The 72,089-nt window shown below is 35.1% G+C and overlaps 1 long non-coding RNA gene across 1 annotated transcript; it reads right to left on the bottom strand.

The window, feature by feature from the left end:
- Positions 1-31,206: 31,206 nt before the first annotated feature.
- LOC101670164 lies at positions 31,207-56,348 on the bottom strand. Its single transcript, XR_200071.2, has 3 exons — positions 56,239-56,348; positions 41,306-41,613; positions 31,207-31,738 (listed from the first exon to the last, which is right to left on the bottom strand). It is a non-coding gene; the product is annotated as an uncharacterized LOC101670164 (long non-coding RNA).
- Between the last annotated feature and the right edge of the window lie 15,741 nt (positions 56,349-72,089).

Raw genomic sequence — 72,089 nt, 5'->3', positions numbered from 1 at the left:
AGAGTGTGATCATTGACAATTCACTATTCCTGGTCCTAGATTTATGAGATATAGAAGATTCATGAGGTTTCTAATCTGAATTTTCAACTTTTTTTTTTTTTCTTCCTCTTAAAAATAACTTCCAGTTCATCAGTAGGAGACAGATGCTCAAAGGACCACTGCCAGCTGGAGGTCTTGTTTACCTTTATAGATTCATGCATTTTCACTGCTTGGATGCTGATAGGATTTCCTTAATACAATTGTCTGCTGACAGTGCTTTTAAAAAATATGTCTTCAGATTTTATCAAATATTTGAAGTACTTTTCACAAAGAGGTTTTGGTTTGTTTGTTTGTTTTTCTTCCTTGTTTTTTTTTTTTTTTTAAAGATTTTATTTATTTATTTGACAGAGAGAAATCACAAGTAGATAGAGAGGCAGGCAGAGAGAGAGAGAGAGAGGGAAGCAGGCTCCCTGCTGAGCAGAGAGCCCGATGTGGGATTCGATCCCAGGACCCTGAGATCATGACCCAAGCCGAAGGCAGCAGCTTAACCCACTGAGCCACCCAGGCGCCCTGTTTTTTTTTTTTTTTTCTTAAATAAAACACCATATTCCCTTGTTGTTAGAAAGACAATTAGTGTGCATATCTTTACTCTTATTTTAAAACTCTCATTTACAAACAATTCTCTAAAGGCTAGTGACTGACCATGCCAGCTCCATCTCAAAAGAAACCACTTGTTATAATTCCATCAAATCTCAAATTTAAAAAAAAATAAATAAGCAAATGAAAGTGTATGATGAACCATACCTAACAAGTTTTTTTTTTTAATTTTTATTTTTTCAGCATAACAGTATTCATTATTTTTGCACCACACCCCGTGCTCCATGCAATCTGTGCCCTCTATAATACTCACCACCTGGTACACCAACCTCCCCCCCCCACCACCACCACTTCAAATCCCTCAGATTGTTTTTCAGAGTCCATAGTCTCTCATGGTTCACCTCCACTTCCAGTTTCCCTCAACTCCCTTCTCTCTCCATCTCCCCTTGTCCTCCATGCTATTCGTTATGCTCCACAAATAAGTGAAACCATATGATAATTGACTTTCACTGCTTGACTTACTTCACTCAGCATAATCTCCTCCAGTCCCGTCCATGTTGCTACAAAAGTTGGGTATTCATCCTTTCTGATGGAGGCATAATACTCCATAGTGTATATGGACCACATCTTCCTTTATCCATTCATCCATTGAAGGGCATCTTGGTTCTCTCCAGAGTTTGGCAACAGTGGCCATTGCTGCTATAAACATTGGGGTACAGATGGCCACTCTTTTCATTACATCTGTATCTTTGGGGTAAATACCCAGCAGTGCAATTTCAGGGTCATAGGGAAGCTCTATTTTTAATTCCTTCAGGAATCTCCACACCCTTCTCCAAAGTGGCTGCACCAACTTGCATTTCCTACCAACAGTGTAAGAGGGCTCCCCTTTCTCCACATCCTCTTCAACACATACTGTTTATTGTCTTGCTAATTTTGGCCATTCTAACTGGTGTAAGGTGGTATCTCAATGTGGTTTTAATTTGAATCTCCCTGATGGCTAATGATGATGAACATTTTTCATGTGTCTGATAGCCATTTGTATGTCTTCATTGGAGAAGTATCTGTTCATATCTTCTGCCCATTTTTTGGTATGACTGTCTGTTTTGTGTGTGTTGAGTTCTTTATAGATCCTGGATATCAACCTTTTGTCTGTACTGTCATTTGCAAATATCTTCTCCCATTCCGTGGGTTGTCTCTCTTTTTTTGACTGTTTCCTTTGCTGTGCAGAAGCTTTCGATCTTGATAAAGTCCCAAAAGCTCATCTTCGCTTTTATTTCCTTTGCCTTTAGAGACATACCTTGAAAGAAGTTGCTGTGGCTGATATCAAAGAGGTTACTGCCTATGTTCTCCTCTAGGATTCTGATGGATTCCTGTCTCACGTTGAGAATATATTCTTTGCTGTCACTTGCTTCCTTTTTTTTTTTTTTTTTGAAACATTTAGATAGATTTGGCAAATAACTAAATAACTAACATTTACGGTGGACTTGGGGGCGCCATAAAACAATTATTTTTCATAGTAGTTGATTACAATCACTTCATAGGGGAAATTCTCAGCACAGCCTGTGCTTATGTTGGGAACATTCTCCTTACTTAATCCATGTAAAAATGTGCTTTTACCAGAAAAGGTATGAAGAACACCCTCATCTCATCCGCTTAGCTTCCTCGTGTGGTGAATATATTGTTGCACGTACAACACACGTGCAACAATAAAACTAGTACTCCCTACTCTTTAATCACAAATCCCTGCTAAATAAATCCCTGTGTAACAAATAAATCCCTGTATCACAAATCCCTGTGTAAATAAATACATTACTATATTCATCCATTAAAATAATTCATACAATTACCTTCCACATATTTTAAAAAATTCTAAATATTAAAAAATTTTAGGTCACATTTTCATTCTTATATTTTTTTATTATCATATTCTTAAATTCATTGTACTATGATCTGGGAATATGACAATATGTATTTAATTTTTGAATATTTAAAAATTATAGACAATGGCCTGATAAATATTATTTTTAATATTCCACAGGTGTACAACAAAATGCATTCTAAGTTCAAGGGATGTCATGTTTTAATATTAAAAACTGTCTAGTTATATAATATAATGGGTGCTTTTATTTTTTTCTCCCATTAGCAACCTTACATGATGTTCCCCTCAACCAGGTTTTAGTGTTTTAGGTGAGAATTCAGATACTAAATAGTTTAGTTTTTATCATAATTTATTATATTTAAATGGCAGCTTGTCAGATTTTCTGAAATTCAAGGTGTTTATTGGGGAATGCCTAAAGTTGCATTGTTTATCACTATTTCAGTTTTTCAACTGGAAAGCATGGGCATTTCTGCATCTCACAAGTGGGTATTGTCTTTCATTATTTATTTTTCTCTTCCTTCTGCTCCTTTTATTATCATAACAATATTTCTATTAACATGTGTTATTAAAAGTGTATTACTTCATATTTATTTTTCCTATTCTTTATTTCAGTTTTTAGATATTCCTTCAATTTGGTATCAAATTGGTATCGATGATAACTAACCACCCTCAAATTTGTCTGTTTTTGTTGTGGTTTTGGTTGCTGATTTTAAGTTCTAGAAGTCTCTGTGTGATTCCTCTTGAATCTTTCTAAATATAGCCAACAACATTAATATGCAAATGTAGTCTCTCTGCTTCAGTGACTGCCTTGGTTTGGATATCATATTTACTTCTTCTATCTGTCTTAATACTAGTGCTATCCAAGAGAAATATATTGTGAAATGAAGTGGTAACGTAAGACATATATGAACATACCATATATTTACATGAACGTAAACAATGCAATTTTATATATTTTTAGTTTCCGTACTGAAAACAAGTTATAGAAAAAGGTAAATTTAACTTTGATAACATATTTTATTTATGCAATAGATAAAAGATATCAAATATATCAAAGTACCACTTCAACATGCAATCAATATAAAAATACAATTTTTAATTTTTCTATATATATTTTAAGATTTCATTTGCTTAGGGTAAGAGAGCATGCAAACAGTGGGAGGTACAGAGGGAAAGAGAGAGAGGGAGAATCTCAAGCAGTCTCCCCACTGTGCATGGAGCCTGCGTGGACTCTGTGTCAGGACCTTGATATCATGACCTGAGCCAAAATGAAGAGTCAGATGCTCAAACCGACTAAGCCACATAGGCACCCCCTAATTTTGCTGTATTTCTTAAATGGCTGTGTTTTATACTTAAAGCACATTTCATTCAGCTATCAAGTTTGCATCATTTAAAATGAAATATAGGGCGCCTGGGTGGCCAAGTGGGTTAAGCCTCTGCCTTCGGCTCAGGTCATGATCCCAGGGTCCTGGGATAGAGTCCTGAGTCTGGCTCTCTGCTCAGCAGGGAGCCTGCTTCCCCTTATCTCTCTCTACCTGTCTTTCTGCCTGCTTGTGATCTCTCTGTCAAATAAATAAATGAAATCTTTCAATAAATAAATAAATTAATTAATAAATAATAAAATAAAATGAAATATAATCTTTAGCTGTGCTAATCACATTTCAGGTGTTTAATAGCCATATGTATCCAGTGGCTACTATATCGGACAATTCAATTTTAGTACTTGCCCACTTTAATACGTTGTTATTTGGTAAATTTTTTTTTTTTTTTTTTTTGTATTCAGGTCTGGTTCTTAGAGTGCAAGGAGAGTTTGCATCCCAACTTTGTTTTTTCGACCAGTATTAGGGCAAAGGAAATCTCAGCTGACTTATTTACTTTCTTTCTCTTCAGCTTTTTTGAGGCCAGAATTTTGAGAGAAAACCAATAACAGGAGAGGAAATTTAATGAAACCTCATTACTGAAAATAAAGATAGAAATGATTATTTTTATTGTGAAATCTGTTAGAAGCAAGAGTAGGATGCTCACTACTGAATCTGCTATTCAATATATGGAAGGTCTGATCAAAAGGAAGGAGGGAAGGAAGGAAGGAGAAAGAAAGATATTTTAATGACAAGACTTGTAGGGGGAAAAAAAAAACTGCCTTTATTTGGGATCATTTGACTGTCCAAGTAGAACACCTGAGAAAATCTAGGAACAGTTATTAATGGGAGGAAAAAAAAAAAGATGAATAATCTTGCTAAACACAAGTTATGGGAATAAATGAACCATGTTTTAATTTTTTAATAGTTTATTTGACAGAGAGAGAGAGAGAGGGAGAGCACAATTAGGGGGAGCAGAAAGCAGAGGAAGAGGGCTGAGCAAGGAGCCTGCTGTAGGACTTGATTACAGGACCCTGGGATCATGACCTGAGCCAAAGGCAGATGCTTAACCGACTGAGCCACCCCCCAATGAACAACTTTCTTAAAAATAAAAATAAACAATATTTAGGTGTAGTACAAATGAAAGAAGTTATTTATTCTAAATAAAAATAAGGATTCTCAAGCCTTGTTTTTATTACCTAAAGTCTGGATCAGTTCCTTTGCAATTCATATTTGGATTCTACATAAATGTGACCTTCAGCATCTAATTACAGCATTCGATGTTTATGGTCAGAAATTTCCATATAATATTTAGAAAGATGATTTTTGGGACACTGTAAGCATGGAGGCAGCCTATCACAAACTGTCAATTTTTGGTGTGTCTTCTAAACAGCTTTTCACAAAATGCATGTAATGCTTTATCCCTTAGGAATATTCCCTTTCTTTGGGGGCTATTGCTATCCATTTTTGGACTCTGCCTTGGTGGAAAGATGGACTGTGTGTCTAATATCTCTGTACTTGGTGCATTGATTAATATGTTTCTCTTTCTAATCAACACCCTCAGATGTTCTACTGACAATGTACTGGAATAACCAAAAATTGTGATAACTTATCTCTCGATAGTATGTCATGGTGCTGTTCAATATAATACTCACTCACCAATAATGGACATTTCTATAATCTACATTTTCTAATATGGTAGCCACAAGCCACATATACCTATCGTGTAACTCAGAAAATGAATTTTAAATTTTATTTAAATTTAATTGGTTTAACTTGGCATAGTCATGTTCATGACTCATGGCTACTATATTAAATAGCACAACTATAGATCAACATAGCCATTAGAAAAAAAATGCATCATCTAGTTGTGTATACCGTGTTTAAATATTAACATACACTTTTATTTTGTTTTTATTTTTTTAAGATTTTATTTATTTACTTGACACATGGAGATCACATGTAGACAGAGAGGCAGGCAGAGAGAAAGGAGGAAGCAGGCTCCCTGCCGAGCAGAGAGCCCAATGCGGGGCTCAATCCCAGGACCCTGAGACCATGACCTGAGCGGAAGGCAGAGGCTTTAACCCACTGAGCCACCCAGGCGCCCCTAACATATGTTTTTAAAATGTGTCCTGTTTTGAACTCTATGGAACTAATTTCAGCCTTCATAGATCAAAATAAGGAATCATTCTTACACAGCTCAATAAATCAATGAGACAAGAAACTTCAAGGACAAAAATAAATATTTATTGGGAAAGCAAAATCTATTTATCCTCACTTAGGGTTTACAGAGATTTTGTCTTGCTACTGTTAATTCCTATCTAACAACCCATGATGTAGACGTGGTTAATATCCCAAACCTAAAAATTAGGAAAAATGGTAAGTATAGACCCATTCCTTCCCTTTCTTCATAATCAGCATAAATAATATAATGCCATGTGTGATATTTCTTTAGTCCTATTAGTTAATTTTGCTTATGTTTTTATCTCCAAATATTCTATGAATTAAAGAAATTTTTTAGTTTAAGCAAAATAAGTTAAATTAAAAAAATTTCCCTGGTCAGGGTGCCTGGGTGGCTCAGGTCATGATCTCCGGGTCTTGGGATTGAGCCCTGCATTGGGCTCTCTGCTTGGTGAAGAGCCTGCTTCCTCCTCTCTCTTACTGCCTCTCTGCCTACTTGTGATCACCATCTGTCAAATAAATAAATAAAATCTTAAAAAGAAAAAAATTTTCCTGGTCAATAACTACCATGAGAACTTAAATTAACTTTTTTTTTGAATAGCTATAATTTTGTTTTAAGTTTTAAAAATGTATCAAGGCATAATTTACATAAAATAAAGTTCGCATGTTAAAATGTTCATTTTTATAAGTTTTGACATATACACAATCCTTTAGCAGAAAATTTGGCATTTTGATTATGGGAAAGCTTTAAAGTTCAACTGCATATATAACAGGAAAATGAACAAAATAAAAAGTCATATTTTACACAAAGTTTATAAATTTTACAAAGTTGTACAAAAATTATAAATTTTATAACTGTTACAAGAATTTTACAAATTTTAACAATTTTATGTTCGCATGGAATAAGGTATTGAGTATCTCCATTATCAATGGAAAGTAATGTCCATAAAGAATATCTCCACTGTCATCTTTAGTATCCAACTTGTAGATATTAAATCACCACAGCATGCTGAGGAGATAGAAAGTAATCCCTTGTCAGCCAGTGTTAGTTTCATTTAGATATAACCCATTACAGTTAGCTCATGCTACATAAACATTTGTAGAATGGAATTCAAGGCACTTAAATAACCACAGAATAAGAAACTTGGCCCTCTGCCCAAAGAAGTCAAGCTTATAAGAGACATCATTTTATGTGTCCCTGAGGAAAATATTAATCGATAAGTGTTGGGAAATGGCAATTCTGAAGAACATAGGACTTCATTTTAGGAAATGAGAGTGGAAGTATGCAATTAGAAATGATATGTCTTTTGGAATTCTGTGTGGACCCATGTATAATTCAATTCATTAGAATTTTTTCATTAAATAGATGTTTATATATGTATGTGTGTGTGGGTGGATGTATGTATGCATATTAGAGATTGCCTTCAATACTCTATGATTCACTTGCCTTTCCTGGACTCCAGATACTTCTAGCCATTAGTTTATAATAAGTTAGGGTACATCTAGTCCTCTGAAACATCATATAATCATCATAGCAAAAAAAATTACTGTCTAAGGATAAAATTTGTCTAGGCTCTTTCAATTTACAAAAATATCATTCATTAATAGCTTTTAAGGTAGGCAGAAAATATGTTTTTTAAAATTTTTAATGTATTCTTTTTTTTAAATTTTATTAGAGAGGAAACGGAAAGTCAGGAATGAAAGAAAATTCACAAAGTATGTAAGTGAAAAGCTAAAGAAAAACCCCTTTTCTTCCTCATACCATGCACTCCATTCTCTGAATGCTATTTCAATTTAACTTTAACCTCACTTCCACATATAAGTAGCAGCCATAGGGTGTAAATCACCAAATGCCTGGTGATTGATATTATCTTGTCAAACAATCAATCATATGAAAATGGCATGTTGCAATGGATAGAAGATCACACTTTAAATAAAGAACTAATCTATAGTCCTATTTCCCTGATGACAAGCCATGAATGTTAATATCACTGAGTGTAAGTCTACTCAACTTTAAGAGGATGGTTAAGGCCTGTGATCCCTATGTTAGTTCATTCCTCAAAAATTCTACACTTAAAAAAAAAATTTTTTTATCTGATTTCACTCCATTTAAGGTATCTTATTTTAAACATCTAATAATCAGTATCATAAAGGAGAATGGATATTCCTAAGGATGTGCACCTACAAACTTCAGCTTTTTCATTAACATGCTCATTTCCAGATTTCCTGATATTTAATTTCCCAGACAATAGTCTTGGAAATTCAGTGTCTGCATTTTATAGGCAGATGTGAGTATTTGGTCTATGATCCCTACACATGCTAAAACATGTGAATCTGTTCTGAAATTTTTACTTCATTTTGCCATAAATGGTTTGTGATTCTTCGATAGCTATGATTACTTATTAGGTTAGGAGAAATATAATCAGTTACTCATTTCCACCTGTGCAATCCAATGTCAAGTATAATTTCTTGAAGTGAAGTGATACTTGCCAGTGTCTCAAATTCAGCTTCTTGAATGGATTATGAGAGCATTAAGACACTAAACCTTATGTGCAGGTGGGAATATTCTATATCAGTTTTCTCAGAACTCCTTAATTCCAAAAAGTCTTTCACAAACTTCCCATGATAAAGTCAAGTGAGCATGTTAGGAAAATGTAAGTGCATGAAGAAGAGAGGGTATGAACCTGAAGAAAATTAACAATATTGACAAATTCTTCCATGATAACATCAGACAAAACTATTTATTAGAATGGAATACATACATTTTAATAAGGAAAAAATAACCAAAAACAGCTGGGGGTGCCTGAGTGGTTAAGTGTCTTACACTTGGTTTCAGGTCAGGTCATGATCTCAGGGTCGTGAGATTGAGCCCCATATCAGTCTCTGCATTCAGCATGGAGTCTGATTGTCCCTCTCCCTCTGGTCCTCCACTTGCACTCTCTCTCTCTTCCCCCTTTCTCTTTATTTATTGGAGAAATAAATAAAACCTTAAAAAAAAAAGTCTGAATACAATCTTTCCTTGAATTTACCTCAATTATAATAATGAAGGGTTTAATATTTGGAATTTGTTGCTCTTGTTTTTAGTACATATGTTCCATTTTGTGAGAAGTGAACTCCAGTTTTTCACAGACATACCAAAATTTGTGCAGTTTTTAGGTAGGTACGAGTAAGTCAGTTTTGGGATACACAATCGCATATTGTTTGTTCACACATGTAGTTCACAACTGAATTCCATTGTCATGTTTGGGGAACTTTAAAATTTCACAGACTATGTCTTAGAAAATATCTCTAATATTGGTGACAGGACAGTTTTACATGTCTTAAAGTTAAACATAGTATATTTTATAATTTTCTATCTTGAGCATTTTGATATTGATTTTATTAAATTTTCTTACCTGATTAATTGAATATTTCTTATACCTGGTAGTCTTGCAGTGCAAAGAATTGTAGCCACACAGCCTACTGACCCCAGCTGAAGGACTCCATGGCATTGTAACTATGGTGTTTCAGACACAACAGTTCTCAGGATTGGGTACCTGTGTTTGAAGACAGCTACATTCTTCGAGGGTTTTAAATAGGGCAAAATGCACATGCTGAAGAGTCAGTAGTCTGAGTGCTTTGGTTCCAAAACTTAGTTGCAAATGATATTAGAAGGGACATGTGAAGTATTCTTAAAACTAATTAAGTACTCTACAATGTAGATTTTTTTCACTTCATCTTCATGATGAGTTGATGAGTTAGGTATTAATGTTTACTATAGGGATTTAGGCAAGTAAAAAATATTACCCAAGAACTTACAGCTTTTCCTTGGTAACACTGAGATTTAAAAACTGGATTTCTGACTCTGGCAGGCTATGTTTACATATGCTCAGCATTTCTTTTAGAAAGAGAATAATAATTAATGTTTACTAACTTGAAATCAAAATATGAGTTACAAATCAGCCCATAATTTTTAAACTAGGCTACCTTTCTTCAGAGAATACTTATAGGAGAGTCTTTGTGTGTTATGGATTATAGTATGGGTTTCAGGATCCTATTAAAATACAAAACTCTAACCAATTAAGATCACATCTCCTACCATTAGTATGTATTCCCTTTGTCCATACATAGCAGAAGAGTGAATATTTTTCATCAAATCATTTTTACTGTGTTCTGTTATTTGACAGAAATTATTCCCAGAACTTGACATTTTAAAAATGCAGGTAATTATGTTCTATAATGAGGAACTTTTCAACTGCTATGATGGGCCTCAAAATGCAAATTACCAAACATATTGACTATTAAATTATTAAATTAGCCTTTAGATCATAGATAATTTTGAATATTCCTTCATTATTAAATTTAACCATAAGCAAAATATACACCTTTGTTCCTCTATGTTTTCAGAAATATGAGCAAATATACATTATCAAATAATATCCAGCAGAAGAAAAGAAAATCCTTAAAATAGGTATTGGTAACAAAAAGTAAATCTGAATGTGTCACAAAAATATCCTCACAGTATGCAGTATAGAAGCAATAGGTCACAGAATTCTCTTAGTTACACTCACACACAGATATCAATCACTCCCATGATGACACTTTCCTTTTGAAGGTGGTGATATGTAGGTATGGTTAAAGATTTAATATAATAAAACATATGCAAATAAATATCCATGTACAAACACAAACTCTGTATGTATCTTCATAGATCCATGTATGTCATAGTGGCATGCCAAAGAACAACATCAGGAAAGAAAAATAATCAGAGCATTTATGAATTAACTTCTAATTACTCAGAAAAGCAATTAGTTGTTTCTTTTTTTTTTTTTTTTTTTTTTGATTTTTTATTTTTTATAAACATATATTTTTATCCCCAGGGGTACAGGTCTGTGAATCACCAGGTTTACACACTTCACAGCACTCACCAAAGCACATACCCTCCCCAATGTCCATAATCCCACCCCCTTCTCCCAAACCCCCTCCCCCCGGCAACCCTCAGTTTGTTTTGTGAGATTAAGAGTCACTTATGGTTTGTCTCCCTCCCAATCCCATCTTGTTTCATTTATTCTTCTTCTACCCACTTAAGCCTCCATGTTGCATCACCACTTCCTCATATCAGGGAGATCATATGATAGTTGTCTTTCTCTGCTTGACTTATTTCACTAAGCATGATACGCTCTAGTTCCATCCATGTTGTTGCAAATGGCAAGATTTCATTTCTTTGATGGCTGCATAGTATTCCATTGTGTATATATACCACATCTTCTTGATCCATTCATCTGTTGATGGACATCTAGGTTCTTTCCATAGTTTGGCTATTGTGGACATTGCTGCTATAAAGATTCGGGTGCATGTGTCCCTTTGGATCACTACATTTGTATCTTTAGGGTAAATACCCAATAGTGCAATTGCTGGGTCATAGGGCAGTTCTATTTTCAACATTTTGAGGAACCTCCATGCTGTTTTCCAGAGTGGCTGCACCAGCTTGCATTCCCACCAACAGTGTAGGAGGGTTCCCCTTTCTCCGCATCCTCGCCAGCATCTGTCATTTCCTGACTTGTTGATTTTAGCCATTCTGACTGGTGTGAGGTGATATCTCATTGTGGTTTTGATTTGTATTTCCCTGATGCCGAGTGATATGGAGCACTTTTTCATGTGTCTGTTCGCCATCTGGATGTCTTCTTTGCAGAAATGTCTGTTCATGTCTTCTGCCCATTTCTTGATTGGATTATTTGTTCTTTGGGTGTTGAGTTTGCTAAGTTCTTTATAGATTCTGGACACTAGTCCTTTATCTGATATGTCGTTTGCAAATATCTTCTCCCATTCTGTCAGTTGTCTTTTGATTTTGTTAACTGTTTCCCTTTGCTGTGCAAAAGCTTTTGATCTTGATGAAATCCCAGTAGTTCATTTTTTTTTTTCTTGCTTCCCTTGCCTTTTGTGTTGTTCCTAGGAAGATGTTGCTGCGGCAGAGGTCGAAGAGGTTGCTGCCCGTGTTCTCCTCAAGGATTTTGATGGATTCCTTTAGTACATTGAGGTCCTTCATCCATTTTGAGTCTATTTTTGTGTGTGGTGTAAGGAAATGGTCCAATTTCATTTTTCTGCATGTGGCTGTCCAATTTTCCCAGCACCATTTATTGAAAAGGCTGTCTTTTTTCCATTGGACATTCTTTCCTGCTTTGTCGAAGATTAGTTGACCATAAATTTGAGGGTCTATTTCTGGGCTCTCTATTCTGTTCCATTGATCTATGTGTCTGTTTTTGTGCCAGTACCATGCTGTCTTGATGATGACAGCTTTGTAGTAGAGCTTGAAGTCCGGAATTGTGATGCCACCAACGTTGGCTTTCTTTTTCAATATCCCTTTGGCTATTCGAGGTCTTTTCTGGTTCCATATAAATTTTAGCATTATTTGTTCCATTTCTTTGAAAAAGATGGATGGTACTTTGATAGGAATTGCATTGAATGTATAGATTGCTTTAGGTAGCATAGACATTTTCACAATATTTATTCTTCCAATCCAGGAGCATGGAACATTTTTCCATTTCTTTGTGTCTTCCTCAATTTCTTTCATGAGTACTTTATAGTTTTCTGAGTATAGATTCTGTGTCTCTTTGGTTAGGTTTATTCCTAGGTATCTTATGGTTTTGGATGCAATTGTAAATGGGATTGACTCCTTAATATCTCTTTCTTCTGTCTTGCTGTTGGTGTAGAGAAATGCAACTGATTTCTGTGCATTGATTTTATATCCTGACACTTTACTGAATTCCTGTATAAGTTCTAGCAGTTTTGGAGTGGAGTCTTTTGGGTTTTCCACATATAGTATCATATCATCTGCGAAGAGTGATAATTTGACTTCTTCTTTGCCGATTTGGATGCCTTTAATTTCCTTTTGTTGTCTGATTGCTGAGGCTAGGACCTCTAGTACAATGTTGAATAGCAGTGGTGATAATGGACATCCCTGCCGTGTTCCTGACCTTAGCGGAAAAGCTTTCAGTTTTTCTCCATTGAGAATGATATTTGCGGTGGGTTTTTCATAGATGGCTTTGATGATATTGAGGTATGTGCCCTCTATCCCTACACTTTGAAGAGTTTTGATCAGGAAGGGATGTTGTACTTTGTCAAATGCTTTTTCAGCATCTATTGAGAGTATCATATGGTTCTTGTTCTTTCTTTTATTGATGTGTTGTATCACATTGACTGATTTGCAGATGTTGAACCAACCTTGCAGCCCTGGAATAAATCCCACTTGGTCATGGTGAATAATCTTTTTAATGTACTGTTGAATCCTATTGGCTAGTATTTTGTTGAGTATTTTCGCATCTGTGTTCATCAAAGATATCGGTCTATAGCTCTCTTTTTTGGTGGGATCCTTGTCTGGTTTTGGGATCAAGGTGATGCTGGCCTCATAAAATGAGTTTGGAAGTTTTCCTTCCATTTCTATTTTTTGGAACAGTTTCAGGAGAATAGGAATTAGTTCTTCTTTAAATGTTTGGTAGAATTCCCCCGGGAAGCCGTCTGGCCCTGGGCTTTTGTTTGTTTGGAGATTTTTAATGACTGTTTCAATCTCCTTACTGGTTATGGGTCTGTTCAGGCTTTCTATTTCTTCCTGGTTCAGTTGTGGTAGTTTATATGTTTCTAGGAATGCATCCATTTCTTCCAGATTGTCAAATTTATTGCCGTAGAGTTGCTCATAGTATGTTCTTATAATAGTTTGTATTTCTTTGGTGTTAGTTGTGATCTCTCCTCTTTCATTCATGATTTTATTTATTTGGGTCCTTTCTCTTTTCTTTTTGATAAGTCGGGCCAGGGGTTTATCAATTTTATTAATTCTTTCAAAGAACCAGCTCCTAGTTTCGTTGATTTGTTCTATTGTTTTTTTTGGTTTCTATTTCATTGATTTCTGCTCTGATCTTTATGATTTCTCTTCTCCTGCTGGGCTTAGGGTTTCTTTCTTGTTCTTTCTCCAGCTCCTTTAGGTGTAGGGTTAGGTTGTGTACCTGAGACCTTTCTTGTTTCTTGAGAAAGGCTTGTACCGCTATATATTTTCCTCTCAGGACTGCCTTTGTTGTGTCCCACAGATTTTGAACCGTTGTATTTTCATTATCATTTGTTTCCATGATTTTTTTCAATTCTTCTTTAATTTCCTGATTGACCCATTCATTCTTTAGAAGGATACTGTTTAGTCTCCATGTATTTGGGTTCGTTCCAAACTTCCTTTTGTGGTTGAGTTCTAGCTTTAGAGCATTGTGGTCTGAAAATATGCAGGGAATGATCCCAATCTTTTGATACCGGTTGAGTCCTGATTTAGGACCGAGGATGTGATCTATTCTGGAGAATGTTCCATGTGCACTAGAGAAGAATGTGTATTCTGTTGCTTTGGGATGAAATGTTCTGAATATATCTGTGATGTCCATCTGGTCCAGTGTGTCATTTAAGGCCTTTATTTCCTTGCTGATCTTTTGCTTGGATGACCTGTCCATTTCAGTGAGGGGAGTGTTAAAGTCCCCTACTATCATTGTATTATTGTTGATGTGTTTCTTTGATTTTGTTATTAATTGGTTTATATAGTTGGCTGCTCCCACATTGGGGGCATAGATATTTAAAATTGTTAAATCTTCTTGTTGGACAGACCCTTTGAGTATGATATAGTGTCCTTCCTCATCTCTTATTATAGTCTTTGGCTTAAAATCTAATTGATCTGATATAAGGATTGCCACTCCTGCTTTCTTCTGATGTCCATTAGCATGGTAAATTCTTTTCCACCCCCTCACTTTAAATCTGGAGGTGTCTTCGGGCTTAAAATGTGTTTTCTTGGAGGCAACATATAGATGGGTTTTGTTTTTTTTATCCATTCTGATACCCTGTGTCTTTTGACAGGGGCATTTAGCCCATTCACATTCAGGGTAACTATTGAGAGATATGAATTTAGTGCCATTGTATTGCCTGTAAGGTGACTGTTACTGTATATGGTCTCTGTTCCTTTCTGATCTACCACTTGTAGGCTCTCTCTTTGCTTAGAGGACCCTTTCAATATTTCCTGTAGAGCTGGTTTGGTATTTGCAAATTCTTTCAGTTGTTGTTTGTCTGGAAGCTTTTAATCTCTCCTTCTATTTTCAATGATAGCCTAGCTGGATATAGTATTCTTGGCTGCATGTTTTCTCGTTTAGTGCTCTGAAAATATCATGCAGCTCTTTCTGGCCTGCCAGGTCTCTGTGGATAAGTCAGCTGCCAATCTAATATTTTTACCATTGTATGTTACAGACTTCTTTTCCCGGGCTGCTTTCAGGATTTTCTCTTTGTCATTGAGACTTGTAAATTTTACTATTAGGTGACGGGGTGTGGGGGCCTATTCTTATTGATTTTGAGGGGCATTCTCTGAACCTCCTGAATTTTGATGCTCGTTCCCTTTGCCATATTGGGGAAATTCTCCCCAATAATTCTCTCCAGTATACCTTCTGCTCCCCTCTCACTTTCTTCTTCTTCTGGAATCCCAATTATTCTAATGTTGTTTCGTCTTATGGTGTCACTTATCTCTCGAATTCTCCCCTCGTGGTCCAGTAGCTGTTTGTCCCTCTTTTGCTCAGCTTCTTTATTCTCTGTCATTTGGTCTTCTATATCACTAATTCTTTCTTCTGCCTCATTTATCCTAGCAGTTAGAGCCTCCATTTTTGATTGCACCTCATTAATAGCTAATTAGTTGTTTCTTTAATAATCCATAATTTCAAATAAAAGAGGTTGTACATAAGATAATTGTTCTGGTAATGATTATTCCATACTTATTTATTTATTTGCTTTTCCAGAAAATATATCAAAACTGCTAGCCACTTGAAACCATGATATTCTACTTCTTCTGCTAATTTGAGTATCTTCATTCTTTGATCTTTGTTCAGGCTTTATTATAGGCCCTTTAATCAAGACTTTTTGAGCCCTATTCCAACTAAAATTGGGAAACAAGCCAAAGTACCATGCTATCATAAATGGAGTAGTGACTGATAAATGGCAGACATCACAAAGCTATAAAGAAACAATGGTATCACAGCACACTGTATCCAAATAATTACTTTACCTTTTGACATAAGAGTGTACTTTTCAATATATTATCGGAAGAAAGTGAATATTTTTAATGTACAAACTATACTAACTAAACTTTCCTAATAATGACTTCTGCCCACATAAAGTACTTAGTTTTATCATAGACAAGGAGACAGAGTACAAAGAATAATAAAAATAAATAGGACATTCATTATATAAATTAGGTTCATTTTGACATTTTATGATAAATTTTCAATGCTGAAATATTGATATGGTCTCCATATACAATGAGCACTTACAGTGGTGTTTTTATGGAAGAAAACCCAGATTTTATCTTATTATTATTTTAGATAGAAGGCAACATCTTTTTTTTTTTTTAAGATTTTTATTTATTTGACATAGAGAGAGAGAGGGAAAGAATGAGAGTGAGAGAGAGCACAAGCATGCAGAGTGGTAGGCAGAGGGAGAGAGAGAAACAGACTCCTGGATGAGCAGAGAACCCAACATGGGGCTCCATCCCAGGACCCTGAGATCATGACCTCAGAAGAATCTCAGATGCTTAACCGACTAAGTCACCCAGGTGCCCCCCCCAAAACCCAAATTTTAGTATAGAAAAAAAAAAAGATTTATAAGCAATAGTGTTCAAAATCAAGGTGTGTGCAATTTGAGTGTGGTTGGTATTAGAAAAAAATGTGTGAAAAGTTTATAGAAATTACCTGCACTATCTTTGCAACTTTTCTGTACACCTAAATTATTTCATATTGATTTTTTTATTACAGCATATTGAAGTGAAGCCCCAAGCAGAATATGCCCGAGTTCCTCCTCTTGCTTTTCTGATATTACTAACTCTAGGTTAATGTATGTTTGGTATATCCTAGAAAATGGGTAGCCACTCTCTTAGTCTTGACCTTCCCCCTGTTTTTACTAGTCCCAGAAAATATTCCTATTTGTAGATGGCTACTGATCCTAGGTGGAGAGGCATTTTTCTTGACCATAAAATCAGCTGAATTTAACCTGTTTGAGAAAAGGGGGAAGACTTTGCTTTCTCACCCTCCGAAATCTCTCAAGATGTCCTTGCAAGGTAATTCTCTTTTTAAGTTGTGTGATGATTCAATCATTTTCAAAACAAAGAAACAGACAAACAGAAAAATATCAACCAAGTAGCAAATGAGGACCTCAAGTACTCAAAATACTATTTTCCACCAAAAGGCAATGAGTCTACTTGGAAATCTTTTTCTTGGAAAGAAAACTGTAAAAAAAGAAAAAAAATCTACTAAAGATCTATAAAATAGGAATAGGTTCAAATTTGAAAAGGCTAAATAAATAACCAAATAATAGCTGATGAGAAAAACATTTCTACAAAATATTTCAGCCTAAACGAAAGAAAAAAATGCTATAAGAATGTCAGAGTTATGCAACTTTGAATCACTTCAATAGATCTATCATTAAGCATCAACTGTTACTAACCAAAAGAAAGCTATCTAGCTGTCATGTCCCTCCTTTCTGAAACAAAATACCATCTACTGAAGGTGACTTGCTAAGAAAATAAATAATGACAAAATCGGATCAAGCCTCTAATTGAGATACAATTTATAGGAAAAAGGAAGACAGATAACTGTTATTTACATTGTGTGATAATGATACTTTGAGCAATATACTTTTATCTATAAATATGTGTCTAAAGATGTATGTCTCTATGAATGTATCTATGTATGTATGTATCTTTCTCTTTCTGGCAATAGCAAGTGGGGTAAGAATCCTAGGTAGTCTGATTTCTAATGCACTTGCAAGATCATCTCTTATTTTTTTCTGCTCATATTAGTAGCATTTTCTTTGTTTGAAAATCATAGTTAGTAGACTTTTATCATTAATATAAAAATATACAGAGGTCATAATAGTCATTAAAACATTTACATTCTCTGTGACACACACACACACATTTTACTATACTGGTGTAATCACTGTACTTATAAATTCTGAATGCATTATTATTTCGAAGATAGATAATGGCTTCTGATATACTGATAATATGTATATTTAGCTTATTATAAAAATAATCTTGTACACTTATCACATTAAATATTTTATTTTTCTACTGGTATTTATTTCCAGAGCAAGGATATCATATATTGAACAATGATGTTATGGAAAGACTAGTATCTAGTGAAGAAATATATTTCTATTATTATTGTTTTTAATTCAAAATACCGAATTAAAAAGAGACAAGAGGTTTAATATAAATTTTATCTGTGTATAAAACAAAGTATTTTTACCTAGAATTTTAGAGGGCAGAGGTAGTAAGGAGTATTTGCAGAATAACAAATGATTCATAGGTAAAGAAAGTTCCAACATGGAATTTCTTATAAGATTATGATGCATTTATAAAGGGGATATTGATGTAGATATTTATATCCATCTATCTATCAGCTGAAAATGAGAGAATATGATAGGTATGCATGGACACGACCCCCTCTAGTACAAAAACATATATGTATATCAAAATTGTGTGCAGGCTAATGGAAAGACATGGGTTGTTGGATTCTTACTCATCCTATTTCTGCTTCCCAGAAGGTCTGAGATATTTAGACAGTTAAATAATGAGCTTTCCACATCCTTATTACTAGTAAAAAGTGTTAGTATCCTATATTTTATACAGTTATTCTTACTATAAGTAGTATGCAGTGCGGTTCTGATTTCAAGTCCATGCTTCAGTGTGGAGTATCACATGGAGGGTTTTATTTCAACCTTGTTTGAAGTCATTCTTACCCAGTATTTTATGTTCCGTTCTTCCATATGCTAGGCTGCTAGAAAAATTCAAAATGAAACTGATCATTTCCTTGAATCATTCCTTTTCTATTAAAGGAAAAATAATTGTCTCTTGAAATTCCTCAACTAATATTGCAAATGATTTTCTGTTGCTCATTACTTTTAAATGTTTTTGCTCTAGTTATGAGTAAACCTATGATGAATTTGCCTTCTATCCATTGTAAATGACCTTGCTTGCTCTCCGTGGGTATAGTCTCCGAGCTCTCACTCCATCAGAATTAACAGAGATACAAGTGTTCTGAATGCTTCAAGATTTCTTCCAGCCAGAAAGCAAATTTAAATTGAGCAAAACCTGGAAAAAAACGTCTCTTTGTATTCCTCACAAATATTTCCCTGGTTGCAGCAACTGGGGATCTTTTGGTTAACCATTCTTTTTTTACCTACCACATGTAGGCAACAGCAGTTCTATAATGATAAAGAGTCTCAAATTATCTTTTCATTGACTGTAATTACCTCAATTATAGTAAAGACTATGGACAACTGGAGGTATATAATTACAACACATTTGTACTTAAAAATGGAGTTCCAATACTTAAAGATCAGTATTTAATGGGAACTACTCTAAAATAAACTGCCACAAGTAGACTTATGCTAAATTATCCACAAAACTACCAGATGGTTAAAGATGTTTCAATTTTATTTTACAGAATATCTAGTGTAAAACTCCAAATGGCACAGCCAAACTTGGAAAGAAACAAAATACGTGTTCAAGACTCTCAAAGTAATGCTTAGTCAGTTTTACAATACCTTGAAATTGATGTTATTCAACTGGGTGAATTTTATATGAAAATGATATAATCAGTTACATAAATAGTTTATATACATAATGTTGAATTCAAAGACAGTTTTTCCACTCACAACCTATTGAATTGAGCTTAATTTTCCAACAGACCTGCTTGGAATTCTATAGATTCTGTCTGCAGAGTGCATTTGCTTCACAATTACCTCCATTCTATCAAGTAATTAAAAAAAAAAAAAAAAGAACAAGTCAGGCATGGATTATGGCAGCTTAGTTTAAAAGCAAAAAGATACAGTATGGTTTTGTAATTCAAAAATGGATAAATCTTTAAAATTTTAGTTCCTAGATGACTGAAATACACTGGCCCTTGAAAAATATTGTTTTAAGCCATATTGGTCTATTTACATGTGGACTTTTTTTTTTCTGTAAATGCAGTACAGGACTGTAAATGTATTTTCTCTTTCTTATAATTTTTAAATAACATTTTCTTCTCTCTAGCTTACCTTATTCTAAGAATACAGCATACAATACATATACAAAATATGTTTATGTTATCAATAAGATTTTGGACAATATAGGCTATTATTTAAGTTTTTGAGGAGCTAAAACTTATACATAGATTTTTGACTGTGCAGAGGATCGATACCCCAACCCCTGCATTGTTCAAAAGTCAACTGCATTTTCAAGGGAATCAAATGGTGGATTTCACATATATCAATTACCTGCATTCTCAGTGAAGATCATACCAAGTTTCCATGTTTTTTTTTGTTGTTGTTTGTTTGTTTCTGCTGTTTGTTTGTTTTTAAGTAGACTCCACACCCTGCATGGAGCCCACACAGGGCTTGAATTCACAGCCTTGAGATTAAGACTTGGGCTGAAGAGTCAGATACTTAACTAACTGAGCCACCCGGGCACTCCTAAGTTTCTGTATATTAGGCAGAAATGATTGTGGCTGGATGGTGACAAGTTATTTTTACTAGTTTTAAGTTTGAAGTTATTTCTGGGTAAAATAGCTTCTTTTCTCTAAGACCCACTTAATAAGATATCTAGTAAGGGTCACTTCATAATTTAACCTATTGCAGCTCACATGCAGAAAGCAACATGTAAAAGAAGGATGTCCATAAAAGTACAGAATCAAGAATTTGGGGTTTTACACTTACACCTCTGATAAAATGTATTCACCCTACATTTGACTTACTATCTCCTCCCCATTCCCACACTGCCCTACTACCCATAACTCGATTCCAATAGGTTTGTCTTTTGTTTATGCTCTACCCATTGGCATGAGTCTTTTCCAACAGTGTAATTCCTTAGTTTTCTCCCTTCTGAGTTTGGTGTCCTTTCTTATTTAAGCACAACTTGACTGTTTTGGGCTTTAGAGATCAAGAACTTGCTTTTAATTACTCCTCCATTTTGCATAAGTAGTATTTATATTTTTAAAAAAAAATTATTTAAAAAGCTGGCAGTATAGAGCAATCTATACTTTCCATGCCATCCTGATCAAAATTCCACCGGCATTTTTGAAAGATCTGGAGCAAACAATCCTAAAATTTCTATGGAATCAGAAGAGACCCCAAATTGCTAAGGAAATGTTGAAAAAGAAAAACAAAACTGGCAGCATCACGTTGCCTGATTTCAAGCTTTACTACAAAGCTACAAAGCTGTGATCACCAAGACACCATGGTACTGGCATAAAAACAGACACATAGACCCGTGTGGAACAGAGTAGAGAGCCCAAATATGGACCCTCAACTTTATGGTCAAATAATCTTCGGCAAAGCAGGAAAAAATATCCAGTCGAAAAAAAAAGACAGTCTCTTCAATAAATGGTGCTGGGAAAATTGGACAGCTATATGTAGAAGAATGAAACTCGACCATTCTCTTACACCATACACAAAGATAAAACCAAAATGGGTAAAAGACCTCAACATGAGGCAGGAATTCATCAGAATCATAGAGGAGAGCATAGGCAATAACCTCATTGATATTAGCTTTAGCAACTTCTTTCAAGATATGTTTCCAAAAGCAAAGGAAACAAAAGTAAAATGAATTTTTGGGGACTTCATCAAGATCAAAACCTTCTGCACAGCAAAGGAAACAGTCAACAAAACAAAGAGGCAACCCACGGAATGGGAGAAGATATTGCAAATGACAGTACAGACAAAAGGCTGATATCCAGGATCTATAAAGAACTTCTCAAATGCAACACACACAAAATAGATAATCATGTCAAAAAATGCACAAAAGATATGAACAGACACTTCTCCAATGAAGACATACAAATGGCTATCAGACACATGAAAAAAATGTCCATCATCATTAGCCATCAGAGAGATTCAAATCAAAACCACATTGAGATACCACCTTACACAAGTTAGAATGGCCAAAATTAACAAGGCAGTAAACCACGTGTGTTGGAGAGGAGGTGGAGAAAGGGGAACCCTCTTACACTGTTGGTGGGAATGCAAGTTGGTGCAGCCACTTTGGAGAACAGTGTGGAGATTCCTTAAGAGATTAAAAATAGAACTTCCCTATGACCCTGCAATTGCACTCCTGGGTATTTACCTCAAAGATACAGATGGGTATCTGTAGTGAAAAGAAGGGCCATCTGTACCCCAATGTTTATAGCAGCAATGGCCACAGTCGCCAAACTGGAAAGAGCCAAGATGCCCTTCAACAGATGAATGGATAATGGGGATATGGTCCATATACACTATGGAGTACTATGCCTCCATCAGAAAGGATGAATACCCAACTTTTGTAGCAACATGGATGGGACTGGAAGAGATTATGCTAAGTGAAATAAGTCAAGCAGAGTCAATTATCATATGGTTTCACTTATTTGTGGAGCATAAGAAATAACACAGAGGACATGGGTAGATGAAGAAGAGAAGGAAGCTGAGGGAAATTGGAGGAGGGGAGACTGAGAGCCTATGGACTCTGAAAAGCAATCTGAGGGTTTTGATAGGGTGGTAGGTGAGAAGGTGGGTGGTGGGTATTATGGAGGGCACATATTGCATGGAGCACTGGGTGTGGTGCAAAAACAATAAATTCTGGTAACACTGAAAAAAATTTAAAAATTAAAAATTAAAAAAATAAAAAAAAAAATAAGAAACTGGCAGTAATTTTATTAACATGGCATGAAATTTCTTAAAACTGCCAAAGAAGGAAAAATTAAATGTGAATTGTTAAAACCCCACTGAAAAAGTCTTATATAGATAAGAGACCAGCTCCCTTCTTAGTAAGTCTTCCTGTTGCAGACTGTCCCAAATACTTCTCACTAATACTTTCTAATACCATTTTTTTATGCACCACACCCAGTTCTCCATGCAATATGTGCCCTCCTTAATACCCACCACCAGGCTCACCCCACCCCCCACTCCCCTCCTCTCCAAACCCACTTCAGAAAACAGTGTTTGTCTTAACCAATCTGCACAGCAGCAGCAAAAGTATATAAGTTTAGACCTAGCTACTTTTTCAGTGCTGCACGAAGTAGGGGGGAAAAAAAAAGTCAAGTTACATGTTAGAGAATAATGTGTTTTTCCTCAGTTTGAAACCACAGAGTTAGTTAAGGCAGTGTTTTTCTCCCAATATGCTTATGGCCATGTTTTGCTTCTATCTGGGATTTTAGCACTGAGAGAAAAAAAAATGTGAAGGCATTAGAATCATCTTATAAAAATGACTACACAGCATTCTGTGCCAAGCATTTATTTAGGAATTTAAGATGTATTAAGAGGTCACTCAGAGTTTTTACTATGTGCATACTTCTGGAATTTAGTTCAGTTCTTGAGTTTCTAAACTGAGAGAAAATCCTCCTACTATCTTTTGAAATGGTTTCATACTATAAATATACTCTGCACTATGACAGAAGCAAGATGTTTTAAGGCAGCAGTTTCTTAAGGACATGGCTTCGGTTCTTTTCCCTTTTGGGGCATTATTAGAATCTTAACAATGATGATGAATTTAGGGTTATTTGCTACAGAACTTAGCATAGTTATGGTTTCCAAATAGATAATAAATTCTCAATAAGTATTTTTAAACAGAAAAAATCAAAGAATTCTGTAATACAAAGAAATGACTACTGAAACAATATCATAAAATGAGAATTATAGAGATGTTGTTTACATAAAGGAAGCAGTAATTATATACCATTTCTATATGAAGTGGGTTTAATGGGGCACCTGGGTTATGCAGTTGGTTAAGCTTCCAGCTTTTGGTTTTGGCTCAGATCGTGATCTCAGGGTAGTGAGATTCAGCTGCACATCAGGCTCTCCACTGAGTGTGGAGTCGGCTTGAGAATCTCTCTCCTCTCTATCTGCCCTTCTCATTCCTGCTTTCTCTGTCTCTGTCACTTTCTCAATAAATAAATCTTTAAAAAAAATAAAGTGGGTTTAATTTTTAACTGTCAAGCAACATTCATTTAAAAGGGATTATATACTGATTAAGTATGAGTGGTATTTTTTCTCATTTTTGGTCATTTTATATAGAATTATTCAACTTCTGCTGCATCTTCTAATGCTCTTGTCCTGTATCAATCACCATCAGAATGGCCACTGAATGACACTGAATTTAGCGTCAGGGTTCTAGACTTCAGCCACCAAAATTTTTCAATTCCCACTTGCTTCAGCAGTGATTGATTGATTTTATTGATTGATTTATTTATTTTATTTTTAATAAGCATATAAGGTATTTTTATGCCCAGGGGTACAGGTCAGTGAATTGCCAGGTTTACACATTTCACAGCACTCATCATAGCATATACCCACCCCAATGTCCATATGCCCATCACCCTCTCCCGTCCCCTCTCCTCCCAGCAACCCTCAGTCTATTTTTTGAGATTAAGTCTTTTATGTATTGTCTCCCTCCCAATCCCATCTTCTTTCATTTTCTTTTCCTACCCCCAAGCCCCCCACATTGCATCTCCACTTCCTCATATCAGGGAGATCATATGATAGTTGTCTTTCTCCAATTGACTTATTTCGCTAAGCATAATACCCTCTAGTTCCATCCATATTGTTGCAAATGGCAAGATTTCATTTCTTTTGATGCCTGCCTAGTATTCCATTCCGTATGTATGCCACTTCTTCTTTATCCATTCATCTGTTGATGGCATCTAGGTTCTTTCCATAGTTTGGCTATTGTGGACATTGCTGCTATAAACATTCGGGTGCACGTGCCCCTTTGGAGCACCACGTTTGTATCTTTAGGATATGTACCCATAGTGCAATCTCTGGGTCATAGTGTAGCTCTATTTTCAGTTTTTGGAGGAACCTCCACACTTCTTTCCAGAGTGGTTGCACCAGCTTGCATTCCCAAGAACAGTGTAGGAGGGTTCCCCTTTTTCTGCATCCTTGCCAGCATCTGTCATTTCTTGACTTGCTAATTTTAGCCATTCTGACTGGTGTGAGGTGGTATCCCATTGTGCTTTTGATTTGTATTTCCCTGATTCCAAGTGATGTGGAGCATTTCTTCATGTGTCTCTTGGCCATCTGGATGTCTTCTTTGCAGAAATGTCTGTTCATGTCCTCTGCCCATTTCTTGATTGGATTATTTGTTCTTTGGGTGTTGAGTTTGCTAAGTTCTTTATAGATTTTGGATACTAGCCCTTTATATGATATGTCATTTGCAAATATCTTCTCCCATTCTGTCAGTTGTCTAAGTATTGTTAACTGTTTCCTTTTCTGTGCAAAAGCTTTTGATCTTGATGAAATCCCAATAGTTTATTTTTGCCCTTGCTTCTGTTGTCTTTGGCGATGTTTCTAGGAAGAAGTAAGTGGCTGACGTTGAGGCCAGAGAGGTTGCTGCCTATGATTTCCTCAAGTATTTAGATGGATTCCTTTCTCACATTGAAGTCCTTTATCCATTTTGAGTCTATTTTCATGTGTGGTATAAGGAAATGGTCTAATTTCATTTTTCTGCACGTGGCTGTCCAATTTTCCCAACACCATTTGTTGAAGAGGCTATGTTTTTTCCATTGGACATTCCTTCCTGCTTTGTCGAAGATTAGTTGACCATAGAGTTGAGGGTCTATTTCTGGGCTCTCTATTCTGTTCCATTGATCTATGTGTCTGTTTTTGTGCCGGTACCATACTCTCTTGATGATTGCAGCTTTGTAATAGAGCTTGAAGTCTCGAATTGTGATGCCACCAACTTTGGCTTTTTCTTTTCAACTATTCGAGGTCTTTTCTGGTTCCATATAAGTTGTAGAATTATGTTCTATTTCTTTGAAAAAAAATGGATGGGTTTAGATAGGGATTGCATTAAACAGGTAGATTGCTTTAGGTAGCATAGACATTTTCACAACGTTTGTTCTTCCAATCCAGGAGCATGGAACATTTTTCCATTTCTTTGTGACTTCCTCAACTTCTTTCACGACTATTTTATAGTTTCCTGAGTATAGATTCTTTGCCGTTTTGGTTAGGTTTATTCCTGGGTATCTTATGGTTTTGGGTGCAATTGTAAATGGGACTGACTCCTTAATTTCTCTTTCTTCTGTCTTGTTGTTGGTGTAAAGAAATGCAACTGATTTATGTGCATTGACTTTATATCCTGACGTTTTATTGAATTCCTGTACACATTCTAGCAGTTTTGGAGTGGAGCCTTTTGGGTTTTCCACATATAGTATCATATCATCTGCAAAGAGTGATAGTTTGACGTCTTCTTTGCCAATTTGGATGCCTTTAATTTCTTTTTGTTGTCTGATTGCTGAGGCTAGGACTTCTAGTACTATGCTGAATAGCAGTGGTGATAACAGACATCCTTGCCATGTTCCTGACCTTAGCAGAAAAGCTTTCAGTTTTTCTCCATTGAGAATGAGATTTGCAGTGGATTTTTCATAGTTGATATTTGATAATATTGAGGTATGTGCCCTCTATCCCTACACTTTGAAGAGTTATAATCAGGAAGGGATGCTGCACTTTGTCAAATGCTTTTTCATCATCTATTGAGAGTATCATATGTTTCTTATTCTTTCTTTTATTAATGTATTATATCAGATTGATTTGTGGATGTTGAACCAACATTGTAGCCCTGGAATAAATTCCACCTGGTTGTGGTGAATAATTCTTTTAATGTACTGTTGGATCCTACTGGCCAGTATTTTGGTGAGAATATTTGGCATCTGTGTTCATCAAGGATATTGGTCTGTAGTTCTCTTTTTTGATGGGATCATTATCTGTTTTTGGGATCAAGGTGATGCTGGCCTCATAAAATGAGTTTGAAGTTTTCCTTCCATTTCTATTTTTTGAAGAAGTTTCAGGAGAATAGGAATTAGTTCTTCTTTAAATGTTTGGTAGTGGGCGCCTGGGTGGCTCAGTGGGTTAAGCTGCTGCCTTCAGCTCAGGTCATGATCTCAGGGTCCTGGGATCGAGTCCCGCATCGGGCTTCTGCTCAGCAGGGAGCCTGCTTCCCTCTCTCTCTCTCTCTCTCTGCCTGCCTCTCCATCTACTTGTGATTTCTCTCTGTCAAATAAATAAATAAAATCTTTAAAAAAAAAAAAATAAAATAAATGTTTGGTAGAATTCCCCTGGGAAGCCATCTGTCCCTAGGCTTTTGTTTGTTTGGAGATTGTTGATGACTGTTTCAATCTCCTTACTGGTTATGGGTCTGTTCAGGTTTTCTATTTCTTCCTGGTTCAGTTGTGGTAGTTTATATGTCTCTAGAAATGTATCCATTTCTTCCAGATTGTCAAATTTGTTGGTGTAGAGTTGCTCATAGTATGTTCTTATAATTGTATTTCTTTGGTGGTGGTTGTGATCTCTCCTCTTTCATTCATGATTTTATTTATTTGGGTCCTTTCTCTTTTCTTTTTATAAGTCTGGCCAGGGGTTTGTCAATCTTATTAATTCTTTGAAAGAACCAGCTCCTAGTTTCATTGATTTGTTCTATTGCTTTTTTAGTTTCTATTTCATTGATTTCTGCTCTGATCTTTATGATTTCTCTTCTCCTGCTGTGTTTAGGCTTTCTTTGTTGTTCTTTCTCCAGCTCCTTTAGGTGTAGGTTTACATTGTGTATTTGAGACCTTTCTTATTTCTTGAGAAAGGCTTGTACTGCTATATATTTTCCTCTCAGGACTGCCTTCGTTGTGTCCCACAGATTTTGAACTGTTGTGTTTCCATTATCATTTCTTTCCATGGAATTTTTCAATTCTTCTTTAATTTCCTGGTTGACCCATTCATGCTTTAGAAGGATGCTGTTTAGTCTCCATGTATTTGGGTTCCTTCCAAATTTCCTCTTGCAATTGAGTTCTAGCTTCAGAGCATGTGGTCTGAAAATATGCAGGGAATGATCCCAATCTTTTGATACCAGTTGAGAACTGGTTTATGACCCAGGATGTGGTCTATTCTGGAGAATGTTCCATGTGCACTAGAGAAGGATGTATATTCTGTTGCTTTGGGATCGAATGTTCTGAATATATCCGTGATGTCCATCTGGTCCAGTGTGTCATTTAAGGCCTTTATTTCCTTGTTGATCTTTTGCTTAGATGATCTGTCCATTTCAGTGAGGGGAGTGTTAAAGTCCCCTAGTATTATTGTATTATTGCCAATGTATTTCTTTGATTTTGTTATTAATTGGTTTATATAGTTGGCTGCTCCCATGTTAGGGGCATAGATATTTAAAATTGTTAGGTCTTCTTGTTGAACAGACCTTTTGAGTATGATGTAGTGTCCTTCCTCATCTTTTATTATAGTCTTTGGCTTAAAATCTAATTGATCTGATATAAGGATTGCCACCCCAGCTTTCTTCTGATGTCCATTAGCATGGTACATTGTTTTCCATCCCCTCACTCTAAATCTGGAGGTGTCTTCTGACAAAATGAGTTTCTTGTAGGCAGCATATTGATGGGATTTGTTTTTTTATCCATTCTGATACCCTGTGTATTTTGATTGGGGCATTTAGCCCATTAACATTCAAAGTAACTATTGAGAGATATGAATTTAGTGCCATTGTATTGCCTGTATAGTGACTGTTACTGTATATTGTCTCTGTTTCTTTCTGATCTACTACTTTTAGGGTCTTTCTTTGCTTAGAGGACCCCTTTCAATATTTCCTGTAGAACTGGTTTGGTGTTTGCAAATTCTTTCAGTTTTTGTTTGTCCTGGAAGCTTTTTATCTCCTTCTATTTCCAGTGATAGCCTAGCTGGATATAGTATTCTTGGCTACATGTTTTTCTTGTTTAGTACTCTGAATATATCATGCCAGTTCTTTCTGGCCTGCCAGGTCTCTGTGGATAGGTCTGCTGCCAATCTAATGTTTTTATCCTTGTATGTTACTGACTTCTTTTCCTGGGCTGCTTTCAGGATTTTCACTTTGTCACTAAGACTTGTAAATTTTACTATCAGGTGACGATGTGTGGACCTATTTTTACTGATTTTGAGGGGCGTTCTTAGCATCTCCTGGATTTTGGTGTTTGTTTCCTTTGCCATATTAGGGAAATTCTCTCCAATAATTCTCTCCAATATACCTTCTGCTCCCCTCTCTCTCTCTTCTTCTTCTGGAATCCCAATTTTTCTAATATTGTGCTGTCTTATGGTGTCACTGATCTCTTGAATTCTCTCCTCATTGTCCAATATTTGTTTGACTCTCTTTTGCTCAGCTTCATTATTCTCTGTCATTTGGTCTTCTATGTCACTAATTCTTTCTTCTGCCTCATTTATCCTAGCAGTAAGAGCTTCCATTTTTTACTGCACCTCATTAATAGCTTTTTTGATTTCAACTTGGTTAGGTTTTAGTTCTTTCATTTCTCCAGAAAGGGCTTTTATCTCTCTGGAGAGGGTTTCTCTAATATCTCCTATGCCTTTTTCAAGTCCGGCTAGAACCTTGAGAATTGTCATTCTGAACTCTAGATCTGTCATATTACCAATGTCTGTATTGACATTGGTATTAAGTATTAGGTCCCCAGCCTTTGGTATTGCCTCTTGTTCTTTTTTTTTTTTTTTTTTTTTTTTTAATTTGACAGACAAAGATCACAAGTAGGCAGAGAATCAGGAAGAAAGAGAGGAGGAAACAGGCTCCCCACTGAGCAGAGAGGCCAATGCGGGGCTCTATCCCAGGACCCTGGGATTATGACCTGAGCCAAAGGCAGAGGCTTTAACCCACTGAGCCACCCAAGCGCCCCTTCTTGTTCTCTTTTTTTTGTGGTGAGGTTTTCTGCTTTGTCATTTTGTCCAGATAAGATTTGTTTTCTCCTCCTCTGGAATTCCGCTGCTCTCCTTGGTGACTGAAGTTGGTCTTGGCTGGGTTTCTTCTTGATCTTCTGGGGGAGGGCCCTCTTATAGTGATTCTCAAGTGTATTTGCCCCAGGTGGAATAGCACCACCCTTACCAGTGGCCAGGCTAAGTAATCCACTCGAGTTTGCTTTTGGGAGCTTTTGTTCCCTGAGCAATTTCCATAGAGTTCCGGAGGACGGGAATGAATATGGTGGCCTCCCAATCTCCAGCCTGGAGGAGCCAAGAGTTCAGGGCCCCGCTCCTCTGCACCCTCAGAGAAAAGTGCCCAACCGCCTCAGTCTCCCTGGCCTTTGGTTGCGCTTGGAGGAAAGTGCTCAATTGCTCGCACTTGGAGATAAGCGCCTGGTCACTTCTGTGTCTGTGGCCTCCGGCGGTGCTCTGAGCTCACCCAGCCTGTGACCGGTTCAAGGTAACCCCGAGCTGAGAGCTCACTCCTCCGCTTTGTCACTGTAGCCGGCTTCCCAACTCTAATACCTGTGAGCTCTGCGACACTTAGACACCCCTGATCCTTCTGTGACCCCGCAGGACCTGGGGTTACTCTGACCCCACATGGGATTCCCCCTGGTTTAGCCTCTGGAGTGATGCCCCTCTGTGGAGCAGATTTTAAAAGTCCTGATTTTGTGCTCCATTGTTCTGCCACTTGCCAGGAGCTGGCCCCTCCCCTGCAGTCTATCTTCCCATCACTTTGAATTCACTTCTCCACAGGTCCTACCTTTCCGAAAGTGGTCAATTTTCTGTTTCTAGAATTGCTGCTCTTCTTCTCTTCGATCTCCTGTTGGATTTGTAGATGTTCGCAATGGTTAGATAAGCTATCTAGCTGATCTCCTGCTACGTGATGTCATCTCAGCCTGCTACTTCTCTGCCATCTTGACCTTTTCTGTCTGCAGTGAATTTTTATTAACATTTTCTATTAACATTTTCTATATATGCCGTACTGGCATTTAATAATTGGATTCCATAAAATGCATGGCTTCTGTTCTGTGTGTGTGGAAATTATTTTTTCTGTTCTCTTCTCCTGAACTTCTCCTTCACATTCTCATTTTCATCGGTGTCCTCAAACTGTCCTGAATTGTAAGATAATTTAGTTCCTTCTTCAGTAGGGAAAGATACATCACACGGATGAGGGTGTCTTGGTTTGAAAATTAAGCAAAGAAGAAAGAACTTACCTTCTTCTTACCTTCTTCTCAGACACCAGCACTTTCTTTCCCCTAAATCCCAAGTAATGATCAATACCTCAGAGTTCACAATTTAATCTTCAAATACATCAGTCATTTGTCAAACTACATTACCACTTGAACTATATGTGTATTTAATTAGTTATGTAAATAGTTATGTCAACCTAGATGGTTTTATATACACACATATATGGATATATATGAAATAGGAACAGTAGCATGCCTAACAAAAATGATTATTTATTCAGTCTTGATTTAATATTTTATTGCAATCTCTTAAAGTTCTATGTGTAGCTGGTAAGATCTGGAGTTTTAATAGCAAGTGTATTGACATGTGAAGTCCTTTTGATATGTTCCCCAGCCTCCTTGCCTCAAATCTGTATAATCCATAAAAGACTTTTCCTGAAGAAAGAATGGTGGGAATAGAGGATTACATCCAAGCACCTTTGACATGTTTCCTGATTGAATCCTCTCCTAAGAATGGCTTTGCTTCAGTTTTGAACTTGAGCAGAAAAGGAGCAGAAAACATAGTTTTTCTTTGTCACATTTTTCCTCAAGTGACTCTTCCAGCTGGAGGCAGAGATCCACAGACCTCTCATATTTTGCAATGAGTTTTTCAAGCAGCTTTTACATTTCATTTGATGTTATACCACATATCGCTACTTTCCTTTAGTTGTAGTATTTTCCCACACTTCCAACTATTCAGAAAGCTACTGATCTCACTGGGTAACATAAAAGATTTTCCACCGACTGTTGTCTTTGCTCTGCAGAAAGAATGGAAAGTTAATAACTGTTTGAAACCATGTGATCTGACATTGTAGAAGTCAATGTTTATATTAAATGATGCCTTTCCAAAGAGTGAATGCTACTTTGAATACCTGGTATTCTACTCACCTGCATGACACAGGGCTAGTTTTTAAATAATTCTGAATTTTAGTTTTCTCATCAGGAAAATGGAGTGACAGATCAGTTGCAATTAGTGTAAATATTTGAGGGTATTCCTATGATGGGTCATCGAGAGTAGGGGACATACACATAGTGCTACCTGAAAACTCCTGCTGAGTTCTTGGCTTCTCTAACTAATTCCAGGTGGAGCCCAGGTTAGGGGTAGGGCTGGGGGATATAGAAAATGCAGTTGTTCTGCCTGTCTTTCCTCCTCTTACTTCTCTTTATGTTGTTGTGGTTTTGTGTTGTTCATTGTAATTTTTCTGGGTAAGGTTTTATTGACCTTTCCAATTTTCTTGAATACACTTATTTTATTTCTAATATCTTACCCAGATAAGCTTTTTCTCGTATACGATATATCCCCTCATTTTGCTCATTCAGCAAAAAAAGCTCTCCCATAAAGATGTTATCTGTGGTATTTTAATATGTCTTAATAAGAAGGACAAAGAAAGATACTTCAAATATGGGAGAATTAAAAAACTGACTTATTGGAAAATAAAAGTCTAGTCAGTATAACAATAAATCAAAAAAGATCTTAAAAGAAAAAGGAAAAATAAGGCAAAAAAAGTGAATAAAAACTATACTATTTACAGTTAAACCTAAAGAAATTATATAATAATTTCAGCTGAAATCTAAGAGTTATGAAAAAGAAGACAAATTAAAAACATGATTTTAGCTTACAAATAAAATCACTAGTTATTCTAACACATGAGAGATTGTGACTTGGAGATTTAGAATTTAATAAAAGTATTTTCTTGACAGCCATGATTAGTATTTACTTTAGCATTTTGATTAAAAAAAAATCTACCACATACTAGAAATGGAGGAAGTAAAGACATTTTAGAATTACTTGCTGGATCAAGAATAAAATAGGGTAAAAGAATAGTAATAATAAGGAAAGCATATTAAATAGTAAACATATAAAAATTATTGAGTAGAATTGGGTTAAGGGGAATAGATCAATGATAACCATAAATAGGTTTTGCTTTTGATTAAGTAACAATCAAAAACCTAAAAAACTGGGGTGCCTGGGTGGCTCAGTTGGTTAAGTGTCTGCCTTCAGCTCAGGTCATGATCTCAGGGTCCTGGGATTGAGCCCCGCATCGGGCTCTCTGCTCAGTAGTGAGCCTGCTTCCCCCTCTCCCTCTCTGCCTGCCTCTCTGCCTACTTGTGATCTCTGTCAAATAAATAAATAAAATCTTAAAACAAAAGAAAAAACAAAAACCTAAAAAACAAAAACAAGATAGATGCTGTATAAAAAATATAATGAAACTATGCAATAGATGAAAAGAAAGTAATAGCTGTATATAAGCATTTTGAAAAGGAATAATCACAAGATATCACATTGCTACTAGGAAAGCAATTAGTAGTTTTGCACTATTAGTATTTTGAAAAAAAATACATATATATGTAGATAGACATTCACACATATAGATATTCATATAAAGTTAAATTCCAAGGCATATACATAAAAAATACAAAAAATAAAAAGTTCTATATTGATATATCCTAAACTGTTTGCAGAAATAAAAGAGAAAAATAATAAGGAGCCCCATTTTTTGTTCTAGACACAACTGTATTCTCATTTTTACAATGAATATGTAGGTGAATGTTACTTTCACATTTTCAAAAGTTAATTAAAAAAAATAAATAGAAATTAATTTAAACCAAAGTGACCTTTAGGGAATTTGTTAACTCTTAGAATTTATCATTTAGGTTATGACCTTATCTAATAATGCATTGATGTGATTGTAATATAATTTCAGTTTGGTATGATATAATTTAAAATGATATGCAGAACAAAAATAGAAGTTTACTCTTCTCTACTTGTCCTTCTTGGTAGTTGTTAGTTTTGAGGAATAATCCATCATGATGTATTTAAACATCACTGATTTACACAGATAGATGCCTAAAAAACTGAATAGTAGACCCATTCATCTCATTGATCCCAAATAATACAAATGATGTAGAAGCTATTGGACAAATGACTCCTTGAATGTGCAGGACGTACTTTCCAATACTTCTTTGATATTGTCCATTGAGATGGGCACATATATATTGTTTTGTCACAGTCCTGAATAAAAACTCATTTGGATTAAATGAAAACAATAGTAAACAAAACCGTTAAAAACTTGGAATGGAAGTTGAACACTTTAACCATGAGCAAAACCAGAAATAGAAAAGAAAATAAAATAGAAATAAATAGAAAATAGAAAAGAAAAAATAGAAATAGAAAAGAAAAAAAAAAACTCAAAATAGAAAAGAAAAAAATAGAAAAGAAAAAAAGAAAAGAAAAATAGAAATGAAAATAGAAAAGAAATAAATAGAAAATAGAAAAGAAGAAAACTGGAATAAAAAGGGTTATAAAATTTTGAAGATGCACCTAATTTACAAACAGAAAATAAGTTCCTTCTCATATGTTTACTGAATGAAAACATGATATGTTAGTTGTAAAATGTAGGTATAATTTTTATTTTATTTAGAATAATATATTATTTACACACCGTTTTTTTTCCCAAAAAGAGCAATATGCACACTTCATACACTACATTATGACCCCCCCAAAAAAATAGTTGAACAAATAGGGATCAATGAAAGGAGACAAAAATAGAATAAAGACAGAAATTTAGTAACTAGTCAATATATTGCTATAAATTAGCTCAGAGTCAAATCAATTATATAACTGTAGTTTTCAAAAGCCAAAATAAAAGACAGAATCACCATTGATCATGTGAATTAAATTTTCCTTAATTAAAAAAAGTCGGGACGCCTGGGTGGCTCAGTTGGTTGGACGACTGCCTTCGGCTCAGGTCATGATCCTGGATTCCTGGGATCGAGTCCCGCATCGGGCTCCCAGCTCCACAGGGAGTCTGCTTCTCCCTCTGACCTTCTCCTCGCTCATGCTCTCTCTTGCTGTCTCTCTCTCAAATAAATAAATAAAATATTTTAAAAAAAATAAATAAAAAAATAAAAAAATTAAAAAAAAAAAGTCTATGGCCTATCAATTATTTATCTTAAGTTTATAAATATCCTTAACACTGAGACCTCTAATGAGTGTCCTAGGTAGATCCTCACAGCTGTATCAGTAGACACCACTGTATAATTAGTAACTAACCCAGAAACTCCTTGTGGTAAATATGACAAGGATTTGTATGTTTATGTCTAAAATTCCCTCCATGTAGAATAATACCATAAAGTCAAAACACATTCTAGGAAAAGTTGTTTTTATGGCTGGAATGGGAGAGGTGGAGGATGACAATTTGTCATAGACTGTGTTTTAAGTGCACAAGCCTGTGGCTTGACTCGATCCTCATTTAGATATTCTTCTATAAACACTTCCATGAGTTGAATGTGTTTCTGAAAATTCATATGCTGAAGTCTTGACTTCAGTATCTCAGAATGTGAATTTATTTTGAAATAGGGTCATTGCAAATACAGTCAAATTAAAATGATATCATTGGTGTGGGCCCTAAAACAATATGACTGGTATCCTAAAAAAGAGAAATCTGGGCATGGAGACAGATACACATAGAAGGAAGACAATCTGTGGAGACAAAGAGAGAACACGATGTGATGATAAAGACAGATGAGTGATGTTTCTACAAGCCAAGAAACCAATCTTGCTAACACCTCAATCGTGTACTTTTAGCCTTCAAAACTGTGAGAAAACACAGCTCTGTTTAGGCCACCCAGTTTGTAGTAGTTTGTTACAGCAGCCCTAGAAAACTGATATAACCATTTCTCTCTACCACATTTTTGATAAATATTGTGTTGTTGTATTTTTGAGGTTATCAGCTTTGAGAAATATCTAGAGATGAATGTTGCATGCTGCAAGATAATAGTGTTTTGTTTTCACTTTCTACAACACTACTGATATGCTTCACAAGGGCAATTATTGTTGTCCTTTCATTTACTGATATAATACAAGAGACCTGAATGGTATGTTTGGCATATGGTCGACACTCAATAGATATTTGTTGCATGAATGATTGAATCCTCTAATGAGAGTTGATGAGTCTAACCATTACTTCTCCCTGAGCAGACTGTTATCCAGCCGTATCACAGAAGTAGACCAAGGGAATACTTACCAGCAAATACAAAAGATTTCCTCAGCAAAGAATTATGGGTCAGCCCCATAAGGAAAAATATTAAATTGAGACTCTAGATTCCTATATTAAAGAGAATATCAGAATGCTGTTTCCAAACTTGTGTTTCTAAATATCCATCATTAAACCTTGATGTAAGAAGGAATATTGAGAAATGAAAACTGCAACGGAAGGTAAACCTGGAAAATTTCTGCAAGTATCTTTGTCTAATCATTTAGAAGATGACATTGGATCGACATTTTTATCCCTCTGTTTCTCCAGTAGTTATAGAAATGATTGGATCTATACAGAGTCTAACACTTTCATCAAGAGGTTCATGTAAAATCAACTGCTGTTATGTCATTGCAAAAGAGAAGTTTGAATGCATCTGACTTTGGCACAATTGTTAAGCAGAAAACAGAAAAACCCTCCACACATTTAGTTTCTACAGTGGCACTGTTATAATAACATGGGGGCAATAAGAGATGGTCCTCAACTTATAATGGTTGGACATAATGATTTTTCAACTTTGCAGGAGTGCAAAAGTGATACTTCCTTAGCAGAAACTGTGCTTCACTTTCTGAAGTTGGATCTTTTCCCAGACTAGTGATATGTGACCCAATCCTCTCTCATGATGCTGAGCAGTGGCAGCCAGTGCTGCTCCCAGTCAGCCATCTGATCAGAAGGGAAAACAACTGGTACACTTACAACCATCTCTACCTATCCCATAAAACCATTCTGTTTTCCTCTTTCAGTACATTATGAAATAAATGACATTAGTCAACACTTATCACAAAATATTGCCCAACTTTAGGCTGATGTAAGCATTCTGAGCATTTTCAAGCTTGACTAGGTTAAGCTATGATGTTTGGTAGGTTTGCTAAATGCATTTTCCATTTAGGACATTGTCAATTTATGATGGTTTTATCAGGATAACCCTATCATAGCTTAAGGCAGATCTGTAGTGAATTTGATTCAGCATTATATATATTAGAAAAGGATCTTGAAGTCTATCTCTTGTTTTTATTTTTATGGTCTAATTTTCTGATTTCTTAAGACTATTCCTGATAACATTGATTGATAATTTCCTTTATAGAAATTTCTATAAGGAATCTATGCTGAATTTGTACAACATTTTATTTTCTTCTATTTTCTTTAATTCTTTTCTAATAACATCACATTTTCTATGTTTTAAGGTTAATTTGCTGCATTTTTTTTATCTTCAGGACTTTTTATATTCAATATTTTCTTTAAAAAAAAAGATTTTATTTATTTATTTGACAGAGAGAGAGAGAGAGACAGCAAGGGAGTGAAGACAAGCAGGGGGAGGGGGAGAGGGAGAAGCAGGTTTCCCGCTGAGCAGGGAGCCCGATAGGGGGGCTGGATCCCAGGAGCCTGGGACCATGACCTGAGCCTATATTCTTACTTTTTAATTTCACATTTAAGAATAAATTATTTCCATCTACTGTTTTATTTACATCAGACTAGTTTTAGATATAGTGTTTTTATTACATTCATTTCAAAATATACTAAATGATATTACATTATTCATTTATTTGTTGTTTAAAGAAAATTGTTTATTTTTTAATAATACCTTGTACTCTCATGAATACCAGATGTTTCCAGAAATAGCATGTATGCCTCTGACAATAGGCTAAATAATTTCAAAATATCATGTAGTTTGTGTAGAGTTTCATGAATCACTTTATAATGGCATATATTAGGTGATTTTTTATATATATAATATAGAAAAATACAGTTATACAATAAAAAGCAAGGTGATATATAGCAACGGGAAGGCACACAATGTCAGATGATACCATTTGTTGACTTTTGTCCCTCTATTGTTTCTATATTTTTTAGTCTCATTGCTTTCTTATCAAAAAATTGCATTTGACAATATTCCTCAAATTTTAAGGAAAGATTAAATTAGATATTTTATGTAAAACTTTTGTCCAGCTGTAAAGCATTATGAAGTTTTAATATAACAAAATGATGTGTTTCAGAAAGATAAAAAGCTTAAGGTCTTAGTAAATACCATACTTTGGTGATGAATACTGAATTCTTGGTATCATGGCAAAATACAATCCTCCTGTTATATAATGTGGTTCCACAAAGTATAGACTGAGACATAAACACAGCACGGATCTTTACAAGAAGGAATTGCCAAAAACTGTGAAGGGTTTGAGGTTTTATCCAATTTGTAAGCTGCCAAGTCAGCTTCCCAGTTTCAAAGTGTTAGTGAAAAACACAAGGCACCTGGGTCAGAGGCAAAGACCGTTACTACTCACAGAAAGCAGCAGCAGCATCATGTTCTCATCAGCACCCCTTGCCCCCCTCTCGATTTACTTGGGGCAATGTAGAGGACTTCAGCCGAATGCTCTCCACACAATAGGGTTGGGTCACAGCTGAGGAACTCTATGTTCAGGAAAACCCCAATTTAGAGGTGGGCTATATGCAAACCTGCCCCATATTTCCTGGGAGACAGGCATTTATTTTGTATTATCCTCATCAGGAAACAAAAGTATGCCCTCTTTTCCAGAAAGAGATATCATATCCATGTTCCAATGTTATTTGCTAGACAAACATCCTTGAAATAAATAGTCTGGAACACAGACTATCAAGGCTGCTTCACAATATTTTGAGAAATACAAGAGATCCCTTAAGAATTGTCCCTCAGTGAAAGTATTCAGTACACATCTGTGCCCATTAATAACACTCTGATCATTCTTACTAAAAATCTGATATGTAATTTGCCTAGAAAGCATAAAGATTAATGCAAATTCTATAAGGAATATTTGGGAACTAAGATTTTGACATTTATTTCTGTTTACTAGTAAGTATAACAATTTTGGATATGAATTAAATGACTGGAGAGTCAAGAAATAACCGCATGATTCATCACAAACAATGTCATTTATTTGTTATTTCTAAATGAAATGACATTCACCATTTCTCTTGCACTACCTTCTCATCTTAGAACAAGCTCACATCATCTGTGACATTTCATCTCACAGAGAGGGAATAAAAACAATCTAAAGGAATGTCTTCTACTTGTAAAATCTGATAACAAGTAGTAAGTACCAGATAATATGAGTTACACATTTTCAAAAATGACTTGATGGTTTAATAAGAGTGTTTTGGACATACTTAGTACATAAATGATTAATCCATGTTAAAATATAAATCACTGACAAAAGCTTGTCACGTCAATATCATACTGCTAATTGCCCATTTCAAGGAATTACCAAGTGCAAGAATTTCCCTGACATTTTCCTCAGGCAAGGCAATTGAGAGAAATCTATTTAGTCTCTTTGCAATCTTCCTTTAATGTAAAAGAACTTAATTTAAACCCTCTTTATGTAGTAATCCCACTTATCCTCAAACTGGCTTCCTTTCTTTGATATGCTGTTAGAAATTCAAAATTTCACTTTCAAGACCACTATCTAGTGATTCTATTTATTTTTATTCTGCTTGACTCCTATTTTTTTTTTCCATATGAACAAAGAGATCCAAAGAGAGTTACTCTCTTTGGAAAGAATCTCTGATATGCTTGTAGAGTACAGCCGTGATTCATAGCAGATATGATTCTAAGCTTGATCTCGTGTGATGGCAAGGGTTTTAACTGAAAAGTAAATTAAGTGTTGCTTGCAAATTCAAACTTGAATGGGTTGTAGACTTAAATTATTAGAAAGGGGGATTCATTTTAGACTAAAAGACTATGAAATGTCCCATGACAAGTAGATCACCCAAGGTTTTAAACCATAATTTGAATGACAGTATTAAGGGGGGAAAGTTTTGAGAGATGTATCATGGGTGTAAACTGAATACAGATTAACATAATCTCAGATAATTCAATTTTGATGTGAATCTATAGCAATGTTATTTTTTAGGTGTATGTGGATTTTGTTGTTGTTGTTTTTGTTTTGTTTTGTTTTTAACAAACCACCATGTTCAAGAACACCAAAAAAGTTACCTCAGAAGTGATTTATGTAAATCACTGTTTTACATAAACAGACGTGGGACATTTACTTGACAGTAATAATATGAGCCAACAATATACTAAGAAACATAGCTTATCTCATTAAAATTTATACATCACTATTAAAAGCATAATGTGATAATTTAAAAATATATATAATCTTTGATAAATCTGCAGGGGTTGCCAACTCTGGAAAACAGCATTGCCCTCAGTTCCCAAGATTCCAATTTTTCTTGAAAAAAAAAGAATGCAAAACCAGTGTTACCTAGCTGAAGCCCAGAGTAAAGAAAAGAGACTAGACTTAGTGTGAACTACCCTCCTGAGTAAAATGAGGAAGTTATAGAGAAGCAGTTTCCAATTAAAACTTAAAAATATTTTTTATTCTAATGGTGAGAAATCCAAACATTAAAACAATGGATCGGATTGCTTACTGAGAAGTTACCATCAGCAGAGATATTTAATATACTCTAAATTACTGCCTGCCAACATCTCGTGACCTTCCTTGCCAAAAATGGCCTTTTCAACACTGATATTCTGTAGTTCTGTGGCAGTTGATATGTAGATTTTTTAAATTTCCTGTTTTATTATTTTTTTTCACTTCAACAGGAAAAATATAAAACAATATTTTTCAAAACAAAGCTGAAGAACATTGCAAATGGGAAGAGAAGGATATTACGATCAGTAGTATGGTTCAAAATAGGGTTACTAAATTAATTCACTTTTTGCATTTGGATTGATATTCTTATATGACACTAATATTACATTTAAAGAGTCAAATTTCAGTCTACCTTTTTTTTTAAGTTATCAAGAGAAAATTAAGTTTATGGAAGATAAAGTATTTTAACAATGAGTTTTATGTTTTGGTGAATAATATTATTTAGGACTAAAGATATTTTTAAAAGCTGGCATGTGTAAGGCTAAGCAAAGAGGTACATAATCCCTGAATAGCAAGGTATGTTCTCAGAGAGTGATGTCTGCCGTAATCCTCTGAGAGCATAAACTCTTCGACCTCTTTTACAGAGGCTAGTATGCTCCTTTCTACATCACTGATTTTCTGTATGCACAGCTCCTGTTCCTAGCAAATCAGTGCTACTTTGTCCTAATTTTCATAGACAGAATTTGCTATTTTACAGAGAGCTAGGACGTATATACTGAGAAAAACAGCAAGAAGCTAAATCAGAAGACTTTCTCTTTTATGACACTGGATTGATAAATCAAAAAATATACTTGTTTCAATTGATGGTTGTATTACTTATTTACTGCTGTACAAAAAAAAAAAAAAAAAAAAAAAAAAACAAAAAAAAAACAAAACAACTCACCTTTTAACAGTTTAAGAAAGCAAACACTTATTATCCCACAGTTTCTGAGGGTGAGGAATCCAGGTGTCATTGGTCCCCTCTGGCTCAAAGTCTGTTACAGTTTTAGAGTCATAGTGTTGGCAGGGGCTGTGGACACATCTAAAAGCTCCACCGGTGTGAAATTGTCCACTTTTAAACTCATTTTCAAAACTGTTGGCTGGTTTTAGTCTCTTGTTACCTGGACATCTGCACAGAGCGATTCCATGACATGGCAGCTAATGATCCTACAACACGACAACTGGCTTCCACCAGGAAGAGAGAAAGAGGATCTGAAAGAGAAAAAGAGAGATAAACCAAGATGAAAACCTGAGTATCAGGACGTAGGGATTACTGGTAGCCATCTGAGTGTCTTCTTACCAAAGGCTTCTACTGATCTTTTAATTTCTGGATTCCTACCTAAATTATTCAGGGTCTGCATACAGGAATACACAGCTCTCTGTGGAATTTATGCTTTATTAGCAACAGATGAATGGCTGTTCATGAGTTCTTTCTCAAGGAGAACATGACCTTATTACATTGCAGTGCTCATCCAGGCTAATGGATACCCTGTGATGTCATTGTCTGATACTAGTCAACAGAACACCAAAATTTGCATTTGACAAATAAATATTTATTTTTAATATTAAGAATCGGGGTGCTTGGATGGCTTAGTGGATTAAGCCTCTGCCTTCGGCTCAGGTCATGATCTCAGCGTCCTGGGATTAAGCCCCACATCGGTCTCTATGCTCAGCTCAGCAGAGAGCTTTCCCCTCTCTCTGCTTGACTCTCTGCCTACTTGTGATCTCTCTCATTGTCAAATAAATGAATAAATAAATATTTTTTAAAAAAAGAATATATTAGGGCCCCTGGGTGGCTCAGTTGTTTAAGCAATTGCCTTTGGACCAGGTCATGATCCCAAGGTCCTGGGATCAAGTCCTTCATCAGGCTCCCAGCTCAGCAAAATGTCTGCTTCTCCCTCTCCCTCTGCCCTTCCCACCCATTTGTGCTCTCTCACGCTTGCTCACTTTCTCTCAAATAAATAAATAAATAAAGCTATAAAGCTTAAACAGAAAAACAATACATTAATCTATTTTCTTGAGTTTTTTTTTAAAGATCTTATTTATTTATTAGACAGAGAAAAAGATCACAAGTAGGCAGAGAGGCAGGCATAGAGGAAGGGAAGCAGGCTCCCTGCTGAGCAGAGAGCCCGACGTGGGGCTCAATCCCAGGACCCTGAGATCATGACCCAAGCCAAAGGCAGTAGCTTAACCCACTGAGCCACCCAGGCACCCCTTGAGTATCTATTTCTACTTATTTTCTATTTTCACACAACTGAAATGCACTTAGTCCCATTTTTATTAGTAAGTTCACTCTCCTTTTCAGAAAAACTGGGAAATTTAACATTTATCAGAGGAGGTCAGCTCTTTGCATTTTTAGTTTTGTTCTAATTCTCACTTCAGTTCCAATAAATTTGTCTCTTCATACCTTGTACTTCTTTGTAGCCTATGTTCAGTATATGCTAACTTATATAGTTTGTATTCCAAGTCTCTGACTAGATTTATTACCTGTTATTAATTGTTCAACTATGATTGGACTAAATTCCAATATTTTGCTTTAGAAACTGACATATCTTATTTATTATACATTCACCATAGTAAATAGAATATTGTTGCATGTTTAATATTATTATTAACAATATCTGTAAATACTCTCATAATTTGCAAAGGTTTATTTAGCACTGTCATATTTACTAATTAGGATAACATTTAGATTTACATATTTTCATTTTATGATTAAGTAAATTGACACCTGAGGTTAGGTGATATCTGTGTTGTGCAGCTTTTAAATGGTAAAGTCAATACTTAAATTTAGATTTTTGTCTATTGGATACCTTAAAGTCTATGTAAGTAAATGACTACATTGCATAACATTAGAATAAGGAAAATTATAAAATAGTAAAGAAAAGTCACTTTCAAATGTTTTTTCTTCTTTTAGTAAGCCAGGAACATCCAGGAGCAATTTGTTACAGAGAAAATTTGGTTTAAATGGGTATCCAAAATGATACATCATTATATTAATTTTGGTAGACATAGTTCTTACATTCTGTACTGCCAAATGCAAGGTACATAGTGTTCGTGGATATTCTGCTGATTTTTGTAATGCTGGATCTCTCTAAGTGTTGGTAGCACTGCTTCTCATCACATTCTGTGCCAGGACTCTTAGTATGATACCTACGTATGATACTGCTAGCAAGACCAAACCTGAGGCAGGAATCCCAGGATAAACATGAAGAAAACGCATTGGCCTAGTGAGCAGTAGATGATTTAAATTGCTCTGATCAATTCAATAAAGTAGGTATTAGAATGTGGTATTTAAGCAATAAATAAATATTTTGAAATCGTTCATTATATATACTTCTTAAATGAAATTCTTGGATACAGAGAGATAGTTTTGATTTATTTTATTTAGAAAAGAAAAAATCTGTAACACCATTTTTCACTTACTGATTTTATTCCTGAAGCTTCTATATACAAAATAACACTACCAAAATTTCAAGGTGCTAATTTCATTTCTTTGATTACATTGTATTAGAGTATTATACTTGGGGGAACATTGCTGAGGGAAATATTTATCTTCTAATATTCTCCCTTTCTCTCTCTCCTTTTTGTGATTATTTTCAATAATAAAATATTAGAACTAGACAGGCTTTCTGAAAAAAAAAAGGAAAGAAACAATTTAGCTTAAATTATTTATATAAAAGAATGAAAGGATTAACTTGTATTTAGGATCACTCGTTGCCAAGAGTTCTACATGAGTTATCCTATGTTTTTTTTTTACAGTAGCTTTGCCAAGTAGATATATTTTATGTTAGAAAAATAAAATGTGCTTAAATAATTTATTTATAACAAAGGTAATAATTAGTATAGCTGAGAGTTTGGTATCTTCCCTTAATTCTTCCTTACAGTTTTTAAGAGAACACTATAATAAGTAAGTGACGGTTGCCATAAAGGGGTGTCCATTGCTTCAGTTCTGTGGAATTAGCTTGTTTGTTTTTTCCTAGTGAATAATACATTTTTAAATTATGAATTTATCTATAAATTGGGCTATGCCAAAATAACAAATTAAGCAAAATGTTCAGAATGGAAAATTTGAGTTTAAAATTGAAAATTACATTATTTCCTGCCTTAAAATCTACTTATACGATTGCTTGTGGTTGGTTATGGCTAATGAGATAAATTGAGTAGAAGTAAAATACTTACATATTACTAACATTTGAATAATAATTTGAATTCATACATTTATTCATCTCATATGAGATGTTTTATTTAGTCTTCCTTGGTCTCTAATGACCTTCCCCTCTGTATCCCTGCTTCTTCCACTCTTCCTTAGTTACTCTTACTAATGTGTCAAATCCTTGCATTATCAACTCTGAAAACTTTAATTTTCCTTTGATGGCAGACCTGTTCTTTTTCTTCCATCTGTCTCATTACCAATAACAGTTATCTTCTCATCACCATGCCTCCAAAAACCTCCAACAACAAACACAAATAACAAACAAACCAAAAAACCCAAAAATTAAAAGGAAAAACAAAACAAAAACAAGAACCTCCACAATTTTAGCAACATCCAGACTTGCCTACTTCTTTTTGTGGAAGTAGTCCTATATTGGATTTAGGCTAATCAATTTCTGCTCAATTATACCATCTTCTCTTCTTCCTTATTACTCACCCCCTCATGTCCTTGAATTGCATCCTTCTGGCTCTCTTCTGTTGTATCAAAATTGAAAAATATAGTTAAAATGTAATTGATTGACATTTTTTTTAAAGATTTTATTTATTTATTTGACAGAGAGAGATCACAAGCAGGCAGAGAGAGAGGAAGGGAAGCAGGCCCCCTGCCCAGAGAGCCCGATGCGGGACTCGATCCCAGGACCTTGAGATCATGACCTGAGCCGAAGGCAGTGGCTCAACCCACTGAGCCACCCAGACGCCCATTGATTGACATTTTTTTTTTTACTATTCTTTCTCCTCGGTTTTTGTGATTTCATGGTATACTTGATTTTTTTCTTCTACAGTATTTCTTCTCAATGTTTTTGTGGATTATGACCACCCTTATTTGTCAGAGTCTGAGTTCAAATAATGTAACACATTTTATTTAGGTTAAAGAGTTTATAATAGCAAATGTCTGTTTTCTTCTTTCAGTATTTGCAATTTTATTTTTATTTATCTGCTTATGTGATATGTCCATAATACATTCTTTTAATTTAGACGATTTTTCTCATAGATTAAAAATAAGCAAGTACATATTTTATGTTTACCTTCTTTTTTTAAAACCATATTCAGCACTATTAACTTTAGCATAGTTCAAATTTCCATTTGTTATCCTATTCCTTCTTCCTGAAGAACTACTGGATAATATACTGGTTTAGAGCAATCTCCTGCTAATGGATTCTCTTAGTCTTCCAAATATTATTTCATCTGAGAAGGTCTTTAATGTTCACTTTTAAAAAAATATCATTATTGGGGCGCCTGGGTTGCTCAGTGGATTAAAGCCTCTGCCTTCGGCTCAGGACATGATCTCAGGGTCCTGGAATCAAGTCCCACATCGGGCTTTCTGCTCTGCAGGGAGCCTGCTTCCCCCTCTCTCTGCCTGCTTGTGATCTCTGGCAAATAAAAGAATAAAATCTTTAAAAAAATAAAAAAAAAACCATTATTGAGATATAAGTGGCATATAATAAATTACATATATTTAAATTTATAATATAATAACTTGATATGGTATCACCAATGAAACTATCATCACAAAAAAGCAAGCATATCCCTCACCCTCCTTTAATCAGGCAATCACTGTTCTTTTTCAAGATATTACAGTTTCTTTTTTTAATATTGATAAGGTCCTACAAAGCTTTCCATATAAATATATACACACACACACATAAATAGTAAGATACATATGGAAATATATATACTAATATTTCCCATATGTTATAATCTTTCCTAAAAATATAATCTTCATATATATGTACATACATGAATATAATCTTAGCTTTACATTTAGATCTACAGCCAATTTTAAGCTAACATTTGTATGGCATAATCTCTGGATCAAAGTTTTTAGTATGGCACATGTATAGGTCTTTATTCCATCACCATTTGTTGAAAGATGTTAATCATCTTCTCTCCACAGAATTGCCTTTAAACATTTATCAAAAATCTGATGTGTATATATATATGTGGGGACTTATTTTGGGGTTCTCCATTCTGTTTCCTTATTCTATTTATATTTGTACCAATATCACATTTTAAAAATAAGTCTAGAATTTTTAATAAGTCAGAGAATATTATGGGCACTTGGGTGGCTCAGTCTGTCAAACATCTGCCTTTGGCTCAGGTCATGATCCAGTGTCCAGGGATCAAGTCCCACATCAGGTTCTCTGCTCAGAGGGGAGTCTGCTACCCCTCACCCCTTGCTCATGATCTCAGTCTATATTTCAAATGAATACATAAAACCTTTTTTAAAAAGTCAGAAAATGTTGTTCCTCCTATTTTGTATTTTTTTTTCTAAGTTGTCTTGACTATTATAGCTCCTTTATAACCCATATGGATTTAAAAATTGGTTGTCAGTTTAGTCCCCCACCAGAATAGTTAAAAGTATTTGATTTTGAAAAAAAAAAAAGTATTTGATTTTATATGGCATTGAGTTGAATCTAGAGATTAATTATGGGACAGTTGACATCTTAACAATATTGAATCTTAATATATCTCTCACTTTTCTTTTCTTTTCTTTTTTTTTTTGTCACTGATTTCTTTGCCAATAATGTATAATTTCAAAATACAAAATTTTCCCCATATTTTACCAGAATTTCTCCCAAATACTTAAAACTGTTGTTGCTATTGTAAATTATGTTGTCTCAAATTCAAAATTTGTTTCTTACTGCTATTTATAGTATAGCTGATTTTTGCACTTTGATATTTTACCCAACAACCTTGCTACAGTTACTTATTACTTATAGTAACTTTTTTTTTCTTGTAAATACAATTAGATTTCCTACAACGTTTATGGTATCTGTTAGTAAAAACAGTTTTGCTACTTTATTTCCATTATGGTTGCCTTTTACTTCTTTTTCATGCCTTATTGTACTTACAGGAAGCTAATGTAATCTAATTAGCAATGGCAAGAAAGAACTTCCTGTCTTATCCCAGAGCGTGGGGGTGGATGGGAAGCCTTCCCTCTTTCACCATTATGTGTGATATTATCTGTAGATTGTTTTAGATGTTTTTTATCAGGCTGAGGAAGTTTCTTTCTATTCTTCTTTTGATTTTTTTTTTCAGTGAAGCACGAATGTCGAATATTTTTCAAACGACTTTCTGCATCTGCAGTTAAGTAACCATATGGGTTTTGGAAAAGTTGTTTAAAATGGTGAATTGCATTGATTAATTTTTAGATATTATATCAACTTTATATTCTCATAATAAACTGTATTCAGGCATGATGTATTATCATTTCATGTGTTATTGGATTTAATTAGATAAGTTTTTTCAAAAAAGTTTTCTTTTTTTGTTTTCATGAGGTATCCCTTGGTGGATGTACTGAATACAAAAGTAGAGTGGGAGGAAGATAAATTGAGAGTACTTAAAAGAAGCAAAAATTAGACTAAAACAAATATATCCTTGAATTGACAGAATAGAATATTTGCTGTATACCTTGGCTCCATATAAATTATCTAATCAACACAAATATAAGAAAAATAAAATTAACGTTCATTGATTGATTGATCAAAAATATTTTCTTGCTGAAGACCAAGTAATAGAATTATGAAAATATGAAGTATTGTAAAGGCAAAAATGATGTATATACCATAGTTAGAGGAAATGTTTGTTCTTTGTTCATATTAGAGAACTAATACAGAGAGCTTAATACTAATGAATCAAAGTGACTTATAAAGATGAATTATAAAGTTAACCACTAGAAAACATGTCACAAACTAAAAGTTTAAAAATGTATAAAAAAGAAAACAGCATAAAAGCTTAAGTGAGTTAAGAACAAACATACTGTAATAATCAATAAATTTAAAGGTGTTTAAAACATCCATTAAATTCCTGTTCAGGGGGTATCTGCTTGGCTCGTTTTGTTCATTAATCAACTCTTGATTTTGGCTCAGGTCAAGATTTCAGGGTTGTGAGATCCAGCCCTGCAGAAGGCTCTGTGATCTGCATAGAATCTGTTTGTCCCTCTCCCTCTGTTCCTCTTCCTTCCCCCTCCTCTCTTCTCTTTCTCTCCCTTCTTTTCTCTTAAATAAGTAGAATATTAAAAAAAAAATCCTGTTCAGACTGAATAACATGACTAAACTGAAATTTGTGTCTTGTGTAAGGAATGTACCTAAAACAAATTAATTCAGAAAATAATAAAATAAAAGAATGAGCAATGATATATTAAGTACAGACAAAATTATCATATCAGTTGTCAGGTCAGTGCACCTGAAATGACATACAATGTCAGGTGAATGCAAACCACAAAACGTAAATTAAAACAAAGAAGAATTGCAACACTGACATTTTGCAGCATATACAAGAAACAAACTACTATGAACTTCTAAAAAGAATAAGGAAGCCCGTTGTGTAAGGTTTTTGAAATAATTCCAATATGATTTTAAATGAAAAACGTGTTAAAAAATGTATAAATAGTAGGCTGTCTTTGGTAAAATTTAGTAAATTCGCCACATACACTTATTCTGTGATGGATATAATTTTTTTTCATAAAGGTTAGCATATTATATTTAGATTTACACCTGACTATTTTGTTTTTTAAGAATAGATTTTAAATGCATGTAATTTCATTTGGATTGAGGCATAATTTGAAATAATTTTGAGTATGTAATCTATGTCATATATTAAATATGTACAAATTTGAAGTGAGCTTCAATTCTGAGAATCAGAAATTCCTTCTACAATTAAATACAATTTTGTAGTTTGATATTTCAAAAAAGAACATTTTTCATTTTGTTTTGAAATAACCATTCACTGTTATAAAAGCCAATATTCTTTCATATTTATCTATTTTTATAGCATGGCATTTGTTTTTACTCGGTAGTTCTCAGCTAGCAGTTTAGTATATAAAGTATAGTAAGCCTTTATTCCATATTGCTTACTTTTAGTTTTTATGCTGTCATATTTTCTTAAAAGAAAAATGGTGCCTGGGTAGGTCAGTCGGTTGGGCAGCTGCCTTCAGTTTAGGTCATGATCCCAGAGCCATGGAACTGAGCCCCACATCAGGGTCCCTGCTCAGCTGGGAGTCTGCTTCTCCCTCGGGGATTCCCCCCTCTTGGGTTTTATCTCTCACTCTCAGTCTCTCTCTTTCAAATAAATGAATAAAAACCCTAAAAGAATTAAAGAAAAATTTATTTTTAATATCTTTAGCACTAAAGCAAAAAATATATGTGGTATTATTAAATTGTTTGATGTTTTTAACATCGTATATATATTTCTTCAAGTAATTATTCAGTGTACATTATATTACCATTTTATTATCCAATGTATATTATTTATATTGCTTATGCTACTATAGCTAGAAGCAGAAGATATTGGCAGGTTAATCTGTAAAATAAAAAAAAAAGTTGGAGGTCAAACATTATAGAATCCAGGAATTGTGCAGGATTTTAATTTTTAATCTTTGCATTCATTACTTAAATTTACGTGAGGCTGAAAGTAGAAAGGGTGACCTTTCTCTAATTTCACTTCTTTTGAAACTTTTGTGAATGTGACTGAATAAAGAAGGATTAAATTGTTTGTAAAATCCAATTTATTCCTCTCAAACAGGTTCCCAGAAACACTAGGCCTGAGCCTTTAAAGTCATTTAAGAGGCTTTGTAATTTGGATCTAACTACAGTTGAATAACCTTAAAGAAATTAGTAAAATTCTTTGAAAAAAAGACTATATGCGCCTGTGTGTCAAATGGAATCCTGTGCATTCTCAAACTATCTTCCTCCCACCCAGCTTTCGTCTGAATTCTGATTTACTGAATCCAAACTAGTTCCTCCTGCTCCCACCATCTTTCCATTCCCCTCTCCCTCTCTCTCTCTTCCTGCTATCTTTCCTTACTTCCTATTCGAAGCTTCAAATTGTGAACAAGATGGAGATGGTCCTCATCTTCCAGCTCCCCTTTTTTTGTGAGAAAATTTAGGATCCGATCCACATCAACGTATGTATGAGTACATATGTCTGTTTATATGTGTGTGTGAGTGTGTGTGTGTGTGTTGTGTGTATGAAGAGAGAAACAGAAAGACAGAGAAGGAGAGAAAAAGATTTGGGAATGAGATTTTTATACTTTGATATTCTTTTTGCATCATATGACATATACTATAAAAAGTAATTTTACAAACCTTTATCTCCAATTAAAAGCAATCTACTTGGAGCAAAGTTAGTATTTTGTTTTCATTAAAAGAAATGAATAGATATGAGTCATTTTAAAAAGCATGATGCTACTGATTTCACAAAGCATTTCCAAAGTTTCTTCTTTGTTTTTTGAGGGCTCTGTAAAAAGTATGTTGAAGAGAGGGCACCTGGGTGGCTGAGCGGGTAGAAGCCTCTGCCTTCAGCTCAGGTCATGATCTCAGGGTCCTGGGATTGAGCCCTGCATCAGGTTCTCTGCTCAGCAGGGAGCCTGCTTCCCTTCCTTTCTCTCTGCTGGCCTCTCTGCCTACTTGTGATCTCTCTCTGTTTGTCAAATAAATAAATTAATTAATTTAAAAAATATGTTGAAGATATAATCATATCCCATGTCTGTTTTTCAATAAAAACCATGATTCTGTTAAAAAGATTGTGATTGGATCAAACAAATATGCATATAAGATATGATATTTTCCGAGTGCGACAATAAATTATATAATTATAAATAAAAATTACATTAATCTATAGTTATAACATAAAACCAAAAAATGCTTAAGCTTGAATTATTCAACATACATTAGGTATTTTACCATAATAAATAAACTCTGCATCTCACTGGATTAAAAAATATCCATTTTTTCTTGCTCACACACTTCCACCAACATTAGATTGGGGCATCAAGGGAGTGGAGTAGAGTGGAAGGGAGCATTACTCCACCTTTCTTTGTGAAGGATCAAGCCTCAGGTGCCTGCCACTCCATGCATCCATGATTTCCTACGCAGGAGAATTAAATTAATGGCAATTCAACAGTGGCTTCTCAAGGTTCCATCTGGGAAATAAATTAGCATTTCTGCTGACCTTTCATTTTTCAGGGCAAATCATGTGATCACACCAAACTTCAAAAATGAAGTAAAGTACATTTTTTTTAAAGATTTTATTTATTCATTTGACAGATAGAGATCACAAGTAGGTAGAGAGGCAGGCAGAGAGAGAGAGAGGGAAGCAGGCTCCCCACTGAGCAGAGAGCCCGATGTAGGACTTGATCCCAGGACCCTGAGATCATGACCTGAGCTGAAGGCAGCGGCTTAATCCACTTAGTCACCCAGGCGCCCGTAGTGAAGTACAATTTGACCATGCACATGGAAGATGGAAATAATTGTATTTTAAGAACAAAAATCACTATCAGAACAATGATATAATTGTAGACCTTGGAGTATCAAACTTCAAGGTATGAGGCACATGTTGATAGCAGTAGATACAGAATTCAGCTCAAGATAATTCAAGATGACATATAGGCTGAGAAATTCCCAAATATCCTGACTGCATTAATAGATTTTTGTCCAAATGACAAATCCTATCTCATAGTCTCACCACCCTTTCCAAGTTCTAGTCAGGAGCCTTCAGTTTGGATAAAAATTGATAACCTCAAACTCATGAGTAGATGGCATTGTCTGGGCTTAGTCTTGGATCTTAAAACACGTGTCTGTGGTGTCAGTACTCATCACATATGTGTTTATGAAGGAGGCTTTGCTATGACAATTATCACCCTGGGAAGCAGAATCATTACTAAATTCCAGTCTAGACCAATGACTTCTGTATCTCATAAGCCTTTGATACATCTTTTTTCCCAAAACATTTTCCCTGCACCTAAACTTTAGTAACAGGCATGGATATTACTTCTAATTGAACCCACGTCTGTAAATGTCACCATCTTTCCCAAGGTTTGATTATCAAGAAAATTTCTTATTATTGCCACAAAATGGGGTTTGTCCTGTTTGTATCCTGATAAAGTCCAGTGGTTAAACTCGCTATTATTTTAATTAACTAATACTGTGTTGGCTGTCTTCCGTGGGACCCATTCCTTCAGGCTTGTACCTCTGAATCAAAGCTATTTCCAATTATTGCCTAAATTTGTGTTTTGTGGCTACTGTAACCAGTTAACATACACCTCCTGGTTTAAAAGGACAGAAATTCATTCTATCACAGGTATGGAGCATCACCGAGCGGAAATCAAGGTGTTGACAAAGTTTGGGCACGTTTTCCAGGGCCTATACAAGAAATCCAGATCCTCACAGACAACCATTTTATTTGCCAATGTCAGTTTTTAGTCTTTACCATGCACACATTTATTTTTATATATTTACAATATTTTCATAAAATTATTGCACATTTAACATTTAAACATCATAATGATGTGAAATCTATTGTATTATGGTCTTTTTTTTTCTTCCTATGCCACTCAAGCCATTACAGTTTTGGTAAATGGTGTCAAGACTTCTTTCTCGTTTCCTCTCTCATATGTATATATATGAATTTCAGAGTAAATATACTATCAGTCTATATTATTTTCTCTCATCTTATTTCTCACTTAATAAAATACTACAAAAATGCCTGCTGTGTGTAAATATACACCTTGCACACAGAATTTGTACATGTATTTTAATATATTTTCAAATGTATATTTACATATATGTGACTTATTTTTAATAGCAGCATGATGTTCTCCATTAAAATGTACCATTTTTTACTTAACCTTTGCCTGTTAATCAATATTCTAGAAGTTCCCAGATTTCTACTATAAAAGATGTCAAAATAATCACTGTATTACTTAATACAGTGATGCTTTCATCTCTATAGATTTCTTATATAAAGTGGGATTTTTGACTGATGGATGTATATTTTAATTTTAATTACTACTATCAGATTGCTTTTAAAAAGTACTTTACCAATGCACATTCATAACAGCAGTGTGTGAGAATGCCACATTTCTTTTATTCCTGCAAGCACTGGGTTTTATTATTTGTTTTTCTTAATGATAAGGAAATCCATTTCATTGTTATTTTTATTCAATTTTTTTGACAACCTCTAAGATCATCCTTCCTTCAATCTACTGCCAGCTTTGGGATTCTCTTTGGATATCCCCTTTCATGAATTCAAATCCTTTGCCAATTTTTTTTTTAATCACACTGTATCTTTTTCTTAATTAGTAGCAGGTGTTTGGACAATATAACTATCAAAACTTTATCTCTGTTAAATACTTGCCATTTGCTTTGTTTTGAAGTTGTAGAATGGAATAGGTTTAAATTTAGAAGTATAAAACTTTGTATCAGTGTTTTATATATTTTTTTACTTCTGGATTACTTATCTCCCTTTGCGTATGCATTTATCCCACTAACATTCTATATTCTTGATTCTTTTTAAATATTTTATCTTTCATGCAATTTATATTGATCTCTCTATACTATGAAGCAAAATTTCAAATGTATTTGTCTAGATTCATGGCCTATTTTTTCAGCAAAATTATATATCCCATAGAGATGACATACCATCTTGTCATATATTAAATTTCTATACATACTAGAATCTAATTTTGGAAACTTCATTCTGTTTCTCTAAACTATTTTCTGTTATCACTAAAATGTTATACTCTTTTTGCTAAAATTGTTTAGTGAGTTGGTTTAATGTTTGATGACAAAAATCTTTTCTAACTATTCTACCTTTTTGGTACTTTTTAAAAAATAACCTTCACCACTTTTCTTTTACCACAAGACTATAAAATAGTTTTATCTAATTAAAAAGTCAGTAAACTTCTAGAGATATACACTCAAAATACATGTGCTTATCCCAACTTTACTATCAGCCTACAAATATTTTCTCCACAAAGTAAAATAAAGATATTTTTAAATGGCTACCAAAATCCCTATACTATATAGCCTTCATCTTCCTCTTTAAAGATTGGGTTAATTTTGTGTGAATCCTTAGAGTGTACCAATACAATGTTTAACCATTACAAGTTAACAAATTTAACCATTATAACGTGTTGTAAGAGCTTAGAAATCATTTATAAAACAGTCCATTCCAGTATTTTGTTACTCTCCCATCATTCATTATATCAATGACTGTGAATTAGTTTTGCCATTCTCTATATTATATCTCTCAGACCTTGGAGTGCCTACTATTTTTTCTGGAACAGACCATACTAAGATACCTTGGAATATATTGGAATTGAGATCAGGACACCAAGAGGTACAAAGCAAACAATGGGTTTCACAAACCTACTGTTCTTTTTCAACAGTAATACTTAACAATAGCCAGATCTTTTTCTGCATTGCTTTAGTCTTTTACCAAATGAAGAAAAGTTTAACTTTTTCTTAATTTTCTGAAAGTCCTTAAAGCTCAGAGCTATCCTTTAACAATGACCAAGATGATCATAGGAAAGGAGATCAGAGAAGGTAACTTTCAAGTCTAAACTGAATCCTTTTAGGGAACACTGGGGACAATACCAAAATTTTTCAGGTCAGGTTATTACTTGTAATATGGCATCAGTTTTAAGTTTATAAGATGGACATTCACAAAATCATTTTAAGAAGCAAAGATTTAATTTTTTCTACAAATTCCCAAATATGAAAAAGAGTGAGCCAAGTGTTTTCTTAAAAAAAAAAAAAAAAAAAAAAAACCAGACTTAAAGAAAAAGAAAAAAAGGATCTCCAGAAGTGATCCCTTAGAACAGATATGGAAAGAACAGTGTGCTTGGCATAATTTATTCCAGAACAATTATGACTGACAATAAAATGTAAGAATTTTATTTGACTTCAAGAAGTACATTAATTGTTTAGAAATAAGTACATTTTAGGATCTAAAAGAAATCACTTGCCTTCAAATATCAGAAATATTAACCAACATATGGAGCTACTTGCTATCGGCAAACTTTGGCACCAGCATCATGTATTTCAGTGTCAATTACAAAAACAAAATATGGTTCTTTTCTTGTGAAAGAAAATTCACCAATATTGTTTCATAATGCTGTACAGTTTCTTAGTAAGCCAGACCATTCATCACAGTTTGGTGGCATGTTGATATTATACACTGACAGTAATTTCTAAAATGGCTCCTTGAAATATGAACTGGAAAGGAACCCCTGTGGAACTCTGAGAGTAGGTACTCATGAGCTAACCGTTATTTTAACATTTCACAGTTCTAATCATTTCACCTTTATTGATGCTAGGGAGAAGGAGGGCTCCTGAGCGCAGAGGAGTAGGAGACAATTATTAAGAGTCATGATTTACTAGTTCCCCTTGCTCTGCCCAGTGGAAAATAAAAATGGTGCAGAGTGTCAGTACACATCTCAGGTCCCATGGATTTTCTACAGCAGGTACCTCGAGGTTGTAAAGATGATGTTGTACAGATGCAAGATTAGAACATTTGCGAACAAAGGTTATGTTCAACAACGGTATTAACTAGAAAGTTTATTCGTAGATGCTCCCTGTTCAGTGATAACCACCCACACTCAACTACACCAGTCATTCCAAGAGAAGCACACCACGCACAGACACTCCCACACCAACACACAGGAGACTGTCATAGTTGTGATTTCATCATCTGTGTTGCATTTCTTCCTTTATGTGGAAAATATAAGGTTTTTTTTTTTTTTCAAACTTATTGATTTAAAAAACTGAGGTAGAAGTCAGAGTTTAGTAGTTTTGATGTGGAAAACAGGCAAAAGAATAATTAAATTTCCTTACTACTTACGGCCCACTGACAGGTCATTGAAACAGGCAGAGTGACCTTGCCCCAGAACTCAGCTCCCTTGATGGTGACACTTCGCTAAGAGCAAAAGGCAATCTCAACCGACAGCCCAGGATCCCATGAGTCTACCTTTAACAATTAAAAATTCCTTTGGAATCTTCCTTTATCTCCACCCCTCCCCCAAGGTACATGTAAGCAGTCATCCCCCAAGCATATGACCCATCAATGTACATCTGAAGGGTCTCGTGGCCAAGGATTTTTAGAGAGTAATACATGACCTTTTCCTAACAATAGCTATTCCCTTCAAGGTCCTGGAAACCTTGCTTCCAAAATCCCTTTGAGACTTAGACTATCTCTAATCCCTTCACAACTGAAAGTGTATCATGGGCCACTCCTCTTGACCCCAGTTTAGTCCTTTCTGCCCACAGGTCCTCTCCCTGTGCTTTAATAAAACCACCCTTTTGCATCAAAGACCTCAAGAATTCTTTCTTGGTGTCCGTTCTGAGCCCTAACATCTTTTCTATCTTTCTACATCAGTTTCATTTTCTGCCAGCCCTGTATCGATCACATCATATATCTTATTATGTGTTTCGTTATTTTCAGACCAATCCTCTGCTTAGTTTCACATATACTATACTGTTAGACATACTCTTACTACTTTCAATTTCTCCATGTGTTCAGAATATACCAAAAAAAAAAAAAAAAAAAAAAAGAACTTTCTTTCTTTTCTTAAAGATTTTATTTATTTGCAAGAGAGAGCACAGCGCGAGAGTGAGAGGGAGAAGCAAACACCCCAGTAAGCAGAGATCCTGATGCTGGGCTGGATCCCAGGACCCTGAGATCACAACATCAGCGGAAGGCAGACGCTTAACTAAATGAGCCACCCAGGCTCCCCAAAAAATGTTTCTTAAACAGAGGTTTTCAAATTTTCTTCAACTTTAACCATATATATACATAAGCACACATACACACATATATGTTAATATATTTATATGTATGTATGTATATATGATTTTATTTAAATTTAAGTTAGTTAATATATAGTGAATTATTAGTTTCAGTTGTAGAATTTAGTGACTCATCAGTTGCATGTAACACCCAGGGCTCTCTACATCACATCCCTCCTTAATGCCCCTCACCCACTCACCCCATCCCCCACAATCATCACTTTGTTTCCTATAGTTAAGAGTCTCATGGTTTGCCTCCCTCTCTGTTTTAATCTTCTCTTATTTTTCCTTCCATTCCCCTATGTTCATCAGTTTTTGTTTTGTTTTTTTTTTTTCTTAAATTTAACAATCTACATGGCAAAATGCCTGAATTCCTGTGTCAAATGTGTTGCCAGATTGCTTGGTCACAAGAGAAATTGCCAACATTTGCTCCAGACAAGGCACAGTGAGACAAACTGCCCCTTCCCTCCGAGAGCTAAGCCCTCCCCTGCACCTCCTCTGGTTCCTCATTAAGGGGCTCTTACACTCAGTACCCTTGTGACTTTTTCTCTTCCTCTTCCCTTTAATAGTTGCTCTAAGGGAACTGAAATAAAAAAGAAGAGATAATTCATTTTCAGTGCAAGCATTTTCCCAAGAGCAGCATTTCATATAACTCAGAGCCAAAAGTCCAGGTTAAAACACAGATTTGAAGCTGAAAATACTCTGAGGGAGTTAAAAAAAAAAAAAAAAAAAAAAGCTTGCCTCTCCTCAGTTAAATGGAATGAAGGATTTTTTTTTTTTCTAAATTACAGGAGAATATCAAAATAGAGAATTTTGACATTAATTTTCTCTTCGTCAGGTCTTGCATTTTAAAAGGCAACAGTCTGTATAATATACGAGGACAGGCCTATTTTCTGTAGCTTTTTAATTAGTAGTTTCTTTGATTTACCAAGTATAAAGTATCATAATTATCCTCGTAATGACCCCAAACTATGTTGCATTAACTTATTTTGGAACAAGTAAATAAAGCAGAAAATAATAACAAATATGCTCTGGCCTTACATCATGAGCTCCGAGCAGACTTCTCTACTGCGTCATAGACCTTGTCCACACATTTCCACCGGCAGTGCCTGTGGGTATTTTCAATGTAACATTTCTAAAATCACTTCCATTGGTCATTTTCCTTTCTTTTCTTTACTTTTAAAGCTCATTCAGAGGCTAGTATTGTCCAATTTTATTTTCTTCTTTTATCAGTAGTTAAAAGCTAATCTTTTAAAGGATCATCAATGTCTCAAGAAGGCAGTCAATCTGCTCAGTTAGGTTAACACCCTTTTAAAGAACGTACAACCCAGGCAAATAGACCCCACAAATAGATACAAAAGAAGGGAGGTTATTGAAGGAGTCAAGGCCACGGGGCCCCATGCAGGCCTTTCTCATTTGCTTTCTCTCCCTTAGATGTTATTCTCAGACATCAAGCGTTTTGAATGGTTTGAAATACGAGAGTTGCTACGTCAAATTTAGTCTTGAATAGTTCCATCCAACAATACTCTTAGATTTGTATAGTTCTTAGGTTTAGAATTATTGCATGAGGTTTACAAGGTAGGCCTATTCACATGAATATTAGTGTGAGATCATTGGATGAGAAGTTACAGAGAAGAGACGGTGCTGTTTCTGTCAGAGCATTTATGTACCTATAAATATTCCCACAAATGTCCCCTTGAAAGTTCATTCAGTGGAGGTGGTAGCAGCTTGTTTACAAAAATCTTGCCTACATCCTGATAAACAGAATCTGTAGATGAACCAAATGGGGAATCAAATCCCCCTAGAAAGTATTAAATTACAGTGAAGAACTTATTACAGTACATCTAATCTCTATTTTGAAGACTATCATTTCTTTAAAGCATAGCCGTAAACCAAATTAACTTGAACCGATGCTCCAAATGAGAAGCTGTGTGCATGTGCTTAGGCCTAGTAATGTCTTCAGCTCTGGGTGAAAACGCCCACTTAAGCTACCTCATTTCCACCTCTGCCTCCTCATGTACGTTAATTATGTAACGAGGGTAAAACCTTGCAAGCGATCTGAGAATGTTTATGTAACTAAACACAGCATCTTATAAATTCCTGCAGTCTTCTGATTTCCTATCATTTGTGTGCTAATGTAAAGCTTGCTACTCAGGTCTTCCAGTTAGTGTGATTTAAAAAAAAAAAAAAAAAAAATTGTATAGAACTGCTCTGATGCATTAGACAAAATTTGCAATGCAAATGTTGTTTTCTGTTTTAAAACTTTTATTATTTGAATTTTAAAATTGAGGCATTCTTATTATAAAATTTGAAAATTCAGAACCTTATTGGGAATAAAATGTAAAACTCTTTCCCAACAATTGAAGAATTCTTTTATTATCAGTAGGTACAGTCGTAAGCTTTTCTTGTGATTTTCTCTTTAGAACTCCGTATCTCCTACTCTCCCTGAGCCCAGCTTCTTCCGCGCTGTCTTCTTCCCTCCTCCCCTCCCCCTCCAATCTCTCTCTCTCCCATCCCTCTGTTCCTCTGTCTCTCTCCTCTTGCTCTCTTTCATTTATCCTCATCTTATATAACTTTCTCTCACTATCTGTTACTTTCTGGGACGTTCTTTAGTCTTCAATCTCAGAGCCATTTGTTAGTGCTCTTTCTCTTCGACTCTACACACATACGCATGCACACGCATGCACACGCACAGTTATTTTTTGTATTGAAGAACTGCAGTTGCCTTCATAAGAATCCCTAACATTTCTTATTTGGGTTATATCTAGATTATTATTTTTTTTCAGTTGTTGCTTTTAAGGGGATATTTCCACCCAATATGTCTTCTGTGTTTTCTGATACACATGAAAACTACTGTTTCTTATATGCTTGTAGTTCTTACTTCTATGTAATGCTCCTTACATTGGGTAAACTTAACAAAAGAAAACTAAGTATGCTGATAGTAAGAAAGTTTATTTGTTCTCAGTTTCAAAGGGAGTGTTGGTTAACAGGGTCACCACGCTGAGGAATATTTGTTGTTAGCTTGGGGCAATTATGAGAAGCGAAGAGAGTAGCTTCTATTAATAATATATTGATTTGTTCACTTTGTTTTTTACAGATGTGGATATGGGATTTTATTTGATATGTTTCAGAATTAATAAATCTCTTTGGAAATTTTTATTAGCTGTATGATAAACATGTTCTTCTAATTCTAATAAAAATACCATTTGACTATAGGTTATAATTCTTTTAGAAAATTCTGTTAAGCTGATTATTGTCCTATATAGGACTTTGCGTAAATATTCCAAAGTTTTATTTGCATTTCTACTTTTTATTTCTGAAAATTTATAGTGTTCTATTTCTATTTTTATCAAATCAGGATTTACTAATATATAAAACATTCTGAAATACTTTTTTAAAAAATTATTCTAAACTATGAATTTAAAGTACAAGAGAATTATTCAGCAGAATACCATTTGAGTTGATACTCCCATGGTGTTTAAGCCACTCTGTGATTCTCTGTCTAAATTAGGCTAATTAAACACACAAACAGACATGCACACACACATCTAAGGTAAAATGTATTTAAAATACGTATTGAATGTGTTGTATTGATTGACATATATATAATTAATTTTTCTTTTCTAATTTTGCTTTTAGCAATGTTTGCTTTTTTCTCCTTCCCTGACTTTTTTTTAGATTGATCCAATTTCTTTTGTTCCTATTTTTTTTTTTCAAAACCCGGCATTCTTTTCCTCCTCCCAACATCTGCAATTCATTAAATGCAATTTCATTAAAATATGTCTAGATATTAATATATTTCACATCCTACCTAAGATTCATTTCTGTATTAAAATCTGGGAAGCTGTCCAGCATTTCTGTTTTTGAATAGTCCCTCTTGCCCATTCTCTGTTCTGTCTTTCCATGTAAATGAGAGGGTTCCCAAGATGAAAGTTGGTCTTTTTTTTTTTTTTTCCTGATTTCAGAAATGTTAGCTCATCATTTCTATGGTGTTCTATTATGTAAAAGTTTGTCAAATAAATCCAATCCCAACTCAAAGTGTGACTATTACACAAGGACATGGATCCAGGGTACAGAAATCACTAGGGATGGTTGGAGAGACTGCCCACAATAACTAAAGTATTTAATGATATGAGTTTATCTCTGAAGTAAGTGGCTCACTCACATTTGTTCAAATATAATAAAGTTAATTATTTATAGATTTATCTGATCAAAATTTATCATGATGTTTATCATAAAAGAAAAAATAAATTTTAAGTATTTTTATTTATAATATAAGGTTTCATAGGTGGTAAGTAAACCCCAAAGCATAAATCATTCCTGTCGTGTCTTTGTCTTTTAACAAATCTGATCTCTCAAAGGCTGGGGAAGTTTATTATTCTTGGTAAATATCAGATATTCACCAAGGTATACTTGTATTACTAACAGTATTTGATTTACTTAATATGATATAATGCATTTCACTCGAGGTAGAGTAATTTATTTAGATTTTAGTTTTTTTTTTTTAATCAACTTTCCAGCCACACCCCTTCCTGCTCTCATTTTCAGAAAAAATAAGAAAAAGAACACAAAGCAGAAGCTGCTTGACAGTAACTTCCAGTTTTGAAAGAAAACCATAGACTAAAACTTTTGAGGGAAGGAATTTAGATGTGTTTAGGGCTGTATTTCCAGCACAAAGAATATACAGGACAAAATTTGTTGGGCTATTAACTCAAATACGATATTTGAATGAGTGAAGGAATGGAAAAGGTTTAGTAGACTCAGGAGGATGAAGAGAAAGGGTGACATGACCACACACGGTGTGAATACATCTTGGATGTAGAGTGTGGACCCTGGGGCTCTGAACAATGATCAATTTCAGCAATAACGTTGTTTGTTTCAGTTAAAAATATTTCAGACTTCAACATTTTCCATGAAACCTGGATAGAAATAAAACCCACAAACAAACAAACAAACAAACAAAAAAACCCCAAAACCTCATAATGACTGAGATTAAATTTTACTTAAGACTATTGAGACACTGACATCGGTTGATTTTGTTTGGTTTATTTGTATGTTTTATTACTTTTTACCACAACCTCTTAGCACTTTTGAGTTTCCAGTCCAAACACCACATATATTACACACATGGAGTTTTATCCTAAATTGTTATGATTGCAAAGAATTATAGGCAGATTACCCAGTTGGTCATATAATGTTACTATATTTGGAGACAAGATCATGACCTTCTTTGACTTTAAAAAAAAAAAAAGTACCATTGTTCATAAATGTGTAGAATACTAAATTTGTCCTTTTAAATGTATTTTATTTTATTTTTTAAAGATTTTATTTATTTATTTGACAGAGAAAGAGATAGATCACAAGTAGGCAGGGAGGGTGAGGGAAGCAGGCTCCCTGCTGAGCAGAGAGCCCAATGTGGGGCTCGATCCTAGGACCCTCAGACCATGACCTGAATCGAAGGCAGAGGCTTGTTGAGCCATTGAGCCACCCAGGCGCCCCTTTTAAATGTATTTTAGCCTATCTTTTGCTTATTCTTAATTGTGGATGGAATAAAAACAAAATTAAGAAGGATATCACGATAAGAGTGTTTTAAGACTGTGAAAACTTAGGTGGTTGGATTAGTTCCCTATTACTGCTGTCACAAGTTACCACCAATTTAACAGACCTTAATGTTCTGTGGGTTAGCAACCTCACTGGCCTAAAATTCAGTGCCACTTGGACTTTGTTTATTTTTGGAGGATCAAGGGGAGAAACCCTCTCCTTATCATTCCCAGCCTTCGGAGATAGCCTCCATTGCATCCTGTAGTGCTCTTCCATCTTGAAGGCAACAAGGGAGGTTAGAGACCTTCTCATTTGGCGTCCTGTGACATCTGTTTTTGCCTTTATGTCTTTTCTGCCTCCCTCTCCACTATAGACTTTTATGGCTACATTGGGCCCACCTGAATAATCCATGATAATCTCCTTATTTCTTTTTTTTTAAATCCAAAATAGAGTACCAGGGAAATGTGACATAATGGCATAAAGCACTAAGCCGTTTGACAGGACATCCTTTTCCAAAGCGGGCACCAGCATACAGTCATGTAGCTTTCCCACTAATTGAATCCTAAAGATTGAGTAAAATATTCTTTCTACAACATGTTCACTTTCATTTATTATAGAAGTTTCAAAGTACACAATTCACCTCCCCTTCACCGCCTTCTGGCAGGAAAGACATTCCACCTGAAAACCTACAAATGGGGTCTTGTGCTTCTCTGATGCATCAGTCAGCACCCCTCAGATACTAGTCTCACATCTTCCCCATGGCCACAGCACTAAATTCACTGACCAGACAGGGACACCCACTGCTTACCTGCAGGACAGTGCCTTCCTGGAAAGGCTCTGTTCTCAAGGCCCCCTGCATTTTGTTTTTTTAAGATTTTATTTATTTACTTGAGAGAAAAAGAGAGTGAGAGAGAGAACATGAGAGGGGAGAGGGTCAGAGGGAGAAGCAGACTCCCCGCTGAGCAGGGAGCCTGATGTAGGACTCAATCCTGGGACTCCAGGATCATGACCTGAGCCAAAGGCAGTCACTTAACCAACTGAACCACCCAGATGTCCCCTCTGCACTCCCTTTTAAAAGCCATATAATCCCCCTATCCTATGCCCAGAAGTTTGAGTGCGAGCTCATCTGGGTCCGCCAGCATAAAATAAACCCAAGTTCTCCTACAACTCTGAGTGTCACTTGGTCTCTTGCTGGTCTGATTTTTATTTTTCTGCAACAATACCACTCTAAACCCTTTGTATAAATTAAGCAACTTCCTGTTCAAAATTATAAGGTAGGTATTGTGTTGTATCCTCATTTGGAATCACAGAAAGATCTGCTAATTTGTCAAAGTTCCTAAGGTTACTAAGCAGTAGATTCAGGATTTGAATCCAAATCATTTAAACCTAGGAGTTGCACTCAAATATCTATGGGATCAAAGCAAGCTTCATGGCCAGCAGAGAAGGCCAAGGCATAGACAGAGTGAGGCAGTTTTCTCCACCCCAGAAGCAGAGTCAAACAAGACAACCCTTCTCTCCAATCCAAGTCCAAGTTGCATGATCCAGAGAGGCCCAGGTTTTCCTTCTCCCTACTTGTGGTCTTCCTTGAGCCCATCTCCTGCCCTTACCAGCCCTTACTCTGGGCTGCTTTTCACTCCCTAGGCACTTCTACCCTCCTCCCTTGAATTAGGCAGTCCCGAATCAACCATTTCACAGAGCCTTACCATACTGAAAGCCATCTGAGCCCTGTTGTCCCCAGACAAGGAGCACATCAGCTACCTCTCCTGGGCAATGGGTTCTTTCAGTATGCTGGGTTCAGATAAAGTATTAGCAACCTTCTCTAGCCTCACTTCCTATCATGCTACCACAAAGGCAACACTTCCATCCTCTGTGGCACCTGCAAGCCATATCACTGTCACCATCCACCTTCCCACCAAAACAGAAGAGCACCTCATTTCCTTCAGAGCTAGTTTTCTGTATCTTGAAGGTCAGTCTGGTCCAGCTTTTCCACTCACCAGACCAGATCCTGGACCAGCTGCTCTGCCTGTGATGGATTAGAAAGAGTGGCCTGGAGAGGGATCCCTACACCCCGATAATATCCTCTTTTTCCTTGTCTCCACAAATCCAAGATCATCTAATCTCTCTATTTTAAAGTTAGCCGATTAGCCATCTTATTTCCCCTTTGTCTTGCAATCTGACGTATTCACAGGTGCTGGGGATTAGGACACGGACATTTGGGAGAGGGTGTTATTCTGCCTATCATCATGGCATTAAGATAACTTTAGGATGGGAAGCATTAGTCAAATACTCCCATTTAATGAAAATATGCATTTATCAACATTGAATTGATATTATTTAAAAATGAACATCTTATAATAATGATATGACTTGAAAAACAACGTGAAGTAGTCTTTTAAGGAAAGCTCCCTAAGGAAAGATGGGACTGAGAAAATATTACAAAGACTCACACTATTGTGAAAAAGAACAATGCATTTGAATCTCGAATATGTGTGCATGCTTGTGGGTATGTGTGAGAGGGAACAAACAGCGAAAGAAGAAGAGAAAAATAAGAGCAAAGGAGAAAGATGATAAACTATTTGACAAATAAAGTTTCTCATGAAATAATTTTCTATTTAAGATAATATTTGTTCCAGTGAAATCTCTCTGAGATTTCTTCAGGGAATATTTGTTTAGACATGCAATCATTTACACCATTCCTTAATGGCCAATTTCTTTTTACTTAAAAGCCACCTTTGCAAATTTCTAACTAAAGATAATGACAGTGCTGAAATTATAGAACTCCCTTCTTTCGTGTTGCATTTTCTCTTTCCTGTCTGTGACACCGGTGCACCATCACACTACAACCAATAATTTTACTTTCCTAAAGTGTTTTCTTTCAAAAGAAAATCAACAGGAATTTTTTCCTACTCTTAATTTCTTATTCAAATTGGTTTGAATTTGTATTCCCTTTATATCTGTGTGTGCACGTGTGTGTGTGTTTTAATATAATGCACTTCATGATGCTGACCTAACTTGGAAGAAATTTCATTCACATTTGTTCATAAGGCTTTGACTTTGACTCCCTTAACATGTATTCCTTTCCTCAGTTTTAGAAAGCTGGTCTATTAGTCATAGTCCTTTTTGAGCTAGAACTAGTGGCAATACTTCTTTGAACTTAACATACTCTCCACTTAGCATGAGCTAAGGGAGTTGTATATGTCCTAACATCCCTACATTATTAACAAGTCCCAGGGACACTATGAATCAATGCCACCTTGACTCATCTTCCTAATACACAGTTTATGAACCCCTACTTGCGATTTTACCCCAATTTTCTACTACAAATCCTTCTAGAGTTCATCCAAGTTAGCTCTGACTTATTGTGTTGCCTCTTGTATTTTGTATGATACTTAACACATTTATAACTTATTTTATACTTATTTTTATTAGTATCTTCCTTCCTACTGAGACTGTGAACTCATAAAAAGACTGCATCTTTTGTCCAACCCTGTCTTCCAGGTTTTAGCCGAGTGGCTGGAATAGAGAAAAACTCAAAATATTTTGAAGGCTGAAGGAATACAAGATGACTCCCATTTCCCTTTGTCTGCCTACCTAGGCTTGGAATAGGCATTATGCAAGTAGAACTCAATAAACCTTTTTGTTTACTCATTATTATGTATTTTCTAGACCCTGTTAACCAGTATTTTCCAAAAAAAAATATGTGGTGACTCTATGTATAAGCTCTGGTCCTATAAATTCAACTTAATTTTATGCCACAAGAAGATAACAGAACTGGAAATAACACAAGTTTTGGACTCTGTGACACCTGAGTTGGAATCCTACCTCAGGTCAGTCTAATCATATGATGCTGCATACTGCACTTACCTGTCAGTAGCTCAATCTCATCCTCTCGTGTATAAGAAACTGAATTTTGTTTAGATACAAGATAATATAGCCCATATGTTGGATTTCTTTTCAATAAAAATATTTCTTCACTTTTTTGGATATCTGCTTCTTGATTCATATCTTTCTGTGTTGCTTAACTTACTGTTCATACTTATGGATGCTATTATTTTACTATTTTTTATATATTCCACAATTAACTTGTGTAAGTCTTTGCCAACTTGTTTTAGATTTTTTAACTAAATCATTATCATATTTGGTGATTTTAAGGGCTATTTATTTTCTTCTTTTTTTTTTAGAAAAATGTCATTTACAAGCTCTTTTGAGTGGGAAGTTCCCTTTTGTTCACTTGTTTTTCCTTCCTTTTCCATCTTATGGTTGCTTCTGACAAATCCCATTTTGAAACATATTTTATATTTGGAGATCTTGCTCACCATTTCCAGGAACATTGCTGCTTGGCTGTGTTTCCAAGGACAACCCTTCAGCCACCCCAAGTAAAGATGTAGCTTTGTAAGTATCAGCTGCAGCTAGCGGAGTTGTCTCAGTCTTAGTCAGCCCCTTCTCAATGAATGGACTGTCACTAGGGTAGGCTTTAATCTGTAAGTTTTCTCTTATTCCATTGCAGCTCACATTTTCCTAGAGAATCTAAACTCCTGGGCATATGGATGGATTAATTTCCGGATTCAAAGGCCAAAAGGGTATGCCAGCAGGTGCTGCTCGTAACCCATAATTTCATTCTGTTTAGCCTCTGTAAAGATGTTCAATTTTTAAATATGCTTCTACCTATTCTCCTCTTTATAGTAGTGGTGGTGATGCTGTTAGTGGTGGTAGGACACAGCACAATGATCTGAACAAAGGAGTCAATTAATATTATTTATTGAGATCCTCTTTTCCAACCAAGCATCACACAGAAATGTCAAACTCACATTTGCACAAATATGAAAGCAATGCATTTCCCCCTAAATTATGCAATTATTAGAGCAATTCATGTATCACTGCCTAGCATTATCATACTGAGTTATGGAGCCTGAAATCTTGAACTTGCCTTAAACATCTCTTTTTCCTTCTGCAATGCAGCAAAACTATAACCAAGTACAGAAGACTATTTATTAGAGAGAGAGAGAGAGAGAGAGCATGTGAGTGAGTGGGGGGAGGGGCAGGAGGAGAGAGAATCCTCAAGCAGATTCCCCGCTAAGTGGGGAGCCCATTTTGGGGCTCTTGCCTAAGATCCTGAGATCATGCCCTGAGATGAAATCAGGGAGTCAGGTGCTCAACCAACTGAGCCACCCAGACATCCCTGTTACTTGTTTTATATCAAAACATTTCTTAATTCTCTATTGCTGTTACCTAATTCAGGTTCCCATCATATCTGATGTCATGCTGCGGGAGTTATTTATAAAGTAAGGCTATATATTGACTTCATTTCAGTATTTTAAAGTAGATAATGGGGATCCACTGAATTTTTTTAGGAAGAAAATATTAGCTAAATCTCCTGGTTTTAGAATAGCATAAAAGATAGACCACCTCTACTTATAATTACCTCCAATGTCTACTTGCTTTGATGTTTCTACATGTTGTTTACATGCATTAGCAAGATAAACTTGCAATCCAGGAATGTGTGTTGACAGGCCCTCTAACTGTTCATAATGGAATGGGCAATAAATCATAACTGATTTTCCTACTACTTATCATTATAAAGATGGCAGACATATTTATTCTTGTGGACATAGGATACAACGGACTCTGTAAATGTTACAGACTACAAAGAGTGGGAAAAGACTGACAATTTTCAAATTGTTGTGAATTGAGTTCATCTTAGTGAGCAATAGATAATAACACTATTTTTTAATCCAAATGCTGAAGATATACAAATATGTTTGGAGATCATATATAATACTCTCCATAATAAATGTATATTCAAGATTTAAACTATGACTTCTATAGCATTTGATACTGAGATGTTTGTCCAACAAAAATGCCACAATATACAGTGCTCTTCAAAATGCCATGTGTCTATATTTATATCTATATATTTTTATCTGTATCAGTACATGTGCTTTGTGTGTGTGACCTTAATTTTCATAACCTATGCTAAGGACAAAAGCAAATAGATGGAGACATTTTTAAAGATGAAGAATCTGAAGTAGAGAAGACAGTTTCCACAGAAAACCGTGAGAAAATGTATTGTTGTTTCCTAAAACAGTAGCAACAGGATTTAAATTTTGACTGACAAGATACGCATAAACACACTCACACACAAGATTGTTAATACGATTTGGTTTGAAGGAAATTAGGTCTACATTTTTAGTGGCTAAGTAGCTAACCTTCAGGAAATATGGGTAACAGTCATTTCTTACATACTTCTTAATATACACCTAAAAATATATTTTAAAATTTTCATGTTGGTATAGCCAGTCTCTAAAATTAAAAACTATCCTCTCAAAAATTTCCCAAATACTGTAAGGTCTCTGAGGAGGTATATGAACTCATGTGAGTTGAGTAAATCCTGGAGCCTTTACTTCTATTTTTAAAAATTTCTACTTGGGATACATAGTAAAACATAAGTAATATTTAATAAGCAATAATCAAATGGTGGTGATTATTGTCAATGTTTCTACTGTTAAGCCAGCAGTACCCAAGCAGATGGAGCCCACTGTTATTCAAATTTATATGCCATTTCTTATATAATGCCTCATAACTTATTTTTGAGCAGAATTATATCAAACCATTATAAAATTTGTCCAATTCAGTTGAATATAAAATGTCTCCATCTAAAATGAGTCATAAAATTATTAAATCTGTTGTAAAACCTATAAGATGGAATTGAGAGAGGAGGTGATATTGAATTTTATGTGTGTGTGTGTGTGTGTGTATAGCATCTATATAGATTATATATATGTACAAATATAACATGTACATTATATACAAAGATATAGATGTAATATACATGTGTTGAATTTTAGAGTTTTAATATATGCATCCCTCTTCATATGCATACAAAATCTCTAAACTGCTTTCTGTGTATCTGGATTCAGGAAGAAAGGATTTTAATATTCCTTTCATTTGATGAATCTTTGTTCTGGAAAACCAATAAAGATAGTCATAGTGATATACAATTTCAATATAAAGGCCTTTAAAAAAATAGAGAAATTAGGGGCACCTAGGTGGCTCAGTGGGTTAAGCCTCTGCCTTTGGCTCAGGTCATGATCTCAGGGGCCTGGGATCCAGCCCTGCATTGGGCTCTTTGCTCAGCAGGGAGCCTGCTTTACCCTACCCCTCTGCCTGCCTCTCTGCCTACTTGTGATCACTCTCTATCAAATAAATAAATAAAATATTTTAAAAAAAGAACTGATTTTCTTTTCTGCCAAGAGGATCAGTATCTATTTAAAATGACATCTTTTTAGTGGTACCCAATTAATTAATACTCATGAACTAGAAACCTAATGGCATTTGCATTTCTATCTCAACCCACTCAGAAATCTATAGAATTAAAGAAAAATTCAAAAGCTTCCTTTTGCTCTATGATATCTCCTGTTGGTATCAAGGAATTCAACTCATGTAGGGGCAGATGCTTGAAATAACTTGTGGTATTTTCTAAGAGATATTTTGACAGAGGTCCATTTAGAAATAAATACAGATTGTTTGCACTTTTATCCAAAGGGGACCCACTATGCCAATGAGAGCTTCTATGTTTACTTTTGCTCTTTGGAAGATTCCTTAATAAATCCTAGCATCGTACCATAAAAAAAAAAAAAAAAAAAAAAAAAAAGAAAGAAAGAAAGAAAGGGTGATTTTACTTGAAAGATCACTGGTGATTAAATAGGCCACAATGAGGGGCTCCTGGGTGGCTCACTCCATTAAGCATCTGCTTTTAGCCCAGGTCATGATCTCAGGGTCCTGGGATTGAGACCCACGTTGGGCTCCCTGTTCAGTCAGTCGGGGGTCTGCTTCTTCCTCATCTTTTGCCCCTCCCCACTGCTCCTGCTCTCTCTCTCTCTCTCTCTCAAATAAATAAATATATAAATAAAATCTTTTAAAAATAAGTAAATGAGTAAATACACAACAATGAAATGTCAATGTCAGGAAGAAATGTGCATCTATTTGGGTGGTAAGTGGTGTTCCCAGACGTGAACATGAGTGGATGTACAGTACTGCTTCTATTTCCTACTAGTAGAATATAGCCTCAGATGGTGTGTAACTGTCTGCTGTCATGGAGTTCTGACTCCATTTTTTTTCAACATCATCTTCTGGTATCTAATATCTTGCTTCATTCACATTTCTCTCCAGTGTAATCCAACATCTCCATTCCTTCACTTTCTTCAGCAGGTTTCTCTTATTCAGCCTTAGTGAGAATGTGGGGGTGCACAGGATTATTCTTTGCTTACACTTTACACTTTCTAATTTTATTGTTAAGGTCTAATCCCTTCTCCTGACATCTCTGAGGACTTTAACTCTCTAGATTCAATTTTGTCAATCAGAGTCTCTTTTCATATCCTCATAATTCATATTTTAATTATTCTGGAGACTATATTTGTGCCTCTGAATGGTTAAGAGAAGATTATCACTAAGAGTTGAAAATCAAAAAACCCAAAGCTTGATATTTCTAGCTCCATTACTTATAAATTATGTGTAAATACTACACATATTTCTCAGAAAACAATCAAACTCCATGCAAATGATGACATTATTCAAGATTGTATCTGATGGATAATACCTTATGTAGGTTAAAATTTTAATAATGCGATAACTTATTTAAGTGCTTTCTGGCTTATCTATATATTACTTTAGGTAATTAATATTTATTAAGGACCTATTCTATGCTAACTCTTATGGATATAGTAATAAAATATTCTATGCTAAGTCTTATGGATATAGTAATAAAAAGACAATAAAGGAGTATGTTCCCATGAAGCTTACTTTTGATTAAAGGAGACTTAAAAAATAGGTAAACAAAGATTATAAGTAGCTTCATTAGAGATAAGCATAATGGATAAAATAAAAGAAAGTAATAGAGGGTGACCAAAGGAAGGATCATTTGAATTATGTGATCAAAGAATTGAGGGTAAGCCAACCCTTGAGCTAGAATTTGAATGCAAGGGAAAGTGAGACTATTCTCTGGGCAGAAGAAATAGTAACCAAAATATCTTCAAGAAAAAATCAGTTTCATTTGTGTACTAGCTTGCTACGACTGCCATAATAAAGTACCCCACACTGGTGGTCATAAATAATAGAAATGTAGTGGTTAACACTGTGAATGTTTGAAGTGTGAGAACGAAATGCTGATAAGGGTTGCTTCCTTCTGAGAGCTCTGACCAAGAATCCATTCCAGGAATCTCCCTTAACTTCTGGTAATTTGCTACTAATCTCTTGTGTTCCTTCACTTGTAGAAAACATAACTCATCTCAGCTTTCATCTTCATAGCACATTCTCTCTGTGTGCATGTCAATGTCCAAATTTTCCCCTTCATATAAGAACACCTGTCAT

The sequence above is a fragment of the Mustela putorius genome, unplaced genomic scaffold (assembly GCF_011764305.1).
Source record: "Mustela putorius furo isolate JIRA1106 unplaced genomic scaffold, ASM1176430v1.1 tig00000589_pilon_pilon_pilon, whole genome shotgun sequence".
NCBI classification, from domain to species: Eukaryota; Metazoa; Chordata; class Mammalia; order Carnivora; family Mustelidae; genus Mustela; species Mustela putorius.
Note: the sequence above shows the minus strand (reverse complement) of the source record. Positions and strands in the feature narration are given on the sequence as shown.